Here is a 72,089-nt window from a genome sequence, read left to right on the forward strand (position 1 = left end):
ACCGGTTCAGAGTTTTGGGGAAAATACACTAATTACCAAAATCAAAATTTTAAATTCATCATAAAGATTCTCGATATAGATGTAAAAGTTAATTTTTATGATATGCTTTAACATTGAAATACACGAACAAAGTATGTACATGTTCATGTATCAAATAATGATAATTTAAAAAAAAAGAAGAAGTTTCTACGTTTTTTCCCTTCTTTCTTCTCTAATGGAGTTGCATAGCGTCTGTCTTGTCCGATTCTTCGGCTGGTCTCATTTTTATAGATTTAGATTCTTTGCATACTTAGAAAAAACGTTTCAATCATTTTCAAATACCAATGACCGGAAAAAATCTCCATATTTTCCAGACATTTATGACTTATAAGTTTCTGTACGACTGTTTCAACTCAGCCGCCATATTTTTCAACAAGTCAGATTTTAAATCGGTGCATAGAAAACGTTATAAAATTCATATTTGTTAAAGAATATACAACAAAAACCGAGGAAAGGAAGTTAACAATACAATATTAAGAATTTTTATTCCTATTCCCAAAATTCTGAGTAGTAAATACTTTCTCGTTGGATTTTAAATATTATACATATGTATCAATTTTTAATTGCAAATTTTGGGTACTACGCCTCCTACTTACATCAGACAATGAAATATTTTATTTAAATAGGGTTCAAACGTGTAATTCCTCAATTTTTGTACATAAATTTATTAGATATAGTTGTATTAATCTATGTACAAAGTTTCATTAATTAATGACACCGAGTTCCTACCAAACTACTTTTTTCTACGGAATTTGGAGCAATTTCTTTCTCCATCTGCATATTTTTTTCCAGTTCTTCCACCCTTTTCCCCCTTAGCAGGGGGCACACATTCTCTGAATTAGATGTTTTTAAACTAAACTCTAACTACATGAACTGTGATGCCTCTCTTTTCCAGATTTTATCATTCATAACTGAAATCTGGAGGATTTACACAAAGTTTTACGTCAACTTCCACGGATCATCACTAAATTATTGTACCTTGTTTAAATATCTAATCTTTGTTGAAACATCTAACCAAACAAGTTATTAATTTATTATTTTGATTCCAGTTCTTGGCTTTGAAATCCACAGATATAAGAAATATAGTTGAAATGTTTCAGATGTAGTCAAGGACATACATGTAAACATTGGAGCGATTCAAAGGACTGTAATAAGGGTAAGTTTATTTTAATTGTTATGCTTTCTAAGAATTATTGCTTTATATCGGTTAGGACGTAAATATTTGCTTCTGCTTCAAGGTTCTGTTCTCGTTGTCAATTTATTTTACACCTTGTCGTCACTGAGAACGACCCTCAGGAAACATCGTATTTTGTTTTGGTTAAATTTTCATGGATTTTATGCCTTTCCTTACCTATAAATTTACAACTTCAATAAATATTGAAATTAATGTGTATGTGGAGTCCATATAATTGATTGTTTGATTATGTGTTGTTTTACGTCCCGCTCGAGAATTTTCACTCATATATAGACGTCACTATATACCGGTGAAGGGCTTCAAATTTAGACCTTTACTCAGCACTCAGGGCCATTGAGCAGTGAGGGTTCTTTATCGTGCCAACGCCCTACTGTACACATGGCCTCGGATTTTTTAATTCTCATCTGAAAGACCCACAACTTTCACTCCAAAGTGCCGAGCGCCTGGCGAAAGTACAATTGCTACCTTTTTTTATCGACTTAGGTCAGTCGCGGCCCTGATACGAACAAATGACCTTCCGATCAGGGAGTGGAGTCCATATAATTAAACTACCATGAAAGTATGTCCTTATGAACCTGTAATTTTTAGGCAATTGCCCCTCCTTTCCCCCACACCACTTATTAAAATGAATTTACAGTCTAAACATTTTTGACAATTTCAGAACGCTAGTTTACAGTGATGTAACTCACAATCAGGCCAAAATAATTAGGCACATTAACAAATGGCCACTGTTAAAACGTTTCTACAAACAAATTTTTAATTTTTAGCATAAGCTTATTTGTATTACATTTAGAAAGGTCTGGCCAGTAAGTTTTGTTAACCTGTCTTATTGTTTACATTGTCAAATTTTAAAATAGATGGGTTTTTTTCCCTAAATATAAAAGTTTTTAAAATAGTACCTCTTCATATTGAATAATAATCTTGTTTTGCAAAATCATTTCTATATGAGTAAAAATATTTAGAAGAAATAGCCAATAAGAAAACAGTAACTGATATTAAGCAATTAACACGCAAGAAATGACTTTAAGTACTTGCATAACTCTTCAGGATTTTAATGTAAAAAGAAGAAGTAGCCAATGAAAAAAACAGTTACTGAGATCTGGCAATTTACCCGTAATAATGATTTTTAACTAATTGCATAACTTTACATTGTACAACAACACCTTGACTCAAAACAAATTGATTTTTAAAAAACTTTTTATTACATATTTTTTTTTTAATTTTAATTTTAATTTTTTTTATTTTTTGGTACAAGACAAAGACTTCTCTTTATGTTTCTGTTGATCAAAAAAGTGCCTTGCCAAGTTGACTAGGCTTGTTTTTGATAAGACAGGCAGAATCAGGAAGACGGAGTAGAAAAAAGTCATTAATTAAAAAATGACAGATATAAAACTTGTACAAATAATGGAGATCGGAAAAAATAAGACAACATTGCCACACAAAGTATCTTTAGATAAGTACGACATGTATAGAAATTGCTAATGGTAACCTAACAACAAAACATCATCAACTTCCCTTATTTATGCAATACACCATTATCACCTTCAAATGGGGTTTTTGTCTCCCAGTTGATTCGATACACAAGCGCATGCTCTACGTACAAACAATTTCTATAACAAACCAAGCTCTTGACAAATATGTTAATGAAACAAGAACATCAACAGTCTCGATTAAGGTCATCATTTCGCAAATTCTATGGTTGCTACAATGACCTTGTTAGCAAATACAATCTATCATTGAGTCGAATGTTGAGTGACTTTTTCATTCAAATTGTTAAGCTATTATTTTCACTAAATTGTCTACGGATTTTTCCGTTTGCCCGATCATGACAAGGAGCATATGGCAGGTGTGACCGGACGATGGGGGGATGTTTACCCCTCCATGACACCTGATCCCACCTCTGATGTTTTAAGAGGTCCGTGTTTCTTCTGCTCCCAATTTGTATTGTTTCAATGGACTTTTCAGCTGGATTACCGTTGTTATCTTCATATTTTATTCTATTCTGGGTGCACCTATGATTTCCATGGGTCCGTGTTTTTGCCCTGTTCATGATTCGTTTTGTGTACTGGATTTATAAAATTGGTCAATATTCGTTATCTTCATATTTTACATTGAACTAGTTTACAAGCCCTGAATTTAAAAAAAAAAGTCAGAAGATATTTCTATTGCTACATTTAATATTGGGACTAATGGCCACAATGTTCCCCTGAGTCACTTTTAAATTAAAAAAGAACCAAACAAACAGTGGTCTCTTTTGAGACTGTATCCCTAATGGTTTGAACATATCAGTCTAAGAGAAAGACCAATAGCTGCCTTTCCGACGACACGGTCAACTCAAGAATTTAAGGATAAATAACACAAACATACCTTTTTCTTCTATAATTCTCGCCGAAATATGGCTGAAATATTGTCGACTCGGCGTTAAACAATAATAATCAATCAATCCAAAATTCAAATATTTTTGCTAAAATATGTGCCTCTCTCACTTTAAAACTGGTATTTATTTAGTTAAACAGCTTAATGTTTGGCGAAGCAACGTAATTTCGTGAAAAGTGCAAAAATGCTACTTTACAGACCAATATGTATTTTGAAAAGTTTTAAAAATGTATGAGGTTTTCCAAATGCAAAGTGTCTGGGGACATTTTCAAGAGTGTATTTTAACATTTTACTTAATTATTTATATTATATCATATTAATTACAATTCCATTGAAAGAAATATTGAAAAAATACCGTTGTAATTCTTGGTGTAAAAAATACCGGTGTATGGGAGATAAGAAAATTTGTTGTAGTATGTATCTTTAAAAGGAAAACATCGCTTTCTTTTAAAAAATGTGCATTTCGAATTCAAGTCTTAGATCAACCTATGTAGTATCATTTGTGGACGAGTGTTATATTTTCATAGTGCAGCTATATCTCATATAACAATCATTTTACATATCCATTACCCTAATATCGCGACAAAAGGCTTAGAAAAATCGTAGAAATAAAAGAAGTAGCTATGAATCCGCAAAATTCAATGAAATCGTTTAGAACTGTCTTTTCCCGAGATATTTTCAATGCGTGACGTGTATGTTAGAACTTTTTAAAAGGATGCTTATTATAAAAAAAAAAGTAATAAAGAAACAAAAAGTAGAAAAGATACAAAAAGAGAATATTTTTAAAAGGCCATGTTTACAATGTCAAGGTTTTGTGATATCGTTCCTCTAAGCAAACCCTTGACAAAAATTGCTATTTAAAAGTTGGGCTAGAAAGCTACTATTTCATTTGTTCCCGGTCTAGGACTGGAACCAACAAGAAGTCTGTGAGCCAATGCTCACTAGTAATACCCCTGCTCTGATGTAAATATATGCTCTTATGATTCCCACCATATGGCATGCATACACAAAGAGTGTGCTAAAGTTTCAAGCACCTGCAATGAGTAGTTGCTGAGAAATTTGGTACGGACAGACGCACGGATAAACATGAATGTGACATCCGATTTGTACAAAAATGAAACACACCATATGACATGCCTAGACAAAGAGTGTGCTAAAATTTCAAGCATCTGCAATAAGTATTTGCTGAGAAAACTGCGACGAAAATTTGCTGCGGACAGACATACAGACATACGGACACACAGACTGACACACAAGGGTAAAACAGTATACTCCCTCTCCTTCGGAGCGGGAGTATAATAAGAAAACATATTTTATTGTATTTAAGTATAGTAAACAAATATGACTTGTCTTAAAAATGGAAAGTGCCAATGTTGTGAGATTTGTGACTGGATATACCTCAAATGAAATATCGGATATTAATTTTTTGGAAGATCCTTCTCCTTACAATCACAAAAGATGTGTTGTGTCTTTGAGTCACTTGAAAAAAGACGGATTTGAAAGATATATTCTAGTTGGTTGGTTTATAATTAACATTACGTCATGTGTAACCATAAGCCCGACTTTTAAATAGCGACTTTTGTCAAGGGTTTGTGAAGAGGAACGATATCACAAAACCTTGACATTGTGAAGAACTAAAAAGTCATAAACGGAAAATATTGCGCTCGAACTCAGAATCACCACATTTACACTCAAGCAATCATCCCACCGCACCAAGAGATCGTTGAAATGGAAAGGATAAAAAGACAGATTGCGAAATCTTTAAATAGTATGAGAAGGAAAATTGAAGATATATTTTCATAATTTTCAATTTGATTGATTGATTGTTTGTTATTTAACGTCCCTCTCCAGAATTTTTCAGTCATATGGAGACGCCATCACTTGCCCGTGGAGGGCTACAAATTTTGACATATACTCGGCACTCAGGGCCATTGAGCAGTGAAGGATCTTTTTCGTTCCAGCACCTGCTGCGACACGGGACCTCGGTTTATACGGTCTTATCAGAAGGACCGGTCTCCACGTCCCGCTGTTGGATTCGAACCCGCGACGTAAGGATCAGTTCCTTACTCCGCGACTCTAGAGCAGACGCTCTAACCACTGCGCCACGCGGACGACTTCAATTTGAAGATCATCTTTAACCACAATTATCTAAATGCAATGAAGTGCAGACATACCTACATAAAATTCAAATGTTTAAGTGTGGTCTTTTAGTAGTCAACAGTTTGTCATCATTAACGTAGAACCTCAATACATACTACATACATGTACTCTATAAAAACTGGACGATTATCATACTTATTATATAAGGGAACCATTAACATTTACACATCAGTACTGTATAATTTGAGTTCATACATTTATAAACTAAGATTGTATGACTTACTTTTGGTAAAAACGTGTTTAAGAAACCACTACTAGAGTAGGCGAAAAAGCCTACCAAATGTCCTTTGGCTCTTTCACACTTACAGAATGAGGTATTTCAATGTTTACTATTTTTAAAAAATGTGAAAATCGATACAAAACCGTTGGAGAAATACTCATTGAAAGAATGTGGCAGACTATAGGATGTTTGTGACCGTTACAGAAATGCTAGTTGGGATACCATTTTTTTCTTTTTTTACTCAATAATACTTATAGTTTAGGGCTTGAAATATCATATTTTATATTTTAGGTGAATATGTAATATGTCACACCGCAGATCAGAATCAATTTTTGTGCCAAGTATGAGTTTCCAAGGTTTCTCTGTTACAAAAGTATAGAGCGGGCAGGAATTCACAATTTTTTTTACCAGTAACCTAATAACTTGTACAAATGACATTGCTTCAAGGTCGTTGCACATTCTCAGGACATAAGTTATTTTAAACGTAAAGTTTATAATTTCACAAAAAAGTTTATTAAAATTTCTCATGCGTACTATGTATTGAATTGTTATATGCTTAACATTCATTATCTTATCATATCTTAGTTTATTAATCATTCAGAAAGAGCTGCTAATTTGTTTTGTAACAACCTCTTTTTTATGACGTCATACGGTTGAGTAGTTTATAAAGAGATGCTTTCCACTAAGCGATTACTGAGCTGCCTGCATCAAGAATTATCCAGCACCTAAATCTTCCTCATAACTCTGACAGTGCACTACACGTATCACCTAAACTGGAAGTGTCGGGCACCTAAATCTTCCTCAGAACTCCGACAGCGCATTGCATATATCAGCTGAACTAGAAAGGTCCGGCACCTGAATCAGTACTACAAATACAGGTATGTTAGATGCATTGTCCCTATGATCATTACTTAGTTTAAATAAATATAAAAAATGAATATCAATTGCCCAATTTTGAAGAAAAAAAATTAAAACTAATTAAAAGAAATTTTAACCTTTTCGATGATCAGGGAACATCGTCTTAATACATGTATATTATCGCTGGCAAAAACAGTAACATTTATATGGCACGTTATTTTTTGGCCTACTTTCGGACTGTACATGCGCACGGTGTTTTCTTACCATTTATGTTGACAAGATTGATTGATTGATTGTATGTTGTTTTACGTCCCACTCGAGAATTTTTCACTCATATAGAGACGTCACCATATACCGGTGAAGGGCTTCAAATTTTGACCTTTACTCGGCACTCAGGGCCATTGAGCAGTGAGGGATCTTTATTGTGCCAACGCCTTCCGTGACACGGGGCCTCGGTTTTTAAAGTCTCATCCGAAGGACCCGCAACTTTCACTTCAAAGTGCCGAGCGCGTGGCGAAGGAACAGTTGCTACCCATTTTTTATCGACTTAGGTCAGTCGCGGCCGAGATTCGAACTCACGACCTCCCGATCACGAAGCGAGCGCTCTACCGACTGAGCTACCGTGAACGGTATATGTTGACAAGATAGTTATATTAGAATCAACAAAATTTAGGATCCATAATTTCTTTGAGAGGATCAACGTTTTCCATATTAATGTGACACTTTATATGCAATTGAAGTTCGTCAACATGCAGCATAATATTAATTTTAATGTTAACATGCAAATTATCTACGATGTTGTATGTTGACAAATATCCCATTTTTTGACATGCAACTTAATTATGTTAACATGTACCTTATTTTATGTTGTTGTGTAACTTATTTAGGTTGACAATCATTTTAATATGTCGTTATTATATGCAACTTATCTATATCTAGTGATTAAGCCTATTTTGTCGACATGCAAGGAAATAATGTCTAAATGCAATTCAACTATGACAACATGATAACTACGTCAGATGAATATTTCTTGTTTCGAATGAAAATTTTGTATAGCTTTAATATCAAAGTAAAGACTGCGTTTACTGGTTTCATCGCAATAGGATATTGCGATGCTATGAAGGAGTTGGATAGACTGCTGAATGTCATACTATTTGTTTTGCAGATACTATTTCCAGTAATTAATTCCACAAACATTATAAAGAACTTAAGAATATAGATTCTGTTTTAAAGTACTCCAAATTTGATATTAAAAAGATGCTTGTTTCTGATTAACAATTATCTATGTAGTTTTTGGAGATGAAGTCTTCCTACAATCTGTCAAAATTTTCAGGGAACTAATTGTGCCCCGTTATTAGAAGACCTATTTTTGTATTTCTTATCAATCAGAATTTATTCAAAAACTTCTACACGAAAAGGAGAAGTCTCTTGCTAAGGCCTTCAATTCGACATTTAGATATATCGACGACGTTTTATCAATAAACAATATTCATTTTCATTCCAACGTTGATTCGATATATCCCTTTGAATTCGAAATAGAAGACACCAAAGAGTCTGATACAACTGTTTCATATTTGGATATTTTACTAGAAATGGTAACATAACATCAACACTTTATGATAGACATAATGTTTATCATTAAACTTTTCTATCGTCGACTTTCCTTATTTATGTAGTAAGATACCATTATCACCTGCTTATGGAGTTTATGTCTCCCAGTTCGATACGCAAGATCATGCTCTAAGTATGACCAATTTCTAAAAAGAGGCAAGCTATTGAAAAATAAGTCGATGATACAAGAATATCAACATTCCTGTTTAAAGTCAACATTTCGCAAATTCTATGATCAATACAATGACTTTGTTAGCAAATACAATCTATCGTTAAGTTAAATGTAGACTGACATTTTTCATACATTGTACAAATTGTTAGGCCATTATTTTCACACTTAATTGTCTACGAATTTTCCGTTTGCCTGATCATGACAGGGAGCACACGGCGGGTGTGACAGGTCGAAAGCGGATGCTTGCTCCTCCATTGCTCATGATCCCACCTCTGATACTGTCCCAATGGACTTTTGAGCTTGATTACTGATCGTTATCTTCAATTTCATCTTCGAAACGCCAGGGAATAAATTTTGGCGAATTATTATATACATAATAAAATTGCTTGTCAAAAACGATGGATAGCATATCGATATAATATCTTGCATGTGGAAATGAATAATTTGCGTGTCAACTAAAGTTGCTTGTCAAAATGAATACGTTGTATGTCAACACATATAACTTTATCTGTTAACACACATAAATAAATGTATCTTGCAAGTTGAAATAATTAAAATGCATTTTGCTTGAAGGATGTCACATCAAGACAAAATTTGTTCTTTTTAAAACAAATGAAATGTTACGGTACATGTTTACAGAACAATGTTGGGTGTTAACATATATGACTCGCATGTCTCCATAAATTAACTATTGATATAAACAGTAGAAAATTTTTGTGTGTATGGGGATAGAACTTTTTTTACAGTCATATAATTTATGTTACATTATAAAATACAGGTACACGTATATGATAATGAATATCTATGGTAAAAACATATCTAATATCTAATAACATTTTGTTTTAAAGAGATGAAACAGAACAACACAACCTCTGAAGAATATCTGAATTGTCAGGGAAACGACAATTTTACCTCCAACCTGTCCAACTGTACTAAACATTTTACACACGAAATCTTTGACCTTTTGCCATGCATTGACGAAGAATGTGGACCAGAAATGTACTGCATATTTGCTGTTTGTGGAATGGTCTATGTTCTTGGTGTCAGCGGAAATATTTTTGCTATTGTAAAAATTGGCAGATCTGGCCTATACAAATCCACTACATTTGCTTGTATTCTTGTTTTGTCTATAAGCGATATCCTTGTTCTAGTCCCATGGCCTTTCAAATTGTTGCTCGTTAACAATATCCAAAAATTCCTTCAAGTCCTTAACCTCAATATACCATCGACAGTGGCTTTAGCTAATTTTGTCTTTGTCCCTTACCTCTGGTCAAATATCAACACAGTGTATTTTGCATTCGAGCGCTTCTATCTGATCAAATACCCCCATCTGTATATTACCAATCACACAGCAAAGAAAGTTATCCTCCGATCTCTGATAACGTTGTTTATTTTGATCATTACTTACTCAGCTACTATTACCCTAGATTTTCTGTTGGGTAATGAACAAAAACATATGTTAATGCTGAATATTCCTAGAATATTTCGATGTTTAAGTCTGGTTGCCGTTCTAGTCCTATTACCTTTTTATCATAGGTCAAAGCTTGAACATCTAAGGGAGCAAGAGGTATCGAAAATAAAACAGGAGACTGCTAATTCAATGACTAAACGAATCGTTATCATCCTTATTATTTTTATTATTTCACAAATTCCCCTTTTAGTATTTTCATTTTTTCTACATACTGTTATTCTGAAAAACTTTGATCGCCGCTTTATTTCGTATACGTTAGTTATTATATATAACTTAAATTACACTATCAATCCATACATTTACTTCTTATTTCCTTGTAATCAGGGTCGAAGCTGTGGCTGCAGGTGCATTTCTTGAAACATTCGCTTTTTGGTTATCAGTCGCGACAAATCAATTTTGATTCTATCCGATGCTCAAGGCATACATGTATGATATTTGAAACATAATCTGACTCTTTCTTCGAAAGTTTCTTTCCATAAAACCGCCGAAATATGACTGAAATATTGCCAACAACAATATTGAACAATAACAATCAATCAATCAATCAATCTTTCCATAAAAGGGGAGGATCAACGTTCCGATTACGAAAAAGGTTTACTAGTAAATAAGGTTCTACTTTATATTAAAGTTTATTTTTTTCATGAGTGTTTTTGAGAAAAAAAATTATTCAATTATAGTTTTTACTAAGGGTGAACGGCAAGAATTGTATAATACTAGTATAGATATACTGAATACTCTTTCCTATCAGTTCTTTAACAATGAGCACGTGCATTTTGATTTACATTACAAAGTAGATGTAGTAAAATAGAAAAAAAAAAGCATTTTTTTTTCCGATTTCAGGTATTCATATGCTTTTAAGCTGTGAAAAAATATGGTATTCTGAATGAAAGATTCTCATATATATATATATATATAGAGAGAGAGAGAGAGAGAGAGAGGATATTCAATGTTTTGTAGATGAATATGGAATTTATTTCACGAGTGGGACAGGATTTTTTGATATTTTCACGAGTGCGAAGCACGAGTGAAAATATCAAAAAATCCTGTCTCCCGAGTGAAATAAATTCCATATTCATCTACAAAACATTGAATTTTCTGTTTATTACATTTTCTCTGATTTTCCCTTTGCCTCTGTCTTTTCTTAACACAGTGTCATAGGCTTGACGTCATAGTTGAGCGGTTGAGACGTCATAGTTTAGCAGTTGTGTGATTGAAAACATTACATAGCATGGATTTTAGCAACATATTTATGAAGAAATTTGCAGTTTTAGCTCTATCAAGATGCTTAGGTACTATCTCTATCTTATGACAGGCCAGAAATTATTTTTTACTTACTTTGATATCCTTTCACACTGTGAGAGAATATCACTTTTATTCAATAAATAAATCACAGTATTTCACTGTTGAAAATGTAATAAATATATATATATATGGAAATTGTATAGGTGTCAAACTTGTGTTATAACTTGTGCAATTTATTTGTTGTTGATTTATCAAAATATAAAGTATTTTAACTTCTTACTTTTTCTAACATTGTGCATTATATCTAGATGTTTTCACATGATTTAAAGCAAGTATTTGATTGATTTTATTGCCCTAAGTTATTTTGACTTAACAAAATGTTGAGTTGAAAATACTGATCTAAGCATCAGATGTAATCATATCGATGTAGTAATTTGAACATGTAACAATAAAACTACATGTTTTGATTAGCATTTAAATTTTGCTATCGTTGATGGTTGGCAGATTACCTAGACATGAGTAGTTCGATCTGATCTGATGATTTTGGTATTTTATCCGATATATTGTTGAAATTATGATCATGATTCATTGATTTTATTGGGGGGGGGGGGCATTATCCAATAAAATTAATTATTAGTTGGAATAACATGAGTAGTTCGATCTGATACCTGTATAATATTGTTATTAGTGAGCACACTAACAGGTCCAAAAACAAAATTCTTTTTAGAGTTAAAAAACGCGGGTGTACTTTTTTTCCAAATCAAACTACGTTTATCATTTCTTTTCAGATGATAATAGTAGTGGTTTTATGCTTTACTTTTGATGGAAAATGCTTTACTTTTATAAGAAACATGTATAATAGTATTAGATCAATCTAAAAAACAGACGAGTGGTCTGTCATCTGATTTTTTTAATTGCAAAGCTGGTGTACAACAAGGTGAAAACTTATTGCCGTTCCTATTATCAATGTATATTAATGACTTGGAAGCTTTTTTTAATAGAAAATAATAATGTTGTTTTGTCAAGTATTACTAAAGGTATAGAAGATATTTTTTCATATTTTATTTTATTTATTGTACATGAAAATGTTAACCTTATTTTATGCTGACGATACTGTCATTTTTGCTGAAACTGATGATCTTCAAAAAGCATTAAATTAATTTTACAAATATTGTGAAAATTGGAAATTATGAATAACGATATAAAAAACAAAGATACTTGTTTTTTCGAAGGGTAGGCAGTTAAAAATATTTTACATACATGTATAATGGCTATGCCATAGAAGTTGTCAACATTTTAATTATTCGGGGATCGTATTTTCACCTACAGGCTAATAATGTATAGCAAGAAAACATCTATGTGAACAAACATAAAAGGCAATGGAATGATACGTAAAATAAGGCTACTTAATTTACCTTTCGAATGTCAATTGCACATGTTTAATAAAATGGTTTTACGAGTATTGCTATATGGTTGTAAAATATGGGTTTCAAGAATAACTTGATATTATTGGACGAGTACATGTACGAGAAATATTATTGTATTATCGTATTAGAAATATTTCTAATTATTTATAACAAAATGGCAAAAAGGTGTCATGTTTTTGTGAGAGTGGTTTGTTTGATTTTCTTTGTCTTTATTAACAGGTAGAGGAAACTATATTCTCTGATGTCAGAATAAATTTACATACTACATGAGGTACTAACGTAACTTACTGAGTAATCAGTTAAATGAGTTGAATTGCATTATGGTTTACGACAAGAATATTTCTGAAATATTATGCCATTTTTTCCTACTCGTTCTTGGAAGCATATCATAATTTTTTCATGCATTTCACAGATTAAATACAATATGTACATTATTATCTCCTATTTCAATGCTGACATTTACAAACAACTGATTTAAAAACGTACAATTCTAGTATTCTAGATCTCTATTCTATTGTCTGAGGCGACTTATGGACAATTGCCTGTATTCCGCTGTTGTGGTATCACTGAATACAATTTTCATGTGAAAACGCAAGATATAGTCACCAAGATGTCATCACGTATTATCATGTTTTGGCCATTTCAAGTTTTAAATGCTAGTATTGTGATGGGTTTTTTTTTAGGAGATTTCAATATATTTTTTTAACTCCGAGAATCAACTTCGTTTCTTAATGTGAGCATGGAACATCTTTATTAGAACCTAATCTTTGTATTTTTATAAAAGCAATGAAAACGAGTTTGAATTGTCTTTCCTGCATTTCAATAAATATTAATTAGTTTATTGAACTGAACAACGTGTGCGTAGTAAAATGTAAATGTGTAGTAGACCATCATGCTCTGCTATTCATTTATCGGATTGGACAATTGTTCACGGTAAGCTCCGCTGTGTGTTTAAACAACTGCCATTTAAGGTAGATTCCTCCACATGATTAAGGCTCGTTATAGATTCAAAGTAGCTGAAAATCTCAATTTCTCAAATTTGTTCTGCTGTTACCATGGCAACCAAGACTCATAGCAACCAAATTGTATTTTATTTATGTTTCTGGTGTTAAGTTGTAATAATGGACAAAGTTTCTTCAAAATGAGTTGCAAAAAAGTTGAAGCTAGTGGTTACTGAGAATAGCTTTAACCAACCATCTTCCAATTAAAACAAGCACATATAATGATACTCAAGGAAATGAACGATTTTGTAGTTTATGCGATAGAAATCAAACAGAAGATGGGTATCACTATATTTTAGAATGAAATGCTTTAAACCAATTGAGGAAAGATTTATTAAATCAAAAATCTTCTTCTACCCAAATACTGTAAAATGAAATCAAGTGCTTAAAAGATGTTGAATGTTGAAAATTGTGTTCATTTATTATAAAATCAATAATATGGTCTGTTCTCCTAAGAGCTAGACATAATTAATCACACCCATACCTTTTGCTTAATCAACTGTTTATATGTATAGAAATAAAATATGCTTTTGTATGTTTTTTTTTACCTCATGTACCATTTACATGGTTTTGAGAGAATAAATTGAATTTTAATTGAATTTTAATTTAATTTAATTGACCGGTCCAGAAACAGGAATCTTTTTAGAGGTAAGCCCGGATATACTAACCAATGAAATCAATAACTACTTCTCTGGTTAGTTTTGCTTATTTTTTTTTTCCCAAATCAAACTACATTTATCCTTTTTTTAATATTTTGTTTCAAATAATTTTTGAATAATTTTAGAGAAAATAATCTATAGAATTTCTATCATAATCTTTGAAATTGCGGAGAATATTTGTCATGCCATTCTATATTTATATTTATTAGCGCTAAAGATCTTTAAAGCATATCATGACAAGGAGCACACGGCGGGTGTGACCGGTCGGCAGGGGATGCTCCCTCCTCCATGGCACCTGATCCCACCTCTGATGTTTGGAGGTCCGTGTTTGCTCTGCTCCTATTTTGTATTGATTAATGGACTTTTGAGCTTGAATACTGTTCGTTATCTCCATATATTTCATGTAGTTCTCATTGTAGCTTTGTCAATAGGACACTTCACCAAGATTTCATGTTTTACTGATTAGATAAAATGATTGCATTTTTCTGTACCTATGAGTTAGTGCATTTGAGAAGGTACCATGAATACCATATGTATGCAAGCCATATGTTTTTTTTTTTTTTTTTTTTTTTTTTTTTTTTGTTTGTTTGTTTGTTTTTTGGTTAAACATTTCATTTTGTATTAAAGATTGTCGATCTTGTATTGTGTGCATGATTCCTTTTATCCATCATTTTTGGTTTATTGTATGATGTACTTAAAATGGCCTGTCAACTATTTTTTCTCTAATCCAAAACTCATGTCGTTTCTTTAAGTTTAGTATGTAGTGTTTAAATAAAGTTGATGTGAAAATGACAAGGTCTTCGATATTCCTCAACAACAAAAACAAAAGAGGGAAAAAATAATTTTAAAAAAATTGTGAAATTATTTAAATATGTTTGTAGAAGACAGAATGAAACAATATGTAAATAAATTGCAGTGATAATTGGGGCGGGGTGAAGGTTGGAGAGGGTGGATATTTATTAATTAAATCCCTCTCTGAAAAAGAGTTTATTGATGGGGTATCCGTCTGTCCGTCCGTCGGTTACACTTGAGGGATACCTATCTCTTATCCGCAACTCCTCCTATATACTACTGAATAAATTAATGAGACTTTCACAAATATTATACATAGTGTCATTGTGCACTTCCTATTTTACGTTTTGATGAGACACATATATGGGGTTTCCTACAGCAAACCATGGACACTGCCATTCTTGGTATAATATTGGGGGTATCAATCTCTCATCTGCAAATCCTCCTTTACCACTGAATATCATTAAATTTAATGAGACTTTCACAGAATCTTTATTGCGTAGTGCAATTGTACACATCCTCTTTACATTTTGATCGGACACATATTTGTGCTTTCTTATATCAAAATATGGATTATTATACTCGTATAGGAGCGGGATTTTCATTGTTTGAGCTCACTGTTCACAGTACCTATACTTTCAAACGGTCTCAGAAATCTTGATTAAGTTCAAATTCCACCTTTTCTACCTGAGAAAGAAGATGAATAAAGTTTTTTTTGTAGTGGTGGCTTTGCTGTTTTTAATAAAATTGGTATATTTTCTTTTCCAAAACAAGTCCTGGACCACACTATGGCTCTGCTGTTTTCGAAAAAAAAAATGGTATATTTTCTTTTACAAACCAGGTCCTGGAGCCCACTTTTCGCATACATTTGAATTATCATCACATGGCACACCTTAATTTTAATATAATAAATTGTGATTCTGTGGTTATTAAGAAGAAAACTGTTAAAACATTTTTTTCTTTATACCCCTTTCTATAGTTACATGTACATGTAATCTGAAAATGTACATAAATTAGCGCATTCCAAGTTTAGCGCAATCCTCTACAACTATTAGCGCCATCAGAAATTAGCGCATTTGATCCTTGAAAATGACAAGCATATATTGGCGTGTTCGTGAAGCAGCGTGGAAAGCGCACTATAATACGATTACCATTAAAATAAGTCCGTTTACAGTATCTCTGAAGAAAGGCTTAGCAATTCATTATGAGCAACCTTCAACATCCTATTATGATATATAATTCACAAAATATCCAAGGATGCTTTGTGCCAAGTGGTTTTGAAAGAGTTCCAAAGGTTTTGGAAAAAAAACAATATCTGAAAAGTTTTGCTAAGCAAAAAATGTTGATTCCTAGTCCGACATGCACTGGGACACATTTTTTGTAGGAATATACAGGGTGTCGGATTGCATTGTGTAAAAACATTGAAAATAGTAAAGTGTTAATGAAAATACAGGTTTGAATTCACAGTGAAATGGACTGCCCAGGTGTCACAGTTTTTGGAGATCAAGTCTTCCAACAACCTGTCGGAATAACCATGGGTACCAATTGCGCCCCTTTATTGCCAGACATTTTTTATATTCATATGAAGCAGAATTTATTCAAAATCTTCTACATGAGATGAAGTAAACACTTGCTGTGGCCTTCAACTCGACATTTAGATATATCGACGACGTATTATCAATTAAGAAAGAGTTACTTCCATTCATATGTCGACTCGATATCCTAGTGAACTTGAAATAAAGGTACCACAGAGTCTGACACAACTGTTTCATATCTGGATTTTTTACTAGACAAAGACGTTAATAATATAATGACCTAACAACAAAACTTTATGATAAACATGATGACTTCAATTTTTCAATCGTCAACATCCCTTATTTATGTAGCAATATACCATTACCACCTGCATATGGAGTTTATGTCTCCCAGCTGATTCGATTCTTAAGAGCATGCTCCACGTGCGAAGAATTTCTAGAAAGAGGCAAGCTATTTACAAACAAGTTGATGTAACAAGGATATCAACAATCTCGTTTAAAGTCAACATTTCGCATATTCTATGGTCGATACAATGACCTTGTCAGCAAATACAATCTATCAAAATGTCAAATGCTGACTGACGTTTTCCATACTAATTGTTGCCAAATGATGACAAGGAGCACACAGCGGGTGTGATCGGTCGACAGGGGATGCTTACTCCTCCATCGCACCTGATCCCACCTCTGATGTTTTAGAGGTTCGTGTTTGCTCTTCTCCCGATTTGTATTGTTTCAATGGATTTTTGAGCTTGGCTACTGTTCGTTATCTCCATATTTTATTAAAAAGGTCTGTATGAAATACCAGTACCCCTTCAAAGTTTTCACTCTCCAAATAGAGAGAAAGTCAATTGTTCAACCTTTTGATACAATCATATGTATGTTAGTCGTGTGGGGGACGAGTCAGTCTTTCTGTTCTATATTTAAAAGAATAAAGCGATAAAAACCTGACTAAGGCATGTACTAAAATAGAATGTCTTCCTTTAGAGATATATCAAAGAATTTCTTAATACAGATTAAAGTGAAGATTATTTAGAAAATTACAAGCAGTACAAAAAGTATCATGCAACTTGTTTTCTTAATATTTCATAACAATTTTAATTCCGGAATTTACCTTTCTGTGCATTTATATGAAAAATATAATTATTAACAATCATATGTCATTCCATAATTTTAAGGATTTTGAAAGAATTTTACAGAATTTTTTGTTGTTAGAAACCATGCATGGCAGCCGAAATAAGACCAAAAAGTCCTTGACAGATATGATTTTATAATGGTTTAATTTGTTGCATCGCACAAAATTGTCTGGTCTTCGACCTGTAGAGCAAAAATGCCCTTTTAGATTGTGCTAGAATGAAGTTTTTATAAAATAAAAGTTTATGCCTTACATGTCTAAAGAGAGCGAATAAGATATGTCACTGGAATTCCTTCTACACATAAGAACTTCAAAATTCTATTTTAATGTAAAATAATATTGAAACTCAAATAGATCAGAAAGATGTTCAAATCGACATTTCTTGTTCGTAATTTCCACTTGCCTACTTTTATTAATAGTTAAATTTCATGTTTTCCAAAATTAGTGTTAAAGTTTTTCAAATGTGTCACTTAAGATTGAATAATTTTATATCTTTTAAATATCTTTTCCTTGTATGAAAAAACATTCAATAGAAGTAACCAATGAGAAAGCAGTAAATGAGATATTAAGCAATTAACACCTAAGAAATTAATTTCAGATAATTGCATAAATACGCACGCACTTGTCTCAAAACTAATTTGTATCAAAAACATTTTAAAGTACAAGACAGCTTATCTAACAAATGAAGAATTATTGCTCATTATTTAGACCAGGTGTTCATTTTATTTGTCAGGAGACGTGCCTCTTGTCTTTAAACAACAAGCCAAAAATGATCGCAACAATCACCTGAGTTACAGGTGGTACTTTTACAACTTTAAAAAAAAGGTTTGTTTAGACTGCAAATCTATCGGTTTGAAATCATACATGTATCATTCTAAAATAAAAGAGATGCATGACTTTCAGCATTTCCCTTTTAAATTTTACATGTACAGAATTACTAAGTATGTACATTAATGTTTTCTGAATTTGTTTTTAAAATTTATGGAAATCCGTACAAACTGTAGGACGGGGATACAATGAATGAATTTAGCAACTTATAAGTAACCATTACTCAATGTTCATAAAATGTTCATAATGTTGTTATCCTGGTCCGTTCGTCTGACACACTTTCTTCTTCCCGTATTTCCTCTTACAAGCAGTAACTAATTCATCTTTTGAAATATGATAGGTGGTGTCCTGTAAATGTGCAGTAATGTTTCAGAGTTTTCATTTTCATACTGGGGACCAAATGGGAATACTAAAAAAAATTCTACAAAAACCTGGTTCCCAAAACTCCTCTAACTTACATTTTACGTAGTAGCCAAATCATCTTTTGCAAGATGATTGATGATGTCCTATATATATGTAACAAGGTTTCGAAATTTTCATTTCACCCTAGGGTCAAATGGGAGTCGAAAAATAAACAGAAATATAGTCCCCAAATCTCCACATATATATCATATACGTATACAGTGGCCAAATCATTTTTGGAAGGTCATAGGCAACCTGTAGATATGCAATAAGGTTTTGTATTTTTCATTTTCAACCTGGGGTTCAAATGGGAGTCGAAAAACGATGGTTTCCTTTTACAAAAACCTGGTTCCCAAAACTCCTCCTACATTTAAGGCAATTATAGCGATTTCATATTTTACAAGATGATTGAGGGTGTCCAACAGATGTGCAAAAAGGTTTTGGAATGAATTTTTTTCACCCGGGGGGGGGGGGGGGGGGGGGGGGGCAAGTGGGGTCACAAACGACTTTTTTTATACAAACACCTGGTTCCCAGAACTCCTGATACATTTTACACAGTAGTCATCTCATCTTTTGCTAGATGATTTGAAGTGTTCTGTATAGATGTGCACTAAGGTTGTGGAATTTTCGTTTTCATCCTGCTGGGCCAAATAGGGGTCGAAAAATGAGGTTTATCATTTTGCAATAAACTTTGTACCCAAAACTCCTTTTCCATTTTACGCAGTAACTAAATCATCTTTTGCAAGATGATTGGGGGGTGGAGGGGTCTGCAGATGTGCAGTAAGGTTTCAGAATTTTCATTTTCACCTTTGAGGCCAACTGGGGGTGAAAAAAGACGTTTTCAAGTTCCAATTTGGGCCTTTTCTTTTCTTTTTTTTTTCTTTACAGAAAAACATTTTTTCTGAAACTCCCTCTTTTAAAATCAGAATTTACTTCATCATTATCTTAAATTTCTGACCTGTATTGAATTTGTTATTTGAAATACTAACTTGATCATATGTTCACCTGTGCAGTTAATGTTCTTCTGTGGCTTCTTCGCTACGCAGGTGCACGGGAGCTAGAGTTCATTTAGAGGCAAACACTTGGTATTACTCTCTTAATTATCACAGCATCTAGTCAAATTTGATAAAATTGTGTCAAGTTATGTAACGTTTTGGGGAAGAAAAAAATCTATTAGTTTAATTTTAGTAACCATGTTAAAAACATCTGCTGAAATGGAAAATTAGCATACAGAATTACTAATGCATGTGTCTTAATTACGTCTATTGAGATACAAACAAAATTGAAGTAGAAGTAACATTTTGAAAATATTTTACAGGTTTGATTTCAAAAAAAGGAAAGGTTTACTAACTTAACTCGTGATCAAATTCAAATTCAAACAAACTGGATTCCATAACATGAAACTGAAATCAAATTAAAACTATAGAGTGGCGTTTTCAAATAGATTGATTGTATGTTGCTTAATGTCCCTTTTCGAAAAGAAAGTACAAGTAGTTTCAAAAATCAATTACTTTCCTATATCCATGAAAACATTGACCAACAAAATCAACTAGAGGTACTTTGAAGGATACGGACGTAACTCAGGTCATATATTTTAGAAGATTGATTGATTATATGTTGTTTTACTTCCCAGTCGAGAATTTTTGACTCATATAGAGACGTCACCATATACCGGTGAAGGGCTTCAAATTTTGACCTTTACTCGGCACTTAGGGCCATTGAGCAGTGAGGGATCTTTATCGTGCCAACGCCTGCCGTGACATGGGGCCTCGGTTCTTAAGGTCTCATCCGAAAGGACCCGCAACTATCACTTCAAGGTGCCGAGCGCATGGTGAAGGAACAGTTGCTACCTATTTTTTATCGATTTAGGTCAGTCGCTGCCGAGATTCGAACTCACGACCTTCCGATCACGGTTGAGCGCTCTACCGACTGAACTACCGTGACTGTACATTTTAGAGGAGCTTGTATTTAATTCTACAAGTGATATAATTCCAACTTAAACTCACAGTTCCCTTTCTAAGGAGGAAATTCTTCAAAATAATGTCAGTTTTAAATATTTTAAATGTTCCCAGCAACCAAATTTAATTTGAATTACCTATTACTGGATTCTTAAATTTCAAGCCTCTTTCTTTACTCCTCTCTAAAATATTAACAGCAGTGAAGGAGAAACTTCAGTAGTGCTGTAAAAATATAAATTCGAGGAGTGGTGTTAATCAGATGTGGATACTTAAAAACTCCAAAGAAACTTTTTAAAAAATTGAAATCACAAAATTTAACCAAAATCAATAGCATCAAGTCGTATGACTGTTCAACACTTTTTACAACCATTCCATACGACAAATTAAAGATCAGACTTTTTGACATCATAGACAACTGTTTCTTCAATAAAAATGGAACTCCTACTTTTGCATACCTTGTTATCTTATTTTGTTAAAAAAAGTCTGATTCTACACAAAAGTACTTCGAGGTTGTTATTAAAATGATGCTCGAGTTTCTCATTGACAATATCTATGTGGTTTTTAAGAGACCAGATCTTCCAACAATCTGTTGGAATACCCATTGGTACTAATTGTGCCTTTATTAGCAGACCTGTTTTGTACTCATATGAAGCAGAATTTATTCAAAACTCCTACAAGAGAAGAAGAAGTCTCTTGCTGTGGCCTTCAATTCGACATTTAGATATATCGACGACGTTTTCATCAATTTACAATATTCAGTTTCATTCCTACGTTGATTCGATAAATCCCATAGAACTCAAAATAAAGGAACCCATAGAGTCTGAGGTATTTGTTCCATATTTTGACACTGATGACAAACTGACAACTAGACTTTATGATAAACGTGATGACGTCAACTTTTCTATCGTAAACTTCCCTTATTTATGTAGCAATATACCATCATCACCTGCATATGGAGTTTATGCCTCCCAGCTAATTCGATACACAAGAGCATGGTCTACGTACAAACACTTTCTAAAACGAGGCAAGCTATTGACAAATAAGTTGATGATACAAGGATATCAACAATCTCCTTTAAAGACAACATTTTGCAAATTCTATGATCTATACAATGACCAATTTTGCAAATACAATCTGGTGCTGGGTCATATGTTGAATTATGTCTTTCACACAAATTGTTAGGTCCTTATTTTCTCACTGAATTGACTACAGATTTTTCCGTTTACCTGATCATGACAAGCACACAGTGGGTGTGTCCGGTCGGCTGGGAATGCTTACTACCCCATGGCATCTAGCTGATCTAACCTATATTATCAGAGGTCTGCATGTGTTGTTCTGTTCTTAATCTGTTTTGTTTCTGAATCAATGGACTTTTGAGAATGATAACTCTTTGTTATCTTCACAAATGGATCGGATAGAAATTTTTAACTTTTTTCTGCTTTCTGCTACCATTGACTTGACTTTTCCTAGATGGCCTTGGGTCAAAGTCATGATATTTTTAGGTCATTTGTCATCTTTCCCCCTATACAGTCTTCCAGTATGTCTTTTACAAAGATATGGCTCAGAAAAAGGATGTTTTCCTGCCAGTGATCTTGAATGCGTCCAAACGACATTGGGTCAAGATCATGGTAATTTCCACAGTTATTCTCTATGTAAAAGTATTGGTTTCCAATTTTTCCTTGTTACACAGATATGGACCAGACAATAATTGAATTAAGAAAATATTATTATTAATAGTAAATAAATTCGATTACCAATTTCTGGTCTCTCAACACATTTTAGAGCTACAGGCCTGTTTTACAAAAGAACTTACAATGAAGACGTAATTTTGTAAATAAGTTTTTTTTTTTTACATTTATATAAAAATTGGTTTTAATATTTTAAAATGAATTTAGGAACACATATTTATACAGACAATTTCTGATAGAATCATTAATTTTGTTATAAGATTTTATAATCATCTCAAGTTTATGATCTTAATCGTAAGCTCTTTTGCAAATTGGGCCCTGTTCTGCTGCTGAAGTAATTAATGAACATTAATTTTAAACTTTTTGTTTTATGACTCTTACGACTCTTTAATCAAAAATTCAATATTGATATAAAAGTCAATGCCAAACAATATTTATGTTTATATACATGTGTTTTCTATATTTACATAATAAATATTGTGCTGAATTGTAATACATTTGATAACATCAAGAACATGTTTGAAGCCCTTTTTGTAATAAGTCCAACATGATTGGATAAATTTCAGCAAACTCTTTTGCTTGCCTGGATTTCATTTGATTTACATATCCCTCCAAAGCACCCCTGGAAAAAAAATGAAAAAAAAATTAATTAGAAACAAGCCATCCATGGGCCACAATGTTTCCTTTGGTCAAAATTTGATAAATGTGAGCAATCTGTTGGGTTTTTAGAGATTTTTCTATGTGTTTTCTTAGTATCAACTTTGTTCCCTATTGTAACATCACCCTTGCAGTGTTTATCCTGACCTAAAATCACAGTTGTGAAGAGAGAGTATCCTTAGGAAATGTTGTGGTTTCTTTCCCACAAATGAACTATATTTTCCCAATTGTTTTTAAGATTTTAATGTGAAATTCTTCTTAAATTGAGTGTAAAAAGGTCGATTTCTAAATATTGATGAAAAACATTGTCCTGTCCCAAATGGACAACTAACAAACTTCAATATTCAGAAAATCACACTTGAGCCTTTGGCTCATGTATTAAAGTTTTCATAAATCTGAAAAATGGAATTCTGTCTGAAATCTAGTACAGTCTGAATTTTGGGTGTCTCTCAGTAATGATTCACTGAAAAAATATATGACTTTGTTAAATGCATTTACTTCACTATAAGTATGCTTTACTGTAATGAATAAATAGATTTTTTGACATTTTACAATCATTAAATTCCACAAAAGAAAATAGAAATAATGGGAATAAAATCTTTTTACCAATGTCTTATTCACCCATCCTTCAAGTTCATAGAATTCTTGAAAAATTCCCATAACCACAAATAAAGATTTAAAATTTCTCTTATTCATTCTCTTGTAAAACCTTGATCCCTTATTGTGGCCAAACCCTTGCCCAAGGGGTTAAGACTTAACTAGATTTGAATCCAGTCAAACCTCGTTGTCTCAAACTGGATGAGACTGTGAAAACTTCTAGATATCCAAGGATTTGACATATAAGGGTAAAATACTTAAAGAATAAGTGGTTTGGACTTCCAAATCACTTTAGACATATCCATGGTATTCGAGATATCAGTGCTCAAGATACCTAAGTTCAGCTGTACATGGATAAGGTTGATTTCAATATGACTAATTTTGGCCCTACTGTTTTTGAGGAGATTTTTAAAGATTTTCTCTATATCCTTTTGTTAGACTTGAACCCCCCACCCACCCCACCCCCAGCTTATGTGGCCCAACCTAACTATATTGGCAATAACTTGACCAAACTTGAATCTATACTATGTTAAGTTGTATCTTGTCTGGCTAGTGTTTTTAATTGACCTCACCCTAATTGTCATATTTACTGGTTTTCTCTTCTTGCAAAGGGGAATGACATTTGTGAAATTCTCTTCAAGCAAAGAATCTCTGTGCCAAGTTTGGATAAAATTTACTGTGGTTTTTGAAAATGTGAAAAATAAACAGATAACATGCAGAGATGCATGACAGACAAACTTTGAAAAGCTCACTGGAGCCTTTTCTCAGCTGAGCTTAAAATAGTTATACCTGCTAAATTGCTGGGACTATACTAAGATTACAAGAGTGTTTCCCAGGTCTATACTTACTTGATAAGAGTGAGTCTATCCTTTTCAGATGGATGGTCCTCTAACCATTGTGAATACCTACTGATGGACCAATCAGCGGACTGAAAGTATATTATCACAAACTATGTAATATTTATTCTGACTTTTTTATGTACAATGTACATTTTGAAAACTTAAGTCAACAAGTACATATTCTTCAAACACAAACAAAACAACCAAACACATAAGGTTCTTGCTACTACTTTAAATATTTTGACACGCATTCAATCCCATAATCCGAATTCCTTATGTAAAAAAAATACAATGTTTACTATTTTTGACCAAAAAAAAAATCAGATTATCATCAATATAGAGTAATTTCCTAATGGTAATGACAAATTTCTGTGGCACTCAAAGTGTGTTTTGTACCTGATGAGGAGATTTCATTTCCTGTGGAGCTCTTGCGAACAAGAAGTGAAGAATGGTACTGTATGGAATGATGTCACCAATGGCCTGACTTTTACTGATGTGTTCAGCATTTTGAAACAGGAGAGGTCTGAAAATAAGTGAATTTAGAATTCCTTGTACACCAGCTAAAGGGAATTATTTCTGTAAATCTACACACAATTTCTAAATAAATACTTTACTTTCAGTTTATATGACTGCACATGCATTTTAAATGAGTATTAGGTTTTTTTTTAAAATAGTAACTTAAAAAGTTATTTCTCTATGCTTCATATATTTTAATTTTTTTTTTAGATTTTCACATATGGTTGATTAAATAGTCCAATACAGATATAAAATGATAAAAAACAAAAAAAAATCAGTTGGATAAGACAGAAAGAATGGTTTTTACTGATTTTGCACTTAAATCTGTGTATATATAGATTGAAAGCTTACAAAAGAAAACTACATTGGAGTTTGTTGGATATCATATTTTATTTATTATACTCTTAAACTAATTAAACTGAACTCCCTTATCATAAATTCCATTTATGTAAGAAAATCCTTGCAGACTTTGATTGTTTAGAAATGTTACCTATAAATGTTCTATAGTAAATTTGCAAAAAAAAAAGCAAAACATATTTTTCTATCCTACTGTTCCATCAAAAATATAGTCCACCCTAGATTTTTTACTCAGTTTGAATTATACATTGAAAACTTTGATGAACCTACCTAAATGCCCTCAGTAATTTGTAGTGGTTTCCAAGATCAGACACTTTCCTACAGAATGGTGATATGGCCAACTCCATCTGGGCAAAATCAGCTGCTAGTCTCATCTTCCCTCCCTCTCCAAGGGGACGAATCAAACTGGCATGCCTCACAAAGAGCTCAACACAACGACAGGCAATTGGATTTATACTATTTAAAAGAATCAGAAAATACAGCTGCTGTATGTCACTTTTTAAAACATATACCATCAGGGTTGTCCCTAAGAATTGAAATAGCAGGGGACGTTAAAAAAGTAGAAGGGGTTCTGGGGTTCCTCCCCAAACAGGGGGTTGAGGGGGAATACCAGAGTAACGGGGGGATAACGTCATTATAGGCGGAGAAATCCCCAGGTCTTAGGGACATTCCTATACCATGCACTTAAATTTGGAGACTTTGGTGATGACCTAAGCTTGTCATCTAACATCTTTGCTGTACAGTTCATGCCAGGAGTAAAAATTGAAATCCCCAACATTACATACCATTGTGAAATACTAAAAGGATCTCCTTTTACAGGTAATTTTTTAAAATTAAATTAATATATATTTTCTTTAAAACTAATTGTTAAGGTTCCACTATAGGCAGATTTTTGTTTTTGTTACATAGAAACTGTGTTAACAATGGCCAGCTTTTGTTAATGTTCCTTAATTGTTGTAGTCTCACTCTGAGAATTACATCCCAGCAAACCATAGCTATGAAACTGATTAAAAAATGTTTGACTTAACAGTCATTTTAAATAGTATCAGAAATTATCATTTTCTGTTTGTTTAGGAAAATCAAACTTCGTCATAATTACCTGTCATATATAAAATCTTGACACTCGTATCTGGATAAATAGTCAGCTTGGCAACGAGACACAAACTCCTGCAGCTCCCTCATGTATAGAGAACATTGAGCCTCTTTGCTTGGGTCTGGTGTAGCTGAGCTGTAAATAGAACATAATTTAATCCAGTCTGCCTGTAAAATTACTTCCTAGGGGAACATTCCACCTCAATTTTCACAGATTTTGTATCTAAATTATTTTCCAAAAAAGTGTACTTATTAAAAGATTCACCTTGATAAGTCCTCTTGGTGCATGGTTAGAATGATGGCTTCTACTGCATCGAGGACCGAGGACATTAGAGGAGAAATGGCATTACTCATGAGGACCACCACTCCCTATATTCAAAACAAATGGAACATATATTGTCCAATAAGAATGTTCAATCAAAATAAAATTTTGATTTCTCATATGTAATATCCAAATTTTTTTGTGACTGTTTGTTTCAACATTCAAATACAAGCAATAAAAATATTTTAAAGAAATTGAAGTTTAAATTTTTCTTCAAAAAATATAAGTGTCTTAACAGTACATGTATTTCACTTTTTTATGACAAAAATATGTGAAAAATTCCTGTATTTACCAGATTAATTAAAATTTTGGGGGTGCTTTTTGTATGCTGTATTTGAGGGGGGGAGGGGGGGGGGAGTAATTACACGTGCCCTGCACTTGATTTCCAAGTACATGCTTGACTTTGTCCTAAACAAACTTGTGTACATTGCTGGATGGCTATGCTTTTTGGTGCAAAAATGTACATGTATATTATAAATAATTGCTTTACAAGATATAAAAAAAAGTTTGCTTTGAATTACATGTAATAATACTGCCAAATCAGAGTTGTGCATTTTTGTTAAGAATAAATATAGCAAAATTTATAACTGTAGAGCAACTTAATTCAAACTCTGAATTTTGCAACAAAGAGTCAATACAATATGTGAACATCACCAAAGGATCATACAATAATACTTAAAGACATACATGTACTTTGTTCATCCCTGCCACAGGGGCCACATTTACTGCAAAGTAAACTCATAGTGATACAGTCAAACCTCATTATCTCAAACTCGATGGGGCTGATATTAAACTTCAAGATATCCAAGAATTCAAGATAACAAGGTAAAAACAAAAAAAAAAAATAAGTGGTTGGGACTGCCAAATCACTTTGACATATCCCTGGTAATTGAGATATCAGTGTTCAACTGTATATGAATTTTTACTACACTGCACAACATGGAGGCTTCCACATAAGTTTTTTTTTTTTTGTAAAATTCTGTCTCTGATAAGTCAAGAAAAATACTTCTCTTAAAAAATCAATACCTTATTTCTTATTTTTAAACTATTTTCCTTTGAAAAGGGCCATGGCATTTCCTTTGAAGGAGAGTGCATTTCTTCTAGACTGACAATGATGCTTTTAATTAAGCTTGGATGAAATTGGTGCAATGGTTTTTAAAAGTTAAAAAATTTAGAGATACTTGTAACAGACAACGTGCAATATCAGACAGCAAAAGGTCACCTGAGTAGCAAAGGTCATCTTATTAAGATTAAATCTAAATTGATATTAACTGTTAAATGCCATACTTACAGTCTTAAATTAAACATTTATCATTAAATGCTATAGTTACATGTATTAATTTTATGATTAAAATTATCACTTTTAGCTAAGATGACCCATAATTAATATTATCATAATCAACAAGAAAATATCATAAGCCATATACCAAAGCGACTATTTAATTATCACTTCAGGTATTATTATCATATTCTGCTTGAAAAATAATCACAGGTTAAATACTTTTCCAACATAATTAAAATATTAAAGTGTAATAAGTGTACATTACATCTTGTTAAATCCTCAAACAAGTTGTGACAATGCCTTCATTATTTAAATGGAAACAAGAGGCAAGGGGTCTAGAAATGCTCTATTTTGATAAATAGCAGAAAAGGTAAAAAAAAAAAACAAACTAACAAACTACATGTATAGTTTCCAAGGTGTATCAATGTTAACTTACTATGTGTAGTGATCCTAATCATCAGAGAGTACTAGACGGCTCTCAAACAATTTTATATTTGGCAATGTTACAACTCACTTTGAAAAATTACGCACTTTGAAAAATTTTTCAAAATGCATTAATTTTGGGACCAAGTTAATGCACTTTGAAAAAAAAAATTTATTTTCAAAGTGCGTTAATATCGACCATATTAACGCACTTTGAAAAAAAAAAGTGCACGGCTTGGTCAATATTCTTGCAAAGGATGACTGCACTTAATGCCCTGTTTTGGGTCTTTTTCGGTCGCTTCTGTTGCTTTTATATCATAATCTTATTTCATTTTTATATATTTATGAAGGAATCCTGTCAATTTCGAACCGAATTTGAATATTAAAATGATCTTAGGCTGTGATACAATAAAATGATTCTATGTTTTCTGTCCTTACTCTTTCCAAATATAGAGAATTTACACTTGCCTGCCCTTGATTAAACATTAGGTATGCATGAGAGGTGGAGCTAATATTGTAAGAATGGGTCTAAAATTAGACTAGATAAATAACAATGACATGTATTTAAAAAATACAAGATCACTCTTTCCCATTCCCTCTTTGTTCTGTATGGCGCAAGTACACTATTTTCAGAGGTTTCAAAAACGAAATTAACAATATGAGCAACGTCCATGTAAGTAAAGAATCTTTTAATTAAATCAATGCCTAACAATTTAACGTGTTCGAGCACTTTGTCCTAGTTAACACTAAACATGCTACTTTACAAGTCACGTGACGGAATTTAGTATTCACAGAGTTACCCGAGGCAAGAATTCACGTGGTGAATTATAATATTCAACATGTTACAGCCCTTGGTTACAATAGAGAGAGCGAATGTAAGAAGAAACAGTTTTTTCTCATTTAAACCATGAGCACATGCTTGTCTATTAATCTCCTTTTGACACAACATTATTAAATGCAAATAGACAACTACTGTTAAACGGAGAACAATAGACAAACATGCGCTGACTATGTATAAAGTCAGTGAAAAAGTGGGCGTCCTCATTATCGTACGGAGATTCAAGGAATTGTGATGACCCCCGCCTTAGAAAACAGCTTCGTACTTCGTAAATATGTACTTTTATTTAATGTAATTACATAAAGTTGTAGATTAGATGTTGACCATTCGTGCAATTAAAAGAAAAATGCTTGTTTTCAAAGTTTATTTTGTCGCAATTTTAGCATGTCCTTAAGTGCAGTCATCCTTTTAGGTATGATAAATAATCATTTGAACCTGGTTCGATAATTTTTCGGTGATGACATCAGCATCTGAGATATAGACGATTTAAAGATTTTTAGGAGTTGTCTTGTTTCCAAAGGTTCTCATAAATGTTATAATAGGGGAATGGGTCTTTTAGAAATAGTAGAGGAATGATTGTTTAATAGCACAGTTTCTTTTCTTTTTTCTTTTCTTTTTTCAAATTTTATCCAGTCTCTTATAAGTTTGGTAGATGTATGTGTTGATAAGTGACTTAAAGCATCACATTTTTCTTAGGGAAAAGGGAGCAATTATGATTTTTCTATACCATGAAAATTCTCTCTCTCTCTCATCTTTCTATCATTTTCATCTACCTATCTATTGTGAACAATATGAAACAATGGTTGACTCATTTATTTGATAGTAAGAATTTCTCAAAAAAGTTATGCAGTCAGATTACTTCTAAATCTGTAATTTGATATCATAAAAACGCTTCTTTTTTTTTCAGGAAAGCTTATCTCAATTTGTTCATCTATTTTACATTAACTCAAATTTATTGAGAGAAATAATATCAATGTCATACCAGTTATGTAAATACATATATTTGTGTGGGAAAGATAGAGAGTTGGACTGAGGGACTTTCTCCTGTCTTCTCCTCATTCTCGATGAGGGTAGATCAATTCATCAGTTTTTCGGAAGAAATATAACAAATTAGTGCTGTCTATTACTAAAATCTAAGTCCGTATTTTTTCAAAGTGTGTTAAGTGTCTCCATGGTAAAAAATGTTGATGTACACTCTTAACGCACTTTGAAAAAATTTTTCAAAGTGCATTGATTTTGTCCCAAATTTAACGCACTTTGAAAAATTTTTTCAAAGTGCGTTGATTTTGTCCCAATTTTAACGCACTTTGGAAAATTTTTTCAAAATGCGTAATTTTTTCAAAGTGCGTTGCCACAGGGCAAATATAAAAAATTACAAAATGAAGCTCTTTTGGCCGGGTTACACAATCTTTTTATTCAATGAATAGCCTAAAATTCCAAAATACCACACCACTAAACCCTAAGGTGCTTCAACCAACAAGACAAGACTGATCCTTGGACTCAAATTGTTAATGACAATTGAGATTAACAATTACATTTGTACTATAAAATCACTAAATATTCTTGAGGATTATGAAGTAAACAACAGCTTGGATATGTTCTACAAATAATTAATCGGGAATGCTTTTGATCTTCTTAAAAGAAAATAATATGAAAATGGAAAATATTAAAGTAAATCAAGTTTAAGAATTTAGAATGCTAAAATATAATTATGTAAACAGTTATCAAAAGTGAAATGGGAGCCATTTCACTGGTGATAGTTTGATGGAGTAATCTACTCCAAACAAATTGAAATAATTTTATCTTTTTTGTGTTAATGGAGGAAAATGGGTATCAGTGTTTGAATCATATATGATGAGCAGTTAATCTTGTTTGCTGTCAAGGTATATTGTGAAAAAGCAAAGGTTCCTCTGTCAGGTTAGAGAAAATTCCTAACTTGTAGATGATGTCGGATTTGTGATTCTTTAAAGATGAACCACTGCATTCAGAATAAATGCATGCAGTCATTACATGTAACAGATACTTTGCAATGCATTGATATAATCTGCAGTTTCAACCATTAAACAAATGCTGCATTAGAATTGCTGACCATGCTTTAAAATATACTTAGTCTACTATTGATAACTCTAAGACTTCAGTGTAATGATTATGACAAAAAAAGTAAAGTAAGGGTTTATATTAAAATTTAGGGAATCTTGATGCCACTGCTTGGAGTGTTTGATGCAGATGCACTTAAATGTTATTTATCTAAAGATGCCCCTCTGCTAATAGATAACTCCAAAACTGATAGATTACTAAGTTAACGTTTGTTTATAAAAATATTTAATTTTGGTGCATATGATACATACCAAATTTACTTGAGTTTTATGTTTACTTTCATATTCTATTATAATTATAATTGTTATAATTACAAAACGTGCAATTTTGGTAAGCAGAGGATTGGATCACAGGGGCGGATCCAGCATTGGGGGGGGGGGGGGGGGGGACTATTTAAAAAGTGAAATGACAGCAGAATCTCACAATTCTTGAAGTTGACATGAGTTGAATAGCATATGTTTTAACGTCAAGACTTTCTGAATCAAGAAGGGATAGGTTAAACTTTTCTTTTTTTTTTCTTTTTTTTTTGGAGGAGGGGGTTAATTGTCTGGGTGCCTCCCTTTGAATCCGCCCCTGGTTGAGAGATGTATGAAAACAAGAACTAAATATTTCAGGAATTGATGGAAACCAGCTTACCGGAGGAGGTTTACCCTGATAAAGAATGTCTAAGATGTATAAAACCATAATTGAATGCTTTTTATCATAATATTTTACCATGCCAGGACCCTGATTGCAGTTCCTTGGTTGTGTAAGTATAAATTATATGAATGCTTATATATCTCAATTAGGATATGCCAATTTAAATATAATTATGATTGGGAAAAGGTTAAGAGATATATTTTTGTTCAGTGGGTATACATGTTAGATGTATTATTTTGTAGAAAAACATTTTAGTTACAAAAAAGAAATCTTGAATTTATTAATGTTTGAAAATTTTACACAAATTGCTGTAACTTTACTTAAGAAGTATGCACAATAGTATCTGATTTTGGACACAATCAATAGGAACACTTCATTTTCACAGATACAATTTATACGTTATTGACTGAATATCAGTAAATATGCATGCCCGAGGGCTTTGTGATGTAAAGTGGACCAGGCTTGTGGGGTCCGCATCAGCATAAAGACCGAGGGTAGGCATAATTCCCAATATTCAGTCAATAACCTTTTTATTACTTATTCTAATAGTGCCAATATATTTGGAATGGTATTTCTAAATTTCTGGTCATAAACATCCTGACAAAATTAGTAACTGCCAATTCAACTGATATTTGTGACGTCAATGTACATGTACATGTATGTGATGTCATTAAGAATAGAGAGACGGAAAAATATATTGTGATGTCACAAACACAAAAGAAGTCCCAAAACATTTATAGTGTGGGCCGATATGGCTCAGTAAATGCCCAGGAGCTCTCTATACATTCTATTGTAATAAATGTAACAACTGTACACTGCTTTGTCTCAGTCAAATACAGTACTGTAGTCAGAAAATATTTTTAGCATAATTAGTAAACATGCTCATAGCATATACCTGCTTATAACAAAGTAATATTTTGTATAAATTATCATCTCTCTTTTAACTCCAAAATGCTAAGAAAGCTCTTGAGAGTATTTATTTCATAGCTGCTAATTTTTCATAATGGGTATCTCACAACTCAACAAAATATTAAGTACCCGGTAGTACATGTAATTGATTACTGTTATGAACACACTGATCATGAATTCCCATGAACTAACAGTGCAGTGATTTTCATTCCCCAATAGTTATAAAACATATCATGAACTATACACAATCAAAATTATTTATCCCAGCACTTCTATAAGCATGTTTTACTGAACAAGTATACATCTTACAGTAAAATTGCTTTATAGTCAACATAACTACTTGGTCTGCATTAGTCAATCTTAAGTTAGCATAACTCTTTGGTCTGTGCAAGTCTTTAGTCAGCATAATTCTAATTTCTTTAATCACACAAGACAATAATTATAGTCAGCACAACTCTTTAATCTACAAGAGTCTATCTTTAGTCAGCATAATTCTTTGGTCTGTGAAAGTTTTTAGTCAGCATAGCTCTTTAGTAAAAGTAATTCTTTAGTCAGCATACAAGTCTTTGTTGTATGTAACTCTTTATGTAGCATAACTACTCTTTATCTATGCAAGTCCTTAGTCAGCATGCACTGCAAGTCTGTGATCAACATAAGCCCTGGGTGAGTATAAATAAAATTAAATTCGTTGCATTCCATACTTATCACGTGATCACATACTATATATATCCTCACTCATTCATGTTCGATTATCGAGTCTCGCTATAACCTACGGGTATACACATATATTTAAAATGAGATAAACATTATGTATTTGATATTTTATGTATGTTTACGCTTCTGAATGTATTGATTAATGAAAAAATTATTTATAATAGACTGAATCAATATTATAATTATATAAGGCAAAGCAAAATAAAAGGATATAGCGAGTACCATTCCTAACATATGAGTTCTTTTCATTACTCTCATACTTAGAATATAATTATTTTATATTCGGACGAACATAGTGAGGGAGAATATAAGTATTATGACTGCACATCCTGATAATAATATTCTTTAATGTTAACAGATGGTCATGCAAAATTCAAATGTCAAATGTAAAATTTATATAACAAATAAAAAAACCCTTGAACTATGAATCATCTTTATATAACTGGTATTCAAATGCTTGTCTATTAATTATTCTTTACTTACTAAATATCAAGTTCAAATCTTATTAACATTTGTTAATTGTACCCTTTAACGGATCGACATGTACTTAAATTAAAATTAAAATTGAAGTCAAACAATCCTCTTATGAGTCTTACATCTTACAAAGAAAAGCTTTGGACGTCAACAGAGTAAACAAAATTCAGGGGTGTACTTTTCTTTGACTTTTTTTTTTTCATTTATAAAGACATTTTCATGCACTATGAGTATGTGCAACAGCGATAAAATTTATTTCATGTTCAACCATTGTCTTCAACAAGCACCCTGTTAATATAGAATTGATATGGAGCAAGACAAGAGGCCCATAGGCCACAGAGCTCACCTGAGTCACTATGGCCCTTCTATTCATCATCAGGAGATATTTTTCCCTATATATTCCCATGTAACACTTTGATTGCCCATTGAGGCTGCACCTTATCCCCCGGGGTCATGATTTGAACAAACTTCGATCTACCCTACCTCAGGATGCTTCCATATAAATATGACTAATCATGGTTGCTGTTCTTGAGAAGAAGACTTTAAGATCTCTCCTATATACTTTATGTAAAACTTTGATCTCCATCCTAACCCCACAGGTCATGATTTGAACAAACTTGAATCTTTGCTTTGTTAGGAAGCTTTCACATAAGTTTCATCTTTTCTGGCCCAGTGGTTCTCAAGAAGACTTTTAAATGACTCCACCCAATTTTCACTATTCCTTAATTATCTCCCCTTGGAAGAGGATGTGGCCCTTCATTTGAAGAAATTTAAATTCTCTTCACCCAAGGATAATATGTGTCAAGTTTGCCTGAAAAAAGGCCCTGTGGTTCTGGAGAAGATGAAAATGTTAGAAGTTTACAATGAACAATGACAATGATGACAACAACAGACAAATTTCAATCAGAAAATATCACTTGAGCCTTCGGCTCAGGTGAGCTATTGGAAATAAGATCATTTTTTTGTGCTGAGAGTTCTTGTGACCAATCAAGTCAATCTCAATTTCTAGAATTTGGGGAAAAGGCTGCAAAGCTAGAAAGAAATTAAATTTTGTCTTTTAATTTTAACATTCACTGCCCAAACTAATGAAGCTCTAATAGAAATAAACCAGCTAGTCCCTAAATCATTAATTTATCCAAACAAGTTAAAATGGAAAACAGGGCGTACATGAATATTAACTGGATATGAAACCCTATATGGATCATTAATGCACTACTTTATGTAAATGTATGCAAAAAGCTGACAGACACTGTAACATTAAGTAGATCATAAGTTGATCAATAGATACACTAGGTAGATCTTTAGAAGACAAATACTCTACCAAACTTTAGATTGTATATGTATTTTACCTCCAGGGATTTCTGAATAGATTCCATGGCCTCAGGAGGGAAGTTGTGCAATCCTTCCAGCAGCTAAAAATAAAAATGTGGGGTATAATTATTTAATTATTACATTTTCAACAGTTAAATACTTTAATTTACTTCTTGAAAAATTACTGAAAGTATCTTCCCAATGGAATAAATAGATTTACCACTAGGTTTAATGAAAACGTGATTATTGATTATTATACATTTCAGTAGCAAAAACTGTAAGTAAGAGTTTATTTCTACAATACCACCATAATGAAAAAATGAGCATTGGGATGGCATGAGGTTGGAGAATATTTTTACAATTTTTTTTTTTTTTCAATTTTGTGTAAATAAGCCAAATGCTAATATACTCGTCTTTCCATGTTTGCAGGAAATTGTGGGCTACGAGTGCTCTCATCATCTACTTTGAAAAAACACTTACTATAATACCACAAAAGTGAAAAATTCAGCATTTTTTAAGAGCTATTCCAGAAAAAATATATGTCTGGGGGGGCTGGGGGGGGGGGGGGGGGGGGTTAACCTTACCACCCACACACTTTTCTGGGGTGGGGGTTGAATGCACTTACTAATGCTTATTTTAAAATGGAAGGTATTCTATTGAGTGGTGAGTTAGATTAGTTAACAAAAATAATAATTTGGAGCAAGGGCGTCAATCTGATTAAAATAAGATATTTGTTACGCTCCAAAATTTTGATACAGTGAAAACTGTCTAATCTGACACCTGTGCAATCCGTTTTACTGTGAATTCCCCTTATTTAATCTCCCATTTTACTGTTTCTATGTTCTTTACATTGTGTAATCCAACACCCTGTCTATTCAGACACAAATTTTGTCTCCCAGTGCATGTTGGATTAGACAGGTGTATATTGAAATTGGTCCAAAACTGTTGGAGGAGTAGCATATTGAAAAATTGTTTACTGACAAACAGACTGACAGACAGATGACTGACACCTTACTATCACATAAGGTCTTTTGGTCTCTGACCAGTAGAGCTAAAAACACACACATTCCTTTACCTGAAATACAAGTCATACCTTTGTTATGGACTGATGAAGTAGATACAGTATATTGACCATGGTAACGTTTCTCAGCTGACCAGGAGTGGATGGTCCAATCACCTGACTAGCCTCCCCATCTGTTACCAGCTGTAAAATACAAACACTATTTTGATGTTTAAAAATTGAAGTACAGGCGCAGTATGTCCTGTTATTAGATATCTGAAGGTTTATTTTCTACACAAGTCTCAGGATGCTGCAACTTATTCATGCTAGTAAACAGTTTGTAATTTCCTATACATATTAAAAAACTTTATTCCACTTGCAACTGAAATTGATTATATTCAGAAAATTGATGCTATAGCCTTCTGTGAGCTTTTATTCAAATTCAACATTTGAGCCTCTTACAGATTTCCTCAAAGAAATACTTGCATTTTACTTGTCAATGCAATGCAAAACATGACTTCATTGACAAAATGATACATGTACATTTATTATGTGATGTTGCAATGAAAAAAAATGTTGATGGATTAAAACATATTTTTAGAAATAACAAATGACGAAGGAATATAATATATACATGAATAAGCATTCAGAATATAATATATACATGTATAAGCATTCAGAATCCAAAATATATTCTGCATGGAGTGTGTCAAAAATCACACTGAGATATGCAAACAAATTTTTATGATGCACTCATGCATTTTTCCTAATTGTACTCAACCTACTGTAATTAACTGATTAATTGTTTTATTAATTATATGATTGTTACAATAAAATACGTGAAGAGAATGTGCTACAAACCAGTTGTTCACTTTTCACTGCGAAGAGCTGAATTGTCTTGGCAACATTTTTAGCCACAGTGATACAAAGCTTGGCATCAACATTGGCAACATTCAACTCACTACAAAGAAAAATCAAAAACGAGATTGACCTTTGATCTATTAAGAAATTGACACCAATATATGTTGTCTAACTTGCACTACCCAGCACTATTTGTATGTAGTAAATATTAAATCTGTAGATTGCATTGTGCTCAAGTTACTGTACCCAATTATTACTGGTATTTGACTGTGACTTTTATTCGCACTTTGTCAATTTGAAATCCATATTTGATTATGAATTTTCGTGACTGAGACAACACTCTTCATAAATATAATATATAAAGAGAAATATTCACAAGTAAGAAAGGGTCGCAAAACTTGCAGTCTGCCAGTCGCAGATATTTCTTGCACTCCAATAAAATTTGATTGACCCTTTCTTACTTGTGAATATTTCTCTCTATATATTATGTTTATGGATCAACATCACACACAAGTGTTAAGAGGCTAGTACGAATCCATGTTCTGGTGAAAACTTTGTATTGATAACAAATCTCCCAGTAAAACAGCAACTGTTTGACTTACATATACTTTAATGCTATTTTAACTTCATATTTTACTTAACCTATTCATTTGATCACCGCTTTGTCTGGAGATGCTCGAAGTGATGTATTATATTGTATAATTCCTGCAGTACTTAATTTAATCATCATCTGTATTACCTGGAAATAGTTTTGACGATTGTTTCCACTTCCTGTGTTGTTGGGGGGTTCCCCGTACTGAAGGCAAGGTTAATGGGGTCAAACAATCTAGATAACGACTTAGACAGGTAAGCATTCTCAAACTTTGTCAGTGTATTCCTTAATGCTTTCTCTGAGCTGCAAAATAACAAAAAAAGACAAAATAAGTTTGCCACACTGAACAATTATTATTGTCAATCCTCTTTACCCTGTATCAAAAAATTTGAGACTGTACCTTCACCTGACAAAAAATTGTAGCTTTAATAAGGCTTCAGGACCCTCTGCGCACTGAGGAAACAATATTTTATTGGACACTGAGAAAATTACATTGTATAAAGGTGTCAATATTGAGTTCATCGATCTACATGTATTTCATTTTCAGCATAGGGTACTAGCCATTTATCCCCAGGAAAAAGCATAAAAAAAAACATTGTATTGATGAACATGCAGCTACACGTATCACTGTTTCTTACTTTATGGGGAAATGCAAATAATGTGATGTATTAATTTACCTTAATAGCATAAAAATTGTTAAGAATGCTTGAATTGATTACAAAATGAGTATGGTAATACAATGTAGATTTAAATTTATTTTATTTCATACAGATAATTCTAATTATATAAATCTACCACAGAACTAGTGCTCTTTAGTGTGCAGTGAATCGAGGGTCCTTAAGATTGGTAAGATGCTATGCTTACTCATATTGGTTCCGTTTACTTCCTGGAATGAAGATATCGTCTTCTGTATTTGTTTCTTCTTCACCTGATGGCTCCGACTGTGACACGGACGTTGCCGTAGTGATACTGAACTGTTGAAGCCGTCTCCAAAGGTCATTATATAATCGTAACAACTTTGGATATTCTCCCTCAAAGGCCTGCTTTAGGTGTGTAGAGGCTGTTTATGGAACAATTTTTTTTTAAACACTTTTTATTAAATTTCCCACATGTACATGTATGAAATACTGCAAAGGCAGAATTAAGCAAAGAGTAATTAAATATAAATGAAAAAATATGTAAATTCATATACATAATATATTGTGGAAATTACTTCAGATACAAAAACATACTGTACTTCATCACCCAAAAAAATTTTATGTCAGATTTTAAAATAATTAATGTTATATGTACCAAGTATTGATTTGCTGCTCTATATATAATTAAACTTCTTTTTTAACGTTTTTAACTTTGTAGCTAATCCTGACCCAAGGATCGTAAAGCAGACTTAGACTAAAGTCAAAGTTTAATCATGTCAGATGTTACTTAACGGTGAATTACAATTCAAAATATGAAGAAAACATCACTTGAAAAGCTAGAACACTTAGATGTATTTTGGAGTGTTTGAGTGCCTGACAGTTTCATTGATACAGAAAATTTGACTCCAGTCTAAATCGTTTCTTGATCCTGAGGCCAGCTTACATACAGATACAGGTACAAAGTACATTGTACATCTCCAGAAGATTATAATTAGCTATACAAAGTGTACAGGTACCTACACTGAAATTTCCCATGAAGGAAGAAATATCTCCAGTACAAGTACATGTACATATATTAGGTACTTTGGGTTTACATTTTTTTTATAATACAAAGTTACTGTACTGTAGCTACAAATTAATAGAATGTGCATGCAATGTGAAAGAAAAGGGGGGTGGATCACACTTTTTTGTACTACAGTGCTATCTGATACATTAATCATGAATGAGTACTTACCCTTACTTCCTAATGAGGGCAGATTTCAATATGATATAATAAATTATAATATTGAAATTATGTGTTTCATGCATTTCAATCAACAATGTTCATCACAAGCATAATTTTCTACATATCATGAAAGAATAAAAGTGATGGTCATAGATGGAGCACACAAAAATGTTACTGTGGTTACCTTCTGAAGCATTGTTGAATTCATTTGTCAGCATGTGAGTGATGCTTTCCCAGAATTCTTGCATGATGTTAACATGTCCCTCCTTGTGCTGCCAATCAAATAAAATTTGTGAGAAGTATGGTCAATACAATAAAAGGCCCTTGGGACAAAATGCTCACCTGAGTCTGCACAATATTCACTTCCTGACAAATGTACATGTATATACAATGTAAATAAGACACATTATTGTAGCTATTGATTTAGAATCCTTGATTTTAGCAAATTTAATCTACAGTATATTGAAACTTTTTTCAAGTTTACAAATTGTGGTCTTCAGTTTTTATCTACATTCGTAATTAAATTTCTGTATTAGACTTTTATTATTAAAAACCTCAACCTAGGCATTTGGGCAATGGCTTGAGGACACATCAATCTACACTACATAAAAATGCTTGCATAATAATTTGAATCACCAATAACAACAGTTCTAGAGATTTCTAAAAAGAATTTATTCTTTTTGTAAGAATGTCAACCCTTAAGGACGTTCGATCCTGAGCTTTTGAGCAGATTTTGGTCTGAAGCTTTATTTCTAAAATTCTGCATTATTTTTAAGTTCTAACTTTAAATCTGGATTCTACAATGCAAATTATACTATATCCAATGAAAAAAACGCGATTAAATTCCATTCAAATAGGATTAAGTCAGGAACTATATTTTGTGGCGGAAGATTTTTTAGAAGAAAATGATCATTTTTTCCCTTTTGAAATATATACAGTACTGTTAAGTTTAGATTCCTATTTTTCCATGCTGGTTGCACACAGAGCTATTTTGTGCATTGAAATGTTTAATGCTGGTTCTAAAATATTAATTAAATCAGTTTTTGTGAATTCTATCATCATATTGTGACAAATATAGAAAATATATTCTGAAACTCCAGGAAAAAATTGAGCCAATTTTATCACAAAATTAACAGTTTTTTAGTAATATCTAAAAAATAACATCATAGACCTCCACTTTTGATTTTTTTTTCTGAATATATAAGATAACTCTGATCAATCTACTTAAATTCAGCAAGAGTTTAAGACTTTAAAATATTTTCTTGCTTGTTAAATTTTTAATGCCCGAAAAATGACATTTTGTGAGTGCAGAAAGGTCAAATAATTGATTATGCGAAGCAATTTGAAAATTTTTCTTTGTCACAATTTTAATGTGTCTTTTTTAAGAGAGAATAATAGCATACTTTGTCCCATGATTTATTTGGATAAAAAATATTGGAGGGAAAAACGTCGAAGATGTTATTTTTGATTAAGATACAAATTCAGTGCAAAAAGGTCATTTTAAATGTACTGTAGCGCCAAAAGAAGCATATTGACCCCCATTTTTTGTTTTGATTTTTAATTAAGCTATGTGTGTACAAGCTAGAAATATACTTGACAAAAAAAGTTTAAGACTTTAAATATCAGGATCCAACGTCGTTAAGTGTCATGCTATGATTTGAAAAAAATCAAATCTAAAATAATTTTTTTTTTTGGGGGGGGGGGGGGGGGGGGGGGTTCTCTGACCAAGTGGTTCTTGAGAAAATTTGTAGGTGATCCTGCCTAATTTTTACTATATATAAATTATCTCTTGGAAGGGGTCATAACCTGTCTTTGAAATAAATTTGACTCCTGTTTCCCCAAGTGCCAAATTTGATTGAAATTCTTCAATTGGTTCTGGAGAGGATTTTAAATTTTTTAAAGCTTAACAAATACAGACATACATATAGGTCATACAAACTTCAAAAACGTTTTGACTCAAGTGAGCTAAAAAATACATTTACATGTAATTAACCTTCCTCTTAAAAAGGAAGGAATGCAAAAAGCAAGGGGATACAATAAGCATTATTCAGTGTACCTTTCCCAATTCTTCTATGAAGCAGACATGTGTCACTGGGTCCCTTTTCTTCACTAAAACCTTCTGTAAATGCTGCACCTGTTATTTGAAAGAAAAAGAAAAACCTCAGGCTACCTGAACCTGTTATATAACCCATATTCCCTAAATCTATTCAGCTCTTCCTACTAAATCACTTATTTTGGGGGGATTTTTTTCTGTGTTTTCAAAGTATGAAGGAAACCCACAAATTCTGTCCTCTATACAGTGTCAAAATTTCATTCTACAGTATCTTGTTTGTCCTTTACCTCAAACCCAAATCTCCCTAAATCAATATTTTTTTTCCTGGTTACCTCAAAAATTAAACCCCATGAAAATATTATTAAAAGATTTTTACATCAGCAGACTGCATGGTCTTGCAAGCAATTGAAATTTCTGTGAGTTTCTGACCTGAGCACATGAGGCATAGATATTGTCCATTAACTTCTCCATGTTGGTCCAGAGTGAGGCTCGGAATGCTGCAGTATTTCCTGTGACTGGCATAGCTGCCCTACCAGGTCCTCCTGCAAAGTTGTACAAAACAATTGATATTTGCATCACAATCTGTCTAAAAAAGCATCAACATATTAACTAACAGTTAGTTATCATAGCCTAAATAGTTTAGATCTCTTTTTACTGACTGATGCAGCAAAAACATTTAAATACATGTACATGTAGCGTAGTTTAAACGGCATACTACCCAGGGCCTTTGTCTGAAAATATCCATTACTTGATTCTTTGTATTAACATGTATGTATAGAGCAGTGATCACTATTAAAAGCTGTTATGCAAAGATATGATCTGGGAAGAAGTTAACATTTTTTTAGTACATATACATGAACATGTACCGGTATATTATATTTAAAATGAAGCAAAGAAAGGTGATCCTACTTTGAAGTCCCATAGTAAGTTATACCAAGCCTAAGTTTTTACTGATATTTTAATCTGGGAAAGAAATGAATATACTAAGAAATACATGTACATGTAAATGACAAAATTTCCTGTTTTATTTTTCAAGATGATTAATACCTACCAACAAACAAATTACATAGTAATTTCAGTTGTAATTCAATTTACATAATGTACTATTCTAAATATTTCCAAAGGTCTGAAATTTGAAATTTTACTTTACTACAACTGTTTTAAACAATAATTTATCTATTTTTCTTATAACCGACCTCTGCCTCGTGGTACATTCTGCTGGGCCAGGCTCTGAGCATCCAGACAGGTTCTGACATTTTTGTTGAGGTTTTCTATACAATTCTGTATCACACGCTCCACAATGTGGTGTAAACTACCAAGGTTGTGAAAGACTTGGAGAGAAGTGGCTACTTGTGTGGGATTCTACATATCCAAAACAGAAGGCACATTTTCACTGACTAAAGAGTTTTAAGATAAAAGAGAATAACACATATACACGTACAAATACATGTACTTTCTGAAAGTCTGGTTCCTAAACAGTATTGACTACTATAGATCACAAAATTTTCGCAACACCTTATTTTCTTGAAATAGTTCTTTGGTATTTATAAGTGAGAGAATATTTTCAGAAATTTTGGTTATTGGTGAATATAATCATAATTATCATTTTGATAAATAAATGCAAGAATAAAATTTTCAGTACAGATGGTTTTGTGTAATAACGTGAAAATAAAATTCTTGCAAATAAAAACTGATTTACAGTATTATAATTCTGTGGCTCTCTGTATACACTACACACATCTGACAAAAATCAGAGAACTGACCTGGGTTTCCATTCCCTGCTCTAACATTTTGTGTGCCTGTGACTCCACATCTTTCCTGGCTTGTTTGATAAAACGACGATCCTGTTCTATGATTTCCACACCACTGAGATCCACTCCCTCACAGATATAATCTAAAAGAAATTTACAGTCAGTTTATTGATATTTACTTTCTCCTTGAAATATTAAGAGCTTTTCATTTATAACATTCCATGAAAAAATGCTTTCCAGCTTAAACTTTTCAATGGACTTTGTACAATATAACTTTATAGCAGTACATGAATTTCCAACACAATGAGATGAGGAAATTTTCAACACTTAAAATCTTTTACCCAATTCATTCAGACTTTGAGCAGCCTTGGTTATCTCCCTTGCTCCCCCCTGGAGCTGACTGTTTAACCTCTTGCCAAGGTACATGATTCTAATTATTCTCCTGAGAAGATCGCAGGTATCCTGGAAAGAAAAATATTTATACAGTGTACAGGTACGTAACAATCTCAGAACTCACAATCTTTTTCATTCAGCAAGTCTACTAATGAAAAAATGTATCAAAAATCATCTACACCAACTCCCTCCTTGAAAACCTACTTGCAGATTTCTTAACTGGGTTGTTCTTGATGAGATTTTGTTAAATGGTTCTGACACTTTAGAACGGATTCTGAAACAAAATTTAAATATTTAAAACTTATTTAACAATGTGCTGAAATTTTAATAAAAAATTCCTGTAAATCAAAAACATAATAAAAAACTACAGTTAATCTGATCCTGATATATTATAAGCCTAACTTGATATAAAGAGGATAACGACAAGGCTCCATTCCACATTTTCCAAAGACTATCATAGCTAGTACAAACACAACTGCCAATTTAATGTAATATATTAATAAATATAATCTAAAAATATATTACAGGCCTGGAGTTTTTTGCTTCATGCCAATTTTCTTGGGGTATTCATACAAGATAAAATCTGCTAGGCCAAGCACTTGTCTTAATCACAGGTAGTCTAAAACTATGAGAAAGCATCAATACCTGAGGTTTTACATAATATATTTATCTGAACTTTGGTATCTTGCAGGTTGACATCTTAGATACATGGATATGTAAAGAGTGTTGGTCAATGGTCGTCACAGCCACTTTTTCATTATAATTATATTTCAATCTCAATATCTCAAATTGTCTGATATTTCAATGATTTTTATCAGCCCCATCAAGTTCAAGATAACAAGGTTGGACTGTATATGAATTTGATACATGTACTTACCGATCCATTGCTGCCAGCAGGGACTGGATCCTAGACTGCATCATCTGAAGTACACCTTCCAGTGTCTCCACACCTGTAGCTTGTGATAGCAGGTCCTCATGGTGTGCAACAATCTGTAATGTGCACATTACAAATGGAAAGTATAGCATTAGAGTTTTCCTCTAATTTTGACTGTTCTTACTAAGAAAAGGACTGAGGTTTCTTTTGATTGAGATGCAAATTAGTGGGAAAAAATTTTATTTGGGATTCAGATTACTTCGTTCTTTTTTTTATTGTGTGAAGTGCAAATAAACGAGAAGAAGCATTCAATTGTGACATAATAAGGCACTTATGTTGACAATGACATCTACTTCTCTGTTTCTCTGTATAGCAGAACAAAAATAATTCCCTTGTTGGAGAATATACCTCTCAGTCTTGATATTTTGTTGGCATATAAAAGACTCACCCTTTGGGCTCGGTTTTTTATCCATGTATATTTTCCAACAATTCCTCCGACTAGGGAATTATTTCTTAAATGTATGAGAATTGTTCCAACGATTGTTCTGTGCCATCCATGGAAAAAGAAGACTTACCTGAGAATGAATTTCTCTGTCCAGTAGGGAAATGCCCTCAGCTAGTTTAGACAGTTGCTCTGATATGGCCTTTCCTTGAATCGCTTGATTTGCATGTGCTTTCACATCAAAAGTTTCGTCTAAAAATTTTCTGAACTCCTCTACAAATAAAAGATGGGAAATAAATTGTGCCACATTTACTGGTTCGGATACAACCGAAGGTTAAAACAAAAATTTGGATAAATTTCCGTTTTGTCTCTTCATCAGAACTAATGGTATACAATGGTCAGCAAATAATCTAAGCAAGTCATAACTTAAACAGCTGCAAGGAAGATAAGTTAAGAAATGAAACATAATTACCATCGCTGGCTAGTTGCTCTATGACATGGTCCTCCATATTGACAAGTAGAACTTCCGGTTTACTAGTTTAGTTTCGTATGATCAGAATGTTTGCAGTTAAACTCACAAAAGATACACTAGAAATTAATATATTTAAATAAGATTGTTTATAATTGATTTAAAGTCTTATATTCATGTAAATAAGAAAAAAAATTCAACAGTCCGTTAAGTTTTACTTTCACTTTGACTTACACATGTTTCAAGTTGCTTGTTATTGGCGCATCATAAAAAAAAATATGATCATGTGAAATATAAAAACAAGAAAATATTTGACAATCGTTTTAATGGATGTGCATAAAAAACAATTATTATGCGTTAATCATGGTTTAACCTAAAGATTCTGTAAAAATGAGTAGGCCTAATGATCATGATTTTTCTTGGACTAAACCAATGGATCTATTCTCAGAGAAGAAGATGGTTAAGATATGTGCTCCAATGGTCAGATATTCAAAGTTAGTGCAAGAGTTTATTTGCATATTATGTATGCATGTGCACTGTATGTTTAGTATTGATTTTGCATCTGTTTACTCTAATACACATGTACAAGATAGAATTTTGAGAAAGGAAAATGTAATCCTAAAGAAAATAACAATTTGAATAACAGTGAAATACTGTAATTTATTTATAGAATAAAAGTGATATTTTGTCACAGTGTGAAAGAATATCAGTTAAAGTGAGTTAATTTGTTACAGTGTGAAAGAATATCAAAAGAGTAGCAAAACTCGAGATTTTCCTTCCCTTCTCAAAGAGTGTTGTAAAAAAAAAAAAAATAATCCCAGGCCTATTATAAAATAGAGAGAGTAATTGAACCACCCTGAATTATATAAAAAAGTTTTGTTAAAATTGCAGGTTGCCATTTAGGACTTTGGTGAGAAAGTATGACTGTGATCTGGCATTCACACCAATGATTGTGTCCAATTCATTCATTCACTCGGTGAAAGCAAGGGACAGTGAATTCACAACATGTTCTAGTAACTATGCTGCCTATTAGAAAAATTGTTAACAAACTTTAGAACAACATTTAACATTCTTTTCTTTTTTGTTTGTTTATTATCTTAATTGGTTTATTTTTTTATTTATTTACCCAGTATTTATATTTTATTTTTATTTGTTTTTTATGGGGGGAGGTTTTGTGTTGTGTAGTGGGAAATGTTGTGACTTGTAGTTTCTTATGTTTTTTTTTAAAAACTTTTTTTAATTGACAATTGATACGGTTGGATTTCAAACTGTATGAATTATTTGTCTTTCTGTTCTAGCAAAAGCAAGTTAGCTATAGGTTTCAAAATCTAAATCATTCTATATGCTGTATGCAATAATCAAAGTGAAATCTACAAAAAAAAGATTCTTGTCAAAAGATTTTGAAATACTGAAATGAATTGCTTACATATATTCCCTTGTCTTGCAGAAATCAATACATGTATAATAGATTCTATGATTGCCTATTTCAGCTGACAGACCATTGATTGTACAGTTTGCAGCAAGCAACAGTAAGGACTTGGCCGATGCTGCTGAAATAGTTGCCCCGTAAGCAAGTTGGATTCTATACAGTTGAACTTCAGTATCTCAAACACTGATATCTCGAATACCATGGATATGTCGAAGTGATTTGGAAGTCCAAACCCCTTATTCTTTAAGTATTTTACCCGGGATATCTCGAATACTCGGATATATCTAGAAGTTTTTTCTTGGTCCCAGTTCGAGATATCGAGGTTTGACTGTATATAGTTTTCCAATGTTGTAGATCAGAAAAACATTTTATATTTTAAACATTCATACAAATCTCACAGCAATATTTAGAATTGGTATAATACACTCACACACTCATACTCTCACTGACCACTCACCCATATAAATGAATGAATGAATAAGGCAATGAATGAACGTAGTAAATTCGGTAGTGAGAACGGAATTCACTAGTTACTATAATAATATAATGTCTTAGAAAAATGTATGAATATGGTATGAATGATAATTAGTATATTAATTAATTAATTATAATTCACCCTGTGACATTCTCCTCCTCTTCGAGAAAAATGTGTCCTCACATTTCGTCAAATAACATTGTATAAAAAAAATATCAACTGAAATAAAAATATTCAGTATTAAAATATCAACACACATATGATTGATAATTAATGTTTTGCAACATCTCCTGCTTAATAACAGAAAACATTTTGTATATGCACAAGCTGAAATACAAAATCATTCAATCAATTCATTTATGTATAATTGTCATAAAACTGGAATCATGAATGGCTAAGCTGAAAAGCAATCCATGATTGATAAAGCATCATAAAATCTAAGTAATATGATCAACTAGCGATCATGTAAGTCCTAAAACTATCAACTATCACATACGTCTTAAAACTATCAACTTTGGATATCTACGTCATAAAACTATATACAACGAACTAACTGAAATCTACTATCTGAAATCTAATCCCTGTATTAATCCTGTGACACAAACATTGAGAATGATATTAAGCTTATGTGATAAACATGATAAATATAAACATGAACGTGAATTAATATTGTTTTATTTTTAGATATTCTGATGGTGTAGATTTGAATTGCGGATGCCCTCAGAGGTAAATATTTATAATTAATTCAGCATAAGGCAAAAGGGGGTGTAATCTTTTTGGATCAAAGTTTATCTATTTATATAATATCTTCATCCTGCATCTGTAATCCTTGAGCTTAATATTCTCTTTTTGACTGCATTTCAAGTACTACATGTACATCATTTTCAGTTGGGCCTTACTTAAATATTTGGCTTTTATGCACATCAAAATTACTCCTTTTGTTTCCAGGAATTATTTTTTGCAAAAAATTAAAAATGAAATATCAGTTATAAACTTTAAAAAAAGCAGAGAACATGAAAACAAGCCAAGAACATGAATGAATCAGACTATAGGACCTATGGACTATTAACATGTAGTTTGAGAGTAGGATAACTTTTAAAATCCTCAGGATATACTTTCATGCCACATTAGACTGATTCCCTAAACTCTGTGATAACATCCTAAAGGATGACTGCACTTAAGGACATGCGGAATTTGCGACAAAATAAACTTTCCAAACAAGCATTTTTCTTTTCATTGCAAGAATGGTCGACATCCAATCTAAAACTTTACGTAATTACGTTTAATAAAAGTGTGTATTTACGAAGTTCGAATCTGTTTTCAAAGGCAGGGGTCATCACAATTTCTTGAATCTCCGTTCGATAATGAGAACGCCCACTTTTTTACTGACTTTATACTTAGTCAGCGCATGTTTGTCTATTGTTCTACGTTTAACAGTCGTTGTATATTTGCATAAATAATAACGTGTCAAAAGGAGATTAATAGACAAACATGCGCTCATGGTTAAAAAGAGAAAAAACTGCTTCTTCTTACATTCGCTCTCTGTGTTGTAACCAAGGATTGTGACATGTTGAATATTATAATTCACCACGTGATTTCTTAACTCAGGTAACTTTGTGAATACTAAATTCCGTCACGTGACTTGTAAGGAAGCATGTTTTGTGCTAACTAGGACATTGTGTTCGAACACGTTAAGTTATCTGGCGTTGATATAAAATCTGCTTTAATTACATTGACGTGCTCATATTGTTAATTTCGTTTTGAAACCTTTGTCAGAAGTGTATTTGTACCATACAGAATAAAGAGGGAGATTGGAAAGAGTGATCACGTTCGCTTTTCCAAACATGTCATTGTTATTTATGTAGTCTAATTTTAGAGCAATTCTTACAATGTTAGCTCCACCTCTCATGCATATCTAATGTTCAATCAAGGGCAGGTAAGTGTAAATTCACTATATTTGGAAAGAAGTGAGGACAAAAACATTGAATCATTTTATTGTATCACAGTCTAAAGTCATTTTAAGATTTAAATGTGGTTCCAAATTGACAGTATTCTTTCATAAACATACAAAAGTTAGATAAGGTTTAGAGATAAAAGCAACAGAAGCAACCGAAAAAGACCCAAAAACAGGCGTTAAGTGCAGTCATCCTTTTTAGCAAACATTTCTAGACTATTTCTGAGTTGGAATTTCCTTCTTTGTTGAGTATGGACTCCCCTCACCCTTACACACCCCCTAACACTATCCCATCAAAAAATTCCTTGATCCACACATGCATAAATAATATCCTGAATTTTCAGCATAGATCACTGTTTGATGGTTCTGGTTGATAAAATTACACGTATATAAGCATATTTTACTGAAAGTGCAAACATTTCATGAAAATTTACATACAAACCTCTGTATGTTTTGTATCTTTTTACACATTCTATGTGTTCAGACTTTGCCATCCAGTGCCAATATTGTACTACATGCAGCTTTCCAATCAAATATCGTGAAAGAGGGAGCTCTTTTGAAGAATGATTAAAGTATACTAGGTCAATCAATTTACAAGCAAAGGGATTACATGTAATTCCTTTTTATTTCTTCAGTAAGACCAGATTGACTTTTATGTGTGGCCCATATAAGCATCTGTCTGTTTTAAGCTCACCTGAGCTGTAAGCTCAAGTGAACTTTTGCTGATCACCCATTGTTTGGCATCTGTTTGTCTCTCTGTCCTTCAGTCTGTAAACTATCCACATTTAATCAGGGGTTGAAATATACAGTAGCTGACACCCGTCCTAGTCATTTTAAGACTGGGCTAGCTAATTTAAATGTAACAATAGTCTGTTGGGCTAGCCGAACAGAAAAAAATTCTCATCAGTTTACTTTCACTTTTCTATGCAGACTGATTTCATTTGACTAAGACTAATTTAATTTGTTTCTGTCACCAAAGTGTTTGAATTTTTAATTTGTTATGTTTTCTTTCTGCATAAAAAAATGTTGGGCTAGGCAGTTTGAGGTTTGGGCTAGTAATTTTTTACTGATCAGTAGCCCCTGGGCTAGTAGTTTTCCAGGAAAGTTTCAACCCCTGAGTCATTTTCTACTTCTTTTCAAGAGCCATTTGGCCAGGTTTAACCAAAGTAAGCACAAAGCATTTTTGGGCAAAGGAGATACAAATTGTTCAAATGAAGGCCAAGCCCTCTTCATAGTGGAGATTATCAAGAAAAGGCAAAAATAGTTTGGGGTCATTAAAAATTCTTCCTCAAAAACCACTGGGTCAGAAAAGACGAAAATTACTTATAAGCTTCCTGATATAGTGAAAATTCTAAATTTTTCAAATCATGGCCCCAGGGATAGGGTGGAGCAACAAAAGGGGAGCAAGGTTTAACATAGGAATATATGTGCAAAATGTTCAAAAATCATCTTCTCAAGAACCAAAGGGCCAGAAAAGAAGAAACTTATTTGTAGGCTTCTTGCTATAGTGTAGATACCAAATTGTTTAGATCATGGCCCCAGGTGATAGGGTCGGGCTACAATAAGAGATCAAAGTTTTACAAAAATAGGAAACTATCTTTTTTGAAAAAAATTATTCTGAAGAACAGCAGGGCCATGATTAGTGATATTAATATTTGAGTATTCTCAGATAGTGCAATGTCCTTGGATGGAGTCACAATTGGAAATAAAAATTTTAATCAATATAGAGGAAAAAATCTTTTCAAAAAATCTTTCTGAGATTGATAATAGAATCATTATTTGATTTGCAGTTAATCCGAAGTTGTGTGGATTCAGCTTTCTTTTCAAATTATGTAGAGTTAGGGTTAGGGTTTGGCTAACATCTACATAAAGCATGTATCCATGATATAAAAACAGTTCTTCTCTATAACAGAGAGACCATGTTAGTTGAATTGATACAGAAACACCCCAATATTGTAAGAATTCATAGACCCATTAGAGTTAGGGTGAAGCTTATTGGGTCATATATTGTAATTTTTCATTGGAATAAAAAGGGTAAAAAATCTTTCAAAATCTGATGAAGAACAGCAGGGCTAAAGTTACTCAGGTGAGCAATGTGGCCCATGGGCCTCTTGTTAAATTAGACTGCACAGAACTTTTAATAAATTTATCTTAGGCATTTGATTAAAATTCTGGACTGTGTATATATAAAATTTTATAATTTTTTTCTCAATCAATATCATTAAAGATTGATTACAGAAATCTTTACAAATATCACAAATATATACAGATTTTTTTTCCTGTAGATGGGCTATAGCAGAAGGTTACGGAGCCTGCTTGATAAAGAAACCAGAGTTAGTGCGAGACATGGTGAATCAAACTCGAGCACGAGTCTGTAACTCAGACTTCACAGTCTCAATCAAAATCAGGATACACAATGATCTCAGGTAATTGTTTTCTCAAAAGAGTTATCCCTCTTGGAATGCCAGATTTGTTGGTAGATTTTCACTGTGGTCATATTTGATTTGTTTGAAATTTCTGATCTTTTGGTGGTAGTAATTTCTTATGAGTGGTAGAGAGTTTCTTTCTAAGCTACTTATGATCTTAAACTGCAGCTAAAGAGAAATTTATTTTTTTATTGTCAGGGAAACTGTTGACCTTTGTCAAAAGGCAGAATATGCTGGTGTATCTTGGATAGCAGTCCATGGTCGAACGAAGGACCAGCGGGCAGAACCGGTAAATAAAGAAGCAATAAAGCTCATCAAAGAGAGTGTTAATATTCCTGTGATAGCCAATGGTGACATTAGAAGCCTGCAAGATGCAGAAGAAATACAGGGGGTTACAAAAGTAGATGGGGTCATGGCTGCAAGAGGTATTCTTCAAAATCCTGCCATGTATGGTGGTTTTGAGCATACACCGCTACAATGTGTTCAAGATTGGGTAAGAAATTCTTTGAACCACTTAGATTTAAAGCACAATTTCTTTCTGGTTAGACAAGCTGTAATTTAGGGTGAATTAAAGAGATTTGGCAGTCCCGACCACTTTATGGTTTTTAACCTGCTTATCCCGAATCTTCAGATATGTCAAAGTGTTTTAGATTTAACAAGGTTTGACGGTATAATTATGCTGAATATTTGCCTTAGAAGATGTATACATTTATCATACCACACTCAGTCAGTATAAGTGCCTTTTGAAAAATCAATTTGAGAATTTGAATTAAACTTTAATACTTATTCTCTCAGGAACCATAGCTCTCAGCATACTTAAGATATACCGTCAAAACAGAAATTCTAGCAAGGATTCAATTTTGGCATTTTTAGTGAGGGTGTTGAGATCACTTAAATTAAATATCGCTAACAATTTAATTATCCATTATTAGAGTAACCATTATCTTTCTATGCACCATAAAATCGCTAAAATTACTTCTCGCTTAAATTAAATACCGATTTTGAAGGACAAATCGCTAAAGTTTGAGTCTCGCTAAAAGTTCCACTTATACAGTATACGTTCCTATGTTGTTGTTTTTCCCGAATTTTTTCTTTTAATTAAATATATATAAATTTGCCATTTTTACCACAAATTTTCAGATCGACATTGCCATGTACTCCGGAGTGACATACCCTATTTTCCACCAACACCTGATCTATATGATGGAAAGGTTGTTCTGCAGAGCAGAGAGGAGGGTGTTTAATGTACTAGCGAGTACATCTGCAGTGCTGGACTATCTTGAGACACATTACAGTATATCAAATAAAGCTTAGAAATTATGAATCTCATGTTTTACTTGATTCTCCTAACGGAATATTGTTATATGCACAATGGAGCTTTATTTTGTTTTCAAATAGAATTTTTTGTTCTTATAAGTTCAAAAAAAAATTGAAAATTTGAGAAAATGATACTATTACCAATGACATCAAGGAGTGTTTTTCATAATCTGCACTTGATTACAATAAGAGCAGATCTTTTCAAATTCATCCTAGATACATCTTAAGAAAGTTTGGCAATACACTGGAATCATAACCATCAGTTTGTAGACTTTTTTTAACCTGGAGATGTCTCTGAAATTATTTTAATACCATTATTTTTCCAAATTTGTAGAATAATATATATCTTCCAGGGCCATCGAGTGGTTAATAAAATATCTTGTATAAAAAATTTAATACAAAGGTAGCTTATATCCAGAGATAAACCTTGATGCAGTATACCAAGGTCATTTTCAACAGGGTCAAGGTCACAGGGTACGAAAGTATTATGGGTTTCAGAAATATGAAATTTTGCCATAGCCTTAAATTTTATACGGGGAGAAAAACACGAGATGCAAAGGGTGATTGTGACTAGAGGTTGTTTAACAATCCTACACCAGGGCCCTGTCTTACAAAAGAACTTGGGACCAAGATCAAAATGTTATTAAACAAACAACTTTCCTTTTTACATTTACTTTGATAATGGTTTTAATCTTTTTGAAAAGAATTTAGATATTTTTCTGCAAGCAAATTTAAACAGAAAGATAAGTTATGTAAGATTTTACAAGCAACAAGTTTTTGGTCTTGGTCATAAGTTCTTTTCCAAAATGGGACCAAGGATCATTTGGACAAGCTTAAGGTCACTAGGTCTCATCCATTACATAGTAACCTCCAAAGATCATATTGCCCTGAGGGTTGATCATGATCACTGACCCTGATCAAAGGTCATTAAGATAAGGTCAGAGTTCATAAAAGTATCTCAGAAATGCAAAATTCTAAAAGAAAAAACATCTTTTAATGGAGGAGCATCATATTATGCCTTACTTGGCATACAAGTGAATGTGCCGTATGTCACAATTCTATGTCGTAGTTCTTTGCTAAAGGTCACAGTGACCTGAGAAGTATTTTTTATGCCCCCGGATCGAAAGATCCCGGGGGTGTATTGTTTTTGTCCTGTCTGTCTGTTTGTCTGTTTGTCTATTTGTCTGTTGTCAACTTTAACCTTGCCCATAACTTTTGATTGGTTGGAGCTATGACTTTCATATTTCACATGTGTATTCCTTGTGACAAGACCTTTCTTTGGATACCATCATATTTGACCTTGACCTTGGAGTTTGACCCACTTTTGCAAAATTTTATGAGACTTTAACCTTGGCCATAACTTCTGAACAGTTGGTGCTTGGGGTTTCAAACTTCACATGTGTATTCTTTGTGACAAGGCCTTCCTTTGGATACCAACAACTTTGACCTTTTGACCTTGACCTAGGAGTTTGACCTACTTTTGAAAAACTTTAACCTTGGCCATAACTTTTGAAAAGTTGGTGCTTAGGGTTTCAAACTTCACATGTGTATTCCTTGTGACAAGACCTTCCTCTGGATATCAACCACTTTGACCCTTTCACCTTGACCTAGGAGTTTGACTTTTATTTAAAAAACTTCAACCTTCGCCATAACTTTTGAATGGTTGGAGCTGACTTTCATACTTCACATATGTAATCCTTGCGACAAGACCTTCCTTTGGATACCAACCACCACTTTGACCTTTTGACCTTGACCTAGGAGTTTGACCTACTTTTGAAAAACTTTAACCTTGGCCATAACTTTTGAATGGTTGATGCTAGGGCTTTCATACTTCACATATGTAATCCATGTGACAAGACCTTCCTTTGGATACCAACCACTTTGACCCTTTGACCTTGACCTAGGAGTTTGACCTACTTTTGAAAAACTTTAACCTTGGCCATAACTTTTGAATGGTTGGTGCTAGGGCTTTCATACTTCACATGTGTAATTCTTGTAACAAGATCTTCCTTTGGATACCAACCACTTTGACCTTGACCTTGACGTTTGACTTTTATTTAAAAAACTTTAACCTTCGCCATAACTTTTGAACAGTTGTATCTAGGTCTTTCAAATTTCACAGGTGTATTCCTCGAGACAAGACCTTTCTTTGGGTATCAACATTTTTTATCTTTTGGCCTGGATTTTGACTTGCATTTGAAGAAACTTTAACCTTCACCATAAGCTGCCATACGGGGGCATCAGTGTTTCACAAACACATCTTGTTTTTTTAGCAATTATGTTTTGATGCTTGGATTCTGGATAATTTTTTTTTTTATACTCGACCATTACTTTCAATCAGAGGTGTTGCAACCTCCAAATACAACATTTCCACAAGATTCAAGTCATGGGAACTTGAAATATAAATTTGCAGCAAGGTGGCAGCTTTTTTAATTCAAGAACCTTTTTTTTTTGGTTGCCCTTCTGGGATACACTATTTTAAAGTGGAAATTGCCAAATAATAAGAAAACACAGTTTGTCATTTCCGGCACGCTTTACTGCAAAAAAGCTTTACCTTGCATTGTTCAACTTTCTTAAAAATATAACATTGCAACAAAACTTAAAAAACCAGACAGCAAAAAGTGGCATTAATTAAACATCAAATTATCTGAAATATGTCAAGCATTGAAACAGTTTGGTTGACAATACCCTATATGAATGAAGTCATAATAAACCAGTGCAGTACAACTATAGTATCACAGCTTTAGTATGTAATTGGATTTATAGTTACACTGCACATGAAAAGTACAAAAACAAGCCACTTTTGAACATCCTGCACAAAATATCAAGGTCTATAAAAGTTACTTGATATAAACTGTTTCTTTGTTCATTTCACTTCCAATATTTGAAATCGTTATGAATACAGATTATTCTTGGAAGTACATGTAAATTTAAAGTACATCAGAGATTTTCTTTTTTAGCTGGTTAAAAATAGGTTAAAAGTTGTTGAATTTGTATTCGTCCTAATATATATCCAAAGCTGAATGTTGTGTGAAAATGCACCGTATTTCTAGGAACCCTTTACATTGGAATAACTCCTCGTTTGAACAATTAAAATTTAATAATTAAAACAGTGTCCACTCTCTTAGAGGTCAATGAGGATGTCAAAGCTGTTTTTTTCCATCTTTTTCATTTTTTGAATCACAACATGCAGTTAACATCAAAACTGTAAATAAATAAAACCGAGGTAATAGGACTTGTCTACATTTCTTCTATGTACAGGTGCCAAAAACTTCTACTGTGACAAATGAACTAAAAATGTGAATGCCAAAAATACTCCTCTGTGTCAGGGGAAAAAAGTTTTGTGTCAACATATTTCTTCTAGGAAAAAAGTCAAAAACTGCCCCTTTCATTTGTCCAAAAAGTTTCAAATGCTACATTAAAAGCTTGCATGAACTTACACATTTTTCCCACTTGCCATAAAAGCTAATTATTGCCCTTCTTTTTGTGCTATCCAAGTTACATAAAACTGGTCTAAATCTACATCCACTTTACATACCGTATACTTCTTTATACTTGCACACTAAAGTAGTCATTTCTTTTTGTTTGTTTTTCTTATTCCTTAGGCATGATGTGTAAAATGCATTCAAATTAACTGCTTAAAAAATTGTCATGAGAATGCAGTAGTGACCCGTGGATTCACATCACTCTAATATGTCTTTAAAGATAACTTTTTTTAGGACCCTCTATACACAAAATCAAAAATTTTCTTTTAGACATTAAAATCGTATTGTATAAATATTTTACTTTCATCATATGGTATGTGGCATATCCCCCTAGGAAAAACATTCATAGTTATTGAAGTAGCACTGTTTACTTAATTGAAGACAATGCATGCAAATGCAAAGTTCAGTTTAATTATCTTGGACTATCCGAACATTAAGAATGCTTGCATTAACTACAAAAGGAGTAATAGACTGTAGATTTCCATTTATAAAATTTGAGGTCTAATTAAGGGCAGATTACTGAACTCCATAAAAATACCATAGAATCAGAGCATTATGTGTGCAGTGTATAGAGGGTTCTTGGAGCCTAAAATGCAACTTACGCCTGGAGACCAACTTTACTTTTGTTTGATTGCTTTAGCAAATATGAAATGTTTTAATGATGCATGCACAAATGGAAATTGCTGGTACTTCACAATATTCTTAAGGCTACAATGTTTATGTGAACAGTACAAGAATATTAATTATCGAAAATTCTTACGAATTGCTCTATACTCCCTTACTATGGCAATTCCTCCTTTTTTTTTTTTAAATGTAGTCATAAAAAACAAACAATAAAAACACTACAAGCCCTCGTAAATCACTAATCCAAACAGATGATTAGGTGCTAACATTATCCTTATTCAAATCTCAAAAATTCCTATTTTACCCTCAACACCAGTGCAACTTCTGTATTTTTATATACAACTCTGCCAAAATGATGAAAGTTGATAGTCAAACCAATTATGAACATCTCCATTCTAAGAATGTATCAAACCAAAAGCCTTTGCAATGTTTTTCTGTACATGCTGGAAAAAAAGAAGATTTTCTACAGGTGAAACTTATTAAAAGAGACAATAATGCAATATACATTTCTTCAAATGAAAATAGTAGAGCAATGTTCTGGACATCATTTCTAGTAATCTGATTGCATGGCAACCATTTAGGACAATAACAATGCTAATTCTAGTCTTTTTCATACAATACTGCTATGGAAGTTGCACCTTTGTGTTTTCTGATAGAAAATGTACAGCATTCACAGCATTTTTGTAATTTGTGGACATTACATTGCACTGTCAAAAACATTCTTATAAAGGATATTTTTTAAAGGCTGTGTAGCACTTTTGGATGTACAAATGCACAATTTATAACAAGCAGACATACAAGGTACATACTGTAATTTAATACGATGAATTAAATATTTTTTTTCAGATATATTTAAATGTCAGATAACTTACAAAAATTTTTTAATAACTGTAAATTCAGTCATCTCTTGCACACAGGTTGAATGAGAATATACAATTAGTCTTGCACATAAAACACACATTTTCATGAAAATATCAAACCCATTCACCCATGACCTGAAAAAGGTTCATTTTGTTCCCGTATCACCAGGGTAAATCTCTCTACTGAAGTAGCAATAATAATGGGGTGGTTCATCCTCTTTAGTATTCCCCTCCTTCATGAAGTACAAATACTATAGTATACTTGTAAACCATGAAACCTCAATATTGTATCGATTAATTAATAATGGAACAATACTATGAAAGACAATTGGTGAAAAGTTGTTCAAGGTTGTGGCGGTGATGAGGATGAAGAGCTGACCAATGGATTACTGGACACAGGGCTGGAATCTGCAGCCGTCATTTGGGCAGTTGTTAGTGGGAGAGACATCCCCGACTGTGTTGCCAAACTGCTTTGACTGCCAGGCATCATACCATGTGGAATGAACTGTGGGTAGGAGAAATATCCATGGCCTGTAAAGCTTGCCTGTGCATAAGGTGAAGAAGTTGGGTTGGTGTAAGGAAAGCTGTAAGGGTAAGGAGGATTTGAGAAAAGAGTTGGCTGATTTGTCATAACATTTAAGGGCTGTTCTGCTGAAGCAGAATTCTGCAACATGTTCAGTTGTTGCCTATTCTGCTCAGTGTCCGGAGAAAAGGAGAAATCAGCACTTGATTTCCTACTACTTTGGTTGGAGCTTTGTTTCATGGAGTCTACCGTATCACAGTCGGCTTTGACATTTTTATCTAAAGTAACATTATCAGACATCACAGTCATATCTCCATCTCTTTTCTGATCACCCTGACTCGAATCCCTCTGCGAAAATTCACTTGTGTCCGAAACTGAGTCAGAATCTTTTGCTTCTCGAGATGGTGTCTCCCCAGAAACACCACCATCTTTTGACAGATCACTTAATTTTGACACATCTCCTGAATTGGAAAGTTTGTGTTGTTTCGTAAGGCTTGGCATGAGTTTTCCCGAGATGTGCAAATTCCTCAACTGTTGTAGAGAAGAGGTAAGAGACTGCATCTGAGGACTCAGCATACTGGCCGGACCTGGGCCTCTCATCTGAAGAGGGGCAGGGGGAGCAGGGGGAGGGATAGGAACAGGCAAGCCTTTCTTCTTCATGAACTTCTGAATTTCTCTCTGTTGCTTTAAGTTCAATGACTTTCGTTCCTGCTCATGTCTACAATTACAAATTGAAATCCATATTCAATACGTAAGTTTAAGCAAACGTAGTACAGAACTGCCAAAATTATTTTTCAATGTCCAACTCATTCAAATGAGAATGGACTGCTTTAATTCATAATTCAATCCTTTTAAAATACATTTGTAATTTCAATGGTTTTAATGACATTTCAGAATAAATTCTAACAAAAGCCTCCAACTATTGACATTCCTGTATCAAATCAAAATATAAAACGCATTTAAAAAGCAGAATACACCCTTGATACTGCATTTCCAAAACAGGAACAAGTATTTAAATTTCATATAGCTGAATAACAATGTTTTTAAATCTCATCATCACTTTAAGTATACATAGAAAAATAATGGAATGTTCATCCACATTCTGTGATTAAATTTTAAATTTGACCAACATCTTAAAAAAAAAGAGAGAGACACATTTTCACCTCATCAGAATTTCCTGATATTCTGGGTCATCCTGCCACCACACTGAGGTATGGGACTCTGCCCCAGATTTGTCATCCTCCAGCTCTGTTTCCTCCTGAGACTCCTCAGGCAGAGCTTCTAGAGCCCCCTCCTCCTCCTCATCCACCTCCCTCACTGTCAGAACTTCCGTGTCTCCCTCAGACGATTCATCTTCTGACCTTGATGGTGTCTTTGGAGATTGCTAAAAGAGAGACATCAACTTTCATAAAATGTTATAAATGAAATTTGTTAAATAGCATAATTCCTGTCACTTTAAAATAATTAAGAGGTCAAGATGTATCAAACTTTCTCCTCGAGGAAAAAAATGTAAAAGGTGATGGGGGAGGCAACTCTAAAATATAATTTTGTTTTTGGTTTATTAACAATAATAATGTAGTTATGTACATATATGAAACTTACAGATGAATTTTAAGGAGCATAATTTCACCAGATATACAAAATAAACCCATCCCCTTTTCAGGAAAGTAAAGTATGCAGGGTCACCATTTATGATTTATAGTATTAAATACCATGCAGCTGTGAGATACATGTATATATAATAATGCCAATCAGTGCTCTGACTAGAATACTTTGGAGATGTTAGCTGGGATTATAAAACTTTTTTTCCAATTACCTTTTTACGAAATCGGGGGACCCGTGACTTCCAGAAATCAACAACCATCAAGGCTGGAGAGGTCTGACTACCAGTTTCTACAGCCCTACACTCATCATCACCTGACCCTTCCTCAGAGGAAAACTCATACCTTGTTTCAGGCACATGTACATGCAAGCCATGGACCTTTTTGTTAGCAGGGTAAGAACCACCACCTTTGAAAACCCCACCACATTGTTGGCAATCATTTGATAAATCATAGCTTCCTGTTGACCTTAACCTTCGTCTCTGGGGCAATGAATTTGAGAAATGTAATGTATGTTCTGGACTAAAGTGAAAATTTGGGAGTTCAGGAAAGTTACCACTTCTTCCAAGACCAGAATTTTTCAAAGGTGATGGCTCCAAAACCTTAGGATAGGGAGATAGCTTTGTGAGCAGTTTACTTACAGTGTTGCTAGCAAGCTGGGATGATACACATTCTGGATTAGCAGCACTAGCCCCTTCACCAAATACATTTTCTTTGTCAATGTTTTCAGGCCTTACTGCCACATTTTCTGTTGTGGCTTGAACTTTTGTCACTTGGAAACGACCTTTCTTGGTCGTCCCATGTTTTTGTTCTTTATCATCTGACACTTTGTCCATCATGTATTGCATTGTCTCTTTCACTTCTTCAGAAACTTCAGTCAAAGTTTCATTTTCACCTGCTGTCGAAGCACCTTCATCAGACATAGATCTATTTATTAATGGATCGTCTTTTACGGCACTTACTAAAAATCTCTTCTTTGAACCACTCTCTTGTGAAACTTCTGAAGGAACTTTCTTTACATCCCCTTGTTTTAAACTTTCAAGGGAGACACTTGGAGTTACTACCCCTGATTCATATCCACTTGGAACTACATTTTGTGCACTTTGGCTGTCACTTCCAGAGGGACACACATCAGCCCCTCCTCCAGTTTTCTCCCTCCTTAATCCAGCTGTACGGAGTTTCATGAGTTCCTGATCCAGTTTCTGAAGATTTGTGACATCTGATTTCTTTGATCCACCAGCCTGCTGGTCAGAAACACTGGGCGTTTTACCCTGACTATCTGGGTCCCGTCTCCTAGATAAAGTAGGAGATGGGGGATGGGAGGATCCAGAAGGCACAGGCTGATCTGCCATCATGGAGGAAGGAATCTGTTGGTGTTGTTGTGTCTGAGTTGTTGCCCCTGTCACTGTGTGATAAAACGGTCCAGGAAACATCCAGTTAGGATTAGGCTGCATAAACATTTGTGGCGGTTGAGGGGGCTGTGGTGGTTGTTGTGGCTGTTGTGAATGAGCTTGCTGGAGAAAAGACATGTACCAAATATAGTTATTGTAATACTGCATCTGTAACTGATACATGGGATCCATTGGAGGCATAGGAGGAATCATCATGGGCATTTTGGCATACATTGGTGCTGGAACTGGCTGTTGCTGTCCAGAAATGTTCTGGGCATGACTTATGGGCACACCTGACAGATTTGCAGGGAGAGACTGGCTTGAGTTAAGGCCAGGCTCCATATACTGGCTACTAGAGAGAGGTTCGACTTGTGGAGGAGGAAGCTGATGCTGTGTAACTGATGGCACTGTCTCCTCTTGTTGTGTTTGTTGAGGCTGTGGCTGAGCAATTGGTGGCACTTGTTGCTGAATGCGCTGACCTTGCTGTTGTTGCACAGTCTGTTGCACTTGTGGTTGTTGGTGTTGTAAAGGTTGCTGCAGTGGCTGCTGCCCTGCTTGTGGATGTTGTGCAAGCTGTTGGCCAGATGGTTGTTGATGCTGTTGCACAGGTTGTTGTTGTAGCAATGCCTGTTGCTGATGTTGTGGCTTTGATTGTTGCTGTTGTTGCACTGGCTGTTGTTGCACTGGCTGTTGTTGCTGTTGTTGGGGTACCATTTGTGTTTGAGATGTCTGACTTGTCTGCTGAGGTGCAGGCTGAGTTGTTTTCTGTTGAACAGGTTGTTGTCCATGTAAGCTTTCAACACTAGCATGTCTTTGATGAACAACCTCTGCAGGAGCAGACTGATCATCCAAAATTTGAGACGGTTGATTTTCCGAAACTGGTGTGACACTTGGAACACCAGGAGATGATCCTTTTTCTTGGGAAACATCTGTTTGTGCTAGTTGCTGAGAAGAATGGGTGAGCTGGTGAAGTTGCTCCTGTAGAGATAACAAATCCACTGGAACGGTACCTCTCCTTGAAACAGATTTATCAGAGTCAGTGCCAGTTCCTGTATCACTATCAACCACACCTCCAGGGTACTGAGTTGTTTGACTTGACGATGGCAGAGAACTATGTGTGTTCTCAGGGGAAATATAATTATCAGAAATATTCGTTTGCTCCTCATTATCATCTTCTGAAATTTTGGATTCAAGGATCCTGGGCTCCAAGACTTTGCTGACAATGAAGCTTCTCTTTTTGCTTTCTATGACTCGAGATTCTGACTTTTTCTCTCTCATATGAACTCCATCGACTCCATCTAGCAGGAGTTCACGAACTCCCATATCACTTCTACTATCATCCGACGCTTGTCCACTGTCTCCATCTGTGTCGAAGTGCAGCCTCTGAAATAGGAGGAAAAAAATATTCATTAACCCTTGCCTGACTTAATACGTCTGATTCCATGCAGTGCAAAAACCAGCTTTCAAATAATATACAGTGTGGGGCAAATATAGTCAACATATGAAATCTCAAATCTTATATCTTTGACTTTATCATGTAGAAGTCACAATAAAACATGCAAGAAAGTTTTCCTTTTACATGTAATATGAATTTGCATCAATTGATTTCATTCTCTTTTTGAGTTTTGAGATCACAAAGTCTGACTATACAAATATCTTAAATTACAAGCAACTGTGACCCTAAAAGAAAAAAAGATGAAAAATACTTAAAAGGAAACCAAATTCAAATAGAAATTTAATATACCGTATATGTAAACAGAAATTTTAATCTGTGTGTGAACTACCGTATATTATAAATTCTGGTGTAGTTATACTGTGAACAATCAGTTAGTTACAAGTAGTATCTAGCCTATCTTCGGTCAAATATACAGAGGTTTTCTGGTACATGTATAAGACACCACATTGGACAAGATTTTTTAACCCTTCACCAACACAAAGACACATCAACATGCAAGGGAAAGATGGCTGTACGTAAAAAGAGGAGTTCAAGATGGAAGATCAGCAAACCTTGTGAGTATGTCGTTTTCCTTTATGCCCTCGCTTATTGGCCTATATTGACAGTTAAAAGAGAATTCAGAAGACATAACAACACTGAATTAAGGCGGAGAGAATGAATTATACAGTGTCCAAAGAATCCAGAGAAATTTTAACGAATCATGCCAACAACAGAACTTCAGAAATTCAACTTTGAAATATATACCGACTACTGATAAGACATGTAATTACCTTGGCTGCCTCTGCATCTAATGCTGCTGGACGAATCTTTCTGACGGTACAGGGACTGGAGGTTGGTGTGTTTGTGTTACAGCTGAGGATATATGACACAGCTGTCTCTGGGTTCTCCTTCACCATGTGGTCCACTTCAACTAATAACTGAATCACCATGCCTGCTTGAGCCTCTGGGAGCAAGTCCTCCTGAACCTAAAATAGTCAAATTAATCAAAAGAAATTCAAATATTGCAGATGTTATCATTTAAGAGAGCATTCAGTAATTAAAAACACATGCATTAGAGCTTTTCAGTCCAAATAAATTTCTGTCACTTAGTTAATCTATGACTACAGGTCTATATTTTTTAACACATACCAAACTTTCTGCTATTTCTTGAGGTTTGTCATTCTCCAGTGAGAACTTAAATGTGATGGTGTTTTTATTAGAGATCTCCAGTCTACATTCCACCTCCCCATCCTCTTTCTCGTAACTAAGGATCGTCAAACGGGGGTTCTTCTCTAAAGTCTTTCTTCTTTTGACTCTCACTCTCTTTTTCTTCTCTTCAGTTTTGGCAGCAACAGATTCATTTTCACTTGTTAAAAAAACAACAAAGAGTTACGACACTCATATTAATGTAATTCTGCATCAAATCCATCTACCTAAAAGAGACCATGATCTCTGTCAAATCTGTGAGTTATACCTTCTTATTCATGAAGTTCAACAAATACAAACAAACAGAGCAAAAAATTATACCCACATTCTACAAAGGCATGAAAATGAAAGAAAAATCATTAAATTATATCTTAATGCTAAATTCCTTATTCTAGCTTTGTAGACTTTTACTAAGCGTGTTAACATCTCTTCCTTACCTTTCTCTATTACTGTGATCCTGTAATTCTGGTGGTATTGCACTGCTTAAAGACAGACTAGAACCTAGATTGGTCTGGGAGGTACCACTAGATACAGAGGAGCTGGCCTTTGGTGTAGTGGTACCTGGCTGCTGTTTCTGTTGACTCAGTTGGGCCGCTGCTATGTTCAGCTGTTCCAGACTTGTACCCTACCATCAAGCCAATCATGACATCATAAGAGAATGCAAAAATTATACTATACTTGTAATAATAATACAAAGAATTTTTTTTTTTACAAATGAATCATTAGCTAAATCATGCATTTCTGGTATAACTTTAGATGAAACTCATGAGCTAACTGCTGAAAACATGCTTTCACATGCCCAAAGCACACTTTTTTGTATCTAATTTTCTCAAAACAGTCTTAACATGTTTAAAAATATTTCCTTGACTTCATAAGAGACAAGCTTGACGTCATATAAAAAAACACATTGCATACATATATCCAAAGCAAATCATGACAAGCGTAAAATGCTAAGCATAGGAATGTTCAACCCAAACAAAAAACCTATTTGTTTAAGGTTGCGTGCTAAAAAATATAAGATTATGAAATAGGATTTGTTCATGGATACAGTGTATCTATTATGCAATATGATACAATATGACACCATGCCAAAAAACAATGAAATGAACTGTATTCAGATGTTTTCAGATTTTGGACTTGAGATGAGTAATAACTTTACTGGTCATGATAATTTATCACAAAAAAGCAAATTTATTTGCTCAAGTCTTTATGAAAATCTCATCTGTGCTCAAAAATGCAACTTTACTTAATACACTACATAAAAGTATCTAGTGAAAGAGGATTATGAATGAATGATGTAGAGAAAACTATTATCTAGAACAACTAAAGATAATCATAGCCTATAAAAATTAATGTAAACAAGAGGCCCAAGGGCCACATCGCTCACCTGAGCACTGTGGCTAGGAAAAAAGGAAAAATCAGTTTAGTATTGAAAAGCTTAAATGCATAAGTGGTCCCAACCTACCCTAAAAATGGAGTGGGGGGGGGGTGGTCGTCATGATTTGAACAAACTTGAATCTACACTATCTGAGGATGCTTCCGTATAAATATGACAAACCGTGGCTTTGCTGTTCTTGAGATTTTTAAAGATTTTTCCTATATATTCCTATGTAAAACTTTGATCGTCCATTGTGGCCCCACCCTACCCCCTGGGGTCATGATTTGTACAAACTTGAATCTACACCACCTGAGGATGCTTCCAAATAAATATGACCAATCATAGCTTTGCTATTCTTGAGAAGAAGATTTTTGAAGATTTTTCCTATATATTCCTATGTAAAACTTTGATCGTCCAATGTGGCCCCACCCTACCCCCGGGGGTCATGATTTGTACAAACTTGAATCTACACCACCTGAGGATGCTTTCAAATAAATATGACCAATCATAGCTTTGCTGTTCTTGAGAAGAAGATTTTTAAAGATTTTTCCTATATATTCCTATGTAAAACTTTGATCGTCCATTGTGGCCCCATCCTATCCCCGGGGGTCATGATTTGAACAAACTTGAATCTACACTACCTGACAATAATTCCACATGAGTTTCATCTTTCCTGGCCCACTGGTTCTTGAGAAGAAGATTTTTCAATAATGCCATTAATTTTTTGCTATTTCGTAATTATCTCCCCTTGGAGGAGGGCGTGGCCCTTCATTTGAACAAACTTGAAACCCCTTCACCAAAGGATACTTTGTGCCAAGTTTGATTGAAATTGGCCCAGTAGTTCTGGAGAAGAAGATGAAAATGTGAAAAGTTTACGACAACAACGACGCCGACGACGCCAACGCCGACGACAGACAACGGACAAATTTTGATCAGAAAAGCTCACTTGAGCCTTCAGCTCAGGTGAGCTAAAAAGAAAAAGATGTGTATTTTCCTGTTGAAAATGACGATCACAACTTGTCTAAGTTATAGCCTGGTACTAACTGCAGTACAAAATTGACAAGTTTGTATGAATAACATCTGAATGCCTACAAATTAGTCAACCTGTAAGGATTTATTAGAATTCACTCTATTCTACACTGAGAATGACAATATATATATATATATATATATATATATATATATATATATATATATATATATATAATACTAAACAACTGCTTACATCTACGGCAAATTCGTGCTAGCTTATTCATATATAAACAGCCAAAGTTAGAATGATACACATCAGTTGAGAAATAGTGTGTCGTTCTACCATCTAGCCTCATAAAAAAAAACAACCATCTCCACAGGATAAGGGATAACAATCAAACACATGGGTTATACATGAAAAAACTGCTGTGCTAAAAGCCTGGGTTACATTTGGAGGTTCATAAGCTATGACTGATCAAAGGTCAATGGCACACCTGCTTGTGTAATCGAGTGGGGACACTTGCAACTTTCTTTAACATTGGGGAAGGAACTTCTTTCAGCATGTTCACCTGATTAATAGACGATGTGGTGTTCATTAAGTATAAGTCCACCGTAAATATGCTATCTAGTATATAATTTACATGTTACACATTGTGAGGAGACATAGATGACACTATTACAGAATGATGAATTGTAATGAAATGAACAAAATGAATGAATAATATGAAAAAAAATAATGAATAGATCGTCAAAGCTAATGCTTATAAGCATATACTGATATCACAAACACCTTTATTGTATCATTAAAAAAAAATTTCTGACTTATCTTACTTTTTCAATCTCATGAAGCAAAAACATGGAAAAGAAAAATGCTATCAATTTAAACAGGTACCTGACTTACTTGTTTTTGGTGACTAGCACTCTGTGTTACTCCCGGACCTACACTTGACGTAGAACATACACTGTCAGATCTCTCCTTTTTAAACTACAAGGAAAATTTATAATTCCATCTTTACATAATATCTATATACCCTACATTATTATAAAGTTTTCTCCACCCCTACAAAAATCTTTAAATCAGTGGGAAAGAAAGATTTACACATCAATCTACAAAACAAGTTTACACTCTCCCTTTCATTAAAAGTACCCCCCCCCCCAAAAAAAAAAAAAATCTTTTACTTTACCACTTATATTCAAATGTAAGATTATCTTTCCTTTACATGAAATAGCTTCTTTTTTTTTAAAAAAAAAAAAAAAAAAAAAAAAAAAAAAAAGCATCATTTTATAAGATGCAGTTCTACACAAACCTGAATTCCATCTGAAACACCCTCCAGTAACTCTTTGGAAATACCTCCAGGTATAGATGCTGAAAATTAATAGTGAAACTGAAGTAAAACTGAATGACTATACTTGTATTTGAGTTGTCTCCCTTTGCCTAGCTTCTGAACACACTAAAAGTAAGTTCAACCTATTCCCATTTTTCGAAATGCTTTTTACTGACTTTTAACAGGAGACTAATTAAGACATTCAGTTACCTTGCGTATCCTCCACAATGCCTGACGGCTGGAGCTGCTGAGCCTGGGAGGGTTCAGGGGGTGGTGGCTGTACTTGAGATGGTGGCGGTGGTTGAGCTGTCTGGACTTCACCGCTCTGACCAGGTGATGTCTGCCCTTGCTGTTGCTATAAGAATGAAAGAGTATAAATTTATTAACTGCTATTTTATTAGTAAATATCTTCAAGACATAACAATTTTATAACGAACTAATTTCAGAGTCATGTTATTCGAATCATGTAATTTAGTTTTTCTTGGTTATACCAAAAATAAAATTATACTCCTATTATTGAATATATTCTGTTCAATGAAAGGAAATGTTTATAATGTTTCTTTTGAACAAATATTCACAAATTTATTCCCCCCCCCCCCATTTTATAATCTTTTTTTTTTTCATTATTGAAATTAATTTCAAAAAGCAACAATAAAATTTACATCAAGATCAAGAATCACATGACAATTTCTGGTTTAAACAAATACTGAACTGAAAGTCAAAGAACATGATACATGTACAAATACATGTACTTAAGTTTACCTGTGGTTGAGGCTGACTAGATTGTTCCTGTAGTTGCTGTGGTATAGAAGCTTGGCTGGTGGATGGTACCAGGCCAGTCTCTGATGAACTGCCCTCGGCAGCTTTCGCTATCCTCAAGGCTATGATTGGTTGGATTCTGTCTTTGATCTGCCTTGTGACGGTCTTTACATCCTCCTCCAGTAAAAATCCCGACTTCACCTAAAGTTACATACATTGTTTACAATTTTCTCCATGATAACTTTCTTAGCTTTCTTCAAACTAATTGGCTACCAGATGTTTTATCTTAGCTAAGTTTCACAAGAAAGCAGATCTATATAGGCAAAGGCAATTTCATAAATTCAGGCATTTTAATTACATAACAGCTTGCTTAAAATGCTTGCATTCAATATCTAAGGGATCTTTACCAGAAACTAACCAGAAAATTAGAATTTTCATAAAAGATAAACAAAACTCAGCAACACAATTGAGAGTCACAAATGCCCATTACCATTTCTACAGCCACTTCTTCAGCTTGATCATTATCTAGATCAAATTCAAACTGTATGGCCTCATTTTCCTTGTGTTTGTCCCTGCGTTTCTTGGGGTCTACTACACGGAGATGCATTGCTATGATGTTTGAGGAAGCTCCTTCCTCGTCTCGGTTTGCAACTTCCACTGTAAGACCAGTGTCCTCCGTAAAGAAATCCAACTGCAGTAATGTTTTAGCTGAAGGTCTGTAAAAAAAAATTTTTTTCTATCAAATTTTTTTTTTCAAAATATTGTTAAGTGCACATTCAGAGTACTTTCTTAGGTTCAATATGTATATATCCATGGTTCAAATCTGAATGTGTATAATTAACTCTGGAATCTGGATGCATATTATGAACTTACAAGTTTTTGAAGCAATTTCTCTTTTGTTAGAGTTTATCTCTCTCTCTATTCATCAGAATTATGAGACATTTTCTTTACCTGTCCTGTCTGTTTGTTTGTATGCAGCTGTCAATAATTCTTTTGATTTCTTCATTCTCCAACCTATCAAAGGCCTCAGGTCTCACACCCTGTTATAAATAGGGATGTTATAAATTTACGTTGTTTTCATCCTTCAGATTTACGATTTAATTTTCAGGATACAGATTTTAAGAATTTTATCTTTAAATGATATTTCATGGAATGTATTCCTGACACATGAATTAAATCAATAAAACATAAATCAATATTCATTTCTGATTTTTAGATGTTGTTTCTCAAGATTGCAAGTCAAGGAAGGGCATGGGATTATGGACCTTGCATTTCTACATATATATAACTGAGAAATAATTCCATTTAAAAGTAATCTTATTAGCAAAAGAAAGGTATGCCACCCTGAGGAATTTGAAATAATCTAAAAATTGTCCCTATTGCAATTTGTCTTCACAGCCTATGGTAAGGATCTTTATTTTTCAGAAATGTAGAAATTCAGTTTAGCTTGAAATAAAATTTGCACATACTGTTGTTACTCGTCTATAAATCTGAGCAGCATTATGGCACTCCTTGTAGGGATACTCAGATGTCGCCATTTCCAACATGCACATCCCAAATGCATAAACATCAACCGATTCATCGTAATGTTCCTCGTACATTTCCGGGGCCATGAACTCTGGCGTACCTTAAAGTAGACAGAAGACGTTCTTTGTACCTAGAAAAGGAAAATTTGAGGGGGAACCCTGATTAGACTTGCGGAATCAACACAACAATTCTGCTGGCTAAAAAAAAGGAAATGTTTTGTTAGGTACCTGAAATACATAAGCCCTGTGCACACCAGAAAGCTGCACATACATGTAAATCTTACCTTACACCTGGCTAAATCGTAATAAAGGACAAGTCTATAAGAGAGCAATCAAAAATATTTATACATATGTAGTTGATTAATACATCTTGAGAAGAATTTTGCCTTTTTGAGATTTTCATTAAATTTTGAAGGACTTTGATTTTTACTTCAACTCCTGTAATTTCTTCAATGAAAATATGTATTTAAAAAATTTCCAAAAGAACCACTGTACTATTTTCAAAAGATTTACAGATTACTGGCATGACTTAACTGAAAAATCTTGAATAAATATAATTTATACTTACACTCAGAATAACCCATACTTACTTTTAATACCTACATGTATTTCATAAAATGTTTTCATCTACGAACTGAAATTTGATTGGTCAGGAGACACAAAAATGTCAGTTGCCTGACACATAAAGACATTTCCAAATGTGGTATTAAAAAAGAAACACAAAACTATGTATCAAAAACAAGGAAATACTTCTTTTTATCATTATATGTTTCATACAAACATATAAATATATACTAGTGTATACTTACTTTTCCTTTAAAACCTATAAGGAAACAAACAGCAAAAGAAAGTAAAGATAATCTTCTACACTACATACACAGAATAGATATTTACCTATGACACTCTTTGCAAAAGATTTGTTTTTGAGTGTGGCCAGTCCTAGGTCCCCAATCTTGACCGAGCCCGTTGTCCCAGTGATGAAGATATTGTCACATTTGAGGTCTCTGTGTATAACAGGGGGGTCCCTGGTGTGCAGGTAACACAGGCCCTTCAAGATCTGCTTACACCAGCTCTTCAACACTTTGGCATTTATTTTCTTGAATCTCTTGATGTAACTATAAATGGTACGCAGTATTTAAAATGCCATACAGACACATAATGGTACTTATAATCAATATCATACATTTGCAGTGGAACTGCTTCCCCTGATATTGGCAACGTGACAATGCTTCACGCACTGGTAAATGACCATATTATGTTGAGTGAAAGGTT

The 72,089-nt window shown here is 33.5% G+C and overlaps 3 protein-coding genes across 6 annotated transcripts in view; 1 reads left to right on the forward strand and 2 right to left on the reverse strand.

Moving 5' to 3' along the window:
- Positions 1-23,197: 23,197 nt before the first annotated feature.
- On the reverse strand, positions 23,198-46,216 carry LOC133195889 (conserved oligomeric Golgi complex subunit 5-like). Of its 2 annotated transcripts, XM_061331864.1 has the most exons (22): positions 46,135-46,216; positions 45,796-45,935; positions 45,224-45,336; positions 44,551-44,620; positions 44,295-44,415; positions 43,966-44,096; positions 43,399-43,564; positions 42,632-42,744; positions 42,206-42,283; positions 40,334-40,421; positions 39,151-39,346; positions 38,434-38,589; positions 37,695-37,794; positions 36,927-37,037; positions 35,872-35,934; positions 32,423-32,437; positions 27,090-27,193; positions 26,832-26,960; positions 26,003-26,188; positions 25,256-25,382; positions 24,869-24,948; positions 23,198-23,388 (listed from the first exon to the last, which is right to left on the reverse strand). In XM_061331864.1, the coding sequence occupies exons 1-22, from the start codon at positions 46,169-46,171 to the stop codon at positions 23,274-23,276; spliced, it is 2,439 nt and encodes an 812-aa protein (XP_061187848.1). In that variant the 5' UTR covers positions 46,172-46,216; the 3' UTR covers positions 23,198-23,273. The 2 variants fall into 2 exon arrangements, with proteins under 2 accessions (XP_061187848.1, XP_061187849.1); XM_061331865.1 differs by lacking the exon at positions 32,423-32,437.
- A 221-nt stretch (positions 46,217-46,437) lies between these two features.
- Positions 46,438-53,739, forward strand: LOC133194800 (tRNA-dihydrouridine(20a/20b) synthase [NAD(P)+]-like). Its single transcript, XM_061330710.1, has 7 exons — positions 46,438-46,625; positions 47,023-47,144; positions 47,622-47,697; positions 48,720-48,761; positions 52,275-52,415; positions 52,614-52,908; positions 53,556-53,739. The coding sequence occupies exons 1-7, from the start codon at positions 46,522-46,524 to the stop codon at positions 53,727-53,729; spliced, it is 954 nt and encodes a 317-aa protein (XP_061186694.1). The 5' UTR covers positions 46,438-46,521; the 3' UTR covers positions 53,730-53,739.
- A 2,507-nt stretch (positions 53,740-56,246) lies between these two features.
- LOC133195890 (uncharacterized) overlaps positions 56,247-72,089 on the reverse strand; it is an 18,968-nt gene continuing 3,125 nt past the window's right edge. Inside the window, exons 3-17 of one of the 3 annotated variants that reach the window (XM_061331868.1) lie at positions 71,712-71,932; positions 70,761-70,918; positions 70,243-70,331; positions 69,782-70,007; positions 69,295-69,492; positions 68,743-68,887; positions 68,515-68,573; positions 68,100-68,192; positions 67,702-67,776; positions 65,295-65,482; positions 64,801-65,017; positions 64,443-64,637; positions 61,467-63,599; positions 60,388-60,608; positions 56,247-59,942 (exon numbers count right to left, since the gene is read on the reverse strand). In XM_061331868.1, the coding sequence (XP_061187852.1) occupies positions 59,045-59,942; positions 60,388-60,608; positions 61,467-63,599; positions 64,443-64,637; positions 64,801-65,017; positions 65,295-65,482; positions 67,702-67,776; positions 68,100-68,192; positions 68,515-68,573; positions 68,743-68,887; positions 69,295-69,492; positions 69,782-70,007; positions 70,243-70,331; positions 70,761-70,918; positions 71,712-71,932 (5,116 nt within the window). In that variant the 3' untranslated portion in view covers positions 56,247-59,044. Of the gene's footprint in view, positions 59,943-60,387; positions 60,609-61,040; positions 63,600-64,442; positions 64,638-64,800; positions 65,018-65,294; positions 65,483-67,701; positions 67,777-68,099; positions 68,193-68,514; positions 68,574-68,742; positions 68,888-69,294; positions 69,493-69,781; positions 70,008-70,242; positions 70,332-70,760; positions 70,919-71,711; positions 71,933-72,089 lie in introns of all 3 variants that reach the window. The other 2 variants (XM_061331866.1, XM_061331867.1) reach the window with 2 other exon arrangements.

Source organism: Saccostrea echinata, unplaced genomic scaffold (assembly GCF_033153115.1).
Source record: "Saccostrea echinata isolate AGI-Se365-2 ecotype Australia unplaced genomic scaffold, CSIRO_AGI_Sech_v1 ptg000029l, whole genome shotgun sequence".
Lineage (NCBI taxonomy): Eukaryota > Metazoa > Mollusca > Bivalvia > Ostreida > Ostreidae > Saccostrea > Saccostrea echinata.

Bases quoted from the DNA above. Each gene is read 5' to 3' on its own strand.
- LOC133195889 (XM_061331864.1), bottom strand. From the start codon at position 46,171: ATGGAGGACCATGTCATAGAGCAACTAGCCAGCGATG. The intron at 37,795-38,433 runs GTAATACAGATG...TTTTCTTTGTAG, and splicing joins ATCGTCAAAACTATTTCCAG to TGAGTTGAATGTTGCCAATG. The intron at 26,189-26,831 runs GTAATTATGACG...TCTTTTAAATAG, and splicing joins CAAGATTTTATATATGACAG to TATAAATCCAATTGCCTGTC.
- LOC133194800 (XM_061330710.1), top strand. From the start codon at position 46,522: ATGAGTAGGCCTAATGATCATGATTTTTCTTGGACTAAACCAATGGAT. The intron at 46,626-47,022 runs GTTAGTGCAAGA...TTAAAATTGCAG, and splicing joins CCAATGGTCAGATATTCAAA to GTTGCCATTTAGGACTTTGG. The intron at 47,698-48,719 runs GTAAGCAAGTTG...TTTTATTTTTAG, and splicing joins GCTGCTGAAATAGTTGCCCC to ATATTCTGATGGTGTAGATT.